Here is a 72,089-nt window from a genome sequence, read left to right on the forward strand (position 1 = left end):
TCCTGTGACTTCCAGGTCTGTGCCCTTTCCACCATGGCACACTGCTGCAACATCTTAAGGAAATACAAAATTTCAGAGCCAATTCCATACAAAGGGGACTCAACCTAAGTGGAACAAGGTCAGAAGCTGTTGCTACAGCTCCCAAAAGCATTTAAACTGCAGGATTAACTCCTTCGCTAATCGGCTACAGTGTAACATCTTTCAGCCACAATCCCCAGCAACCTCAATTACAACTTGCTAGTTGAAAGTGAAATGGGGTTGCAGAATAAGCCCCCAAAAGATCTCAGAACTTTTTCTTTCAAAAATTGTGCCCAGCTGCAAGAAAGGAGTCAGGGAGAAAGCTAACATTCCTCAGTGACACTGGTCCTCAAATGGAAAAGACCCATAAGGCTTCAGGACTAGAGGGGTGGGCAGCAAAGGGCAATGGTATGGAGCAGGGGATCAGTGAGGTCAGGAGCTGGACTGTGCTTGCATCTGCAAGGGGCAGGTGGGTGTTCTGCACTGAACTAAGTGGGAGACCTCAGCAGCAGTCATCCAAACCCAGGGGTTTCTGGAAATGGGGTGGCTGGAGCCCCAATACCCACCCCTCCAGGAAAGGTACCTGACTTATCTCATCCTCCCAGGGGCAAGGGGGAGGCCAGGATCTGTTCAGGATTACAACAATAATGAACGTGGTGGTTGCTCAGCATTTATCATCCATCAGACACTTTCCTAAGTGCTGGGGGAGATACGAGCAAATTGGGTTGGACACCATCCCCGTCCTACCTGGGGGCTCACGGTCTTAATCCCCATTTTGCAGATGAGATAACTGAGGCCCAGAGAAGTGAAGTCATTTCCCCAAGGTCACACAGCCAACATAAGGCCAAGCTGGGATTAAAATAATAATAATTACTGTGGTATTTCTTAAGCACTTACTAGATGACAGGCACTGAACTAAGCGCAGGGATAGATACAAAGTAATTGGGTTTGACACAGTCCAGGTCCCATACAGGGCTCACAGTCTTAATCCCCATTTTCCAGATGAGGTAACTGAGGCACAGAAAAGTGAAGTGACTTGCCCAAAATCACACAGCAGACAAGTGGCAGAACTGGGATTAGAACCCAGGTCCTTCTGACTCCCAGGCCCATGCTCTATTCACTGGCCCCATAGTGCTCCCTCTTTTACCATTCTGGCCCTCTAGACTGCAAGCTCATTGTGGGCAGGGAATGTCTGCTTCTTATTGTATTGTAATAATAAAACTGTGGTATTTATTAAGCACTTACTATATGCCAGGCACTGTACTAAGTGCTAGGGTGGTTACAAGTAAATTGAGTTGGACACAGACCCTGTCCCACGTGGGGCTCAAAGTCTCAATCCCATTTTACAGATGAGGTAACGGGCACAGATAAGTGAAGTGACTTGTCTATGGTCAAACAGTAAACGAGTGGCAGAGCCCTGAAGCGCTTAGTACAGTGCTCTGCACACAGTATGAGCTCAATAATTATGGTTGAATGAATGAATGAATATAATGCATTGACAACACACAGGGTGTGCTGCATGACATCAAGTCATGTGACGGTGGCCAATCAGGCTGTTGCCTTGCAACCATGTTGTCATGGAGTCAGCCCCTGGCTCGAGAAAGATAAGTGGAGGAAGCAAAGGATTTCCCTGTGCTAGTTGCCATGAAACAACAGTTCAAAGCAGTCCTGTTCTGGTCACATGGGCATGGCCAAATGGAAAAGTAAGGGCCGGGGCTCCCACAGGATTCCATGTCCCACTCTGTTCCCGGCTCCCAGTCTGGGGCTAGGACTGAGGCAGGAATCTGGTTCCTGGCTCTCTCATTCCACTTGCCTCTCTCTGCTACCCCTCACTGCTCCCCAGAGTTCCTCCTCCTCCCCCCGCAATAGTCCACTCTGACTCCTTTCTAAACATTAAAAAAAATCCTGGTTATCCTGAGTACACATGCATCTTTGCCAAAAGAGAGTCTTGCCTTCAACTACCATCAAACACAGTCAGGGAAATTAGTCTCTGTCTATTACTATATCAGAGTGCAAAATTAAAGTGCACTACCGAAGCCTGATTCCTGCCTCCACACAGCTTACACTCCATTGAGGCAGAAAGAACAGAAACAGAAACATACAAGTAGATAGAAAGTCCAAAAGCAGAAGAATGAGACATGCCTCTTCTAAAGTATTTTCACAGCCTGAAGAGAATGTACAGATAATAATAATAATAATGATGGCATTTACTAAGTGCTTACCATGTGCAAAGCACTGTTCTAAATGCTGGGGAGGTTACAAAGTGATCAGGTAGTCCTACGGGGGGCTCACAGTTTTAATCCCCATTTTACAGATGTGGTAACTGAGGCACAGAGAAGTTAAGTGACTTTCTCAAAGTCACACAGCTGACAATTGGTGGAGCTGGGATTTGAACCCATGACCTCTGACTCCAAAGCCCGTGCTCTTTCCACTGAGCTACACTGCATGACCCAAGCATCCTACAGTTAACTTTTAGAGTTGAGGGAGGAGAAGATTTGGGGCTTAAACGGGACTTTGGATCCAGCTTTTTTGTTGAAGAGTATAGTGTCAAAAAGAAGAAGGGGCTGGGGAATGATACTTCAGAGGGTGTTGAAACAGCAGGCAGTGTGAATTCCCAGGAGAAAACAGCATTCTCCTCAAGCGAAAACATTTAGGCGGGACCAGGTTAATCACTGTTTCAAAACTGTTCTGGTTTCTGATAAGATCATAATGGCTGAACTCTGCTGCCCTAGTCAGGCTTTTCTAAACTGTAAGCTCCTTTATGGCATGGAACATGTCTACCAACTCTACTTTGTTGAACTTCCCCAAGCATCTAGTAGAGTGCTCTGCCCTCAGTAAGCACTCAGTAGAAACAGTGCCAGCACTTAGAACAGTGCTTGGCATATAGTAAGCACTTAACAAATACCATCATTATTATTATTACCAATGATTGATTGGTCTATTCTGCTTCTTCTGGGACACAAAAGAATAATTACAAAAGGGCAGATTTTTGCCAGTTAGCTTTCGATTGATCCCAGGGATTGCTGGAAATTGTGGTCCCTACCAGAGTGTTCCTCCTCCAGTCCAACACACTGCCTCTGCTTCTCACCCAAAGACTGGAGACATCTCCAGAGCTTAAAGTGAAGGAGAAGCACTTTGGGACTCAATCAATCAATGGTATTTATAAGTGCTTGGAAAAGTACAATAAAGTTGGAAGGCACGATCCCTGCCCAGAGACAGCTTATAGTCTAGTGGAAACCAGGCACTAAAATCAATGACAGGCAGGGGAAGTGGGATTTGTACATAAATGCAGTGGGGGAAGGGGGAAGGTAAGTATCAAAGTGCTTGGGGAGGATGGACCCAAGGACATAGGTGATGGAAAAGGGAGGGAGAATAAGGTGGGAAGATGAGAGGTTAATCTGGGAAGGCTTCCTGGAGGAGATGGGTTTTGATGTATTTGATACGGTTTGACTCCAGAGAGTTGGCACAGCAGAGGGCAGGGCAGAACAGGGCAGGACCTGTCAGAGTGGTCATCAAAATCCTGGCCAACCAATGGCAGCTCTCCAGAATCCCCTTGGAAAAAGTGGGCAGCGCTCCATAGGGCTAGAGGTAAATGCTCAATAAATACCATTGATTGATTGGGACCTGGGCAATTGCATTTATCAGATCTTCAATAGGAGAAGCAGAGATCTGGTTCAGACTGTAAATAACACTTAGTTTCTAATCCTGGCTATGGCACTTGCCTGCTGTGTGACCTAATTCCTCTTCATCCGTTAAAGGATTAAATACCTCTTCTCCCTCTACCTTAGACTGTGGGCCCCATGTGGAACAGGGACTGTGTATGATCTGACTTTACTGTGGGCAGAGAATGTCTCTTTATATTGTTGAATTGTACAGTGCTAAGCACAGTGCTCTGCACATGGTAATTTCATTCATTCATTCAATCGTATTTATTGAGCACTTACTGTGTCCAGAGCACTGTACTAAGTGCTTGGGAAGTACAAGTTGGCAACATGTGGAGACAGTCCCTACCCAACAGCGGGCTCACAGTCGAGAAGGGGGAGACAGACAACAAAACATATTAATAAAATAAAATAGAATAGTAAATATGTACAAGTAAAATAAATAGAGTAATAAATCTGTACAAACATATATACAGGTACTGTGGGGAGGGGAAGGAGGTAGGGCGGGGGATGGGGAGGGGGGAGGGGAGAGAAGATGAAGGGGGAGAGGAAGGAGGGAGCTCAGTCTCGGAAGGCCTCCTTGAGGAGGTTAGGAGAGGAGCGGGGAGAGGAAGGAGGGGGCTCAGTCTGGGAAGGCCTCCTGGAGGAGGTTAGCTCTCAGTAGGGCTTTGAAGCGAGGAAGAGAGCTAGCTTGGCAGATGTGCGGAGAGAGGGCATTCTAGGCCAGGGGGAAGACGTGGGCTGAGGGTTGACGGCGGGACAGGTGAAAATGAGGCACAGTGAGGAGGTTAGCGGCAGAGGAGTGGAGGGTGCGGGCTGGGCTGGAGAAGGAAAGAAGGGAGGTGAGGTAGGAGGGGACGAGGTGATGGAGAGCCTTGAAGCCGAGAGTGAGGAGTTTTTGCCTGATGCGTAGGTTGAATGGTAGCCACTGGAGATTTTTGAGGAGGGGAATAACGCCCAGAGCGTTTCTGCACAGAGATTATCTGGGCAGCAGCGTGAAGTATAGATTGAAGTGGGGAGAAACAGGAGGATGGGAGATCAGAGAGAAGGCTGATGCAGTAATCCAGTCAGGATAGGATGAGAGATTGAACCAGCAGGGTAGCGGTTTGGATGGAGAGGAAAGGGCGGATCTTGGCGATGTTGCGGAGGTGAGACCAGCAGTTTTTGGTGATGGAGTGGATGTGAGGGGTGAACGAGAGGGCAGAGTCGAGGATGACACCAAGGTTGCAGGCTTATGAGACAGGATGGGAAAGTCAGGGAGAGGGCAGGGTTTGGGAGGGAAGATAGGGAGTTCAGTCTTGGACATATTGAGTTTTAGATGGCGGGCAGACATCCAGATGGAGATGTCTTGAAGGAAGGAGGAGACACGAGCCTGAAGGGAGGGAGAGAGAGCAGGGGCAGAGATGTAGATTTGGGTGTCATCAGCGTAGAGATGATAGTTGAAGCCGTGGGAGCGAATGAGTTCACCAAGGGAGTAAGTGTAGATAGAGAACAGGAGGGGACCAAGAACTGACCCTTCAGGGGGAGCCCTCAAAAGAGACTGAGAATGAAGGGCTGGAGAGATAAGATGCTCAATCAATTCAACTGACTGACTGTGGTTACCTCAGCACTTAAAACACTGCTTGACACATAGTAAGTGCTTAACAATGACCACATTTATGATGATGATGTTGATGATTAGCTGGATGGGAGAGTCCATTGAAAATTTGAAAGCCCAGAGACTCCCTCCACCCATGTTAGAGGTGACTAATGGATTACAGTGATTTTGGACCAAGGGAGGGGTGACTGGGGGTTCCGGAGTAATGGAGTGGACCTGAGCAGTTAAGCACACTGACAAAGAGCATCCTTCCATTAAATGAAATACCTGACCAAATACACACAGCAAAATGTAATGACATCCTTTAGAACAGAAAGGGGCAGCACAATTTTCTCCATCTCAGAATGGCCAAATAACTGAAGCAGACACTGGGGCTGTAGCCTTCTGGACCTGCCCCTCTCCCAGAAGAAAAACACTGACAGTCTCTTCATGGAATTTGGAACACCTTGGTTTCATCCCCCAACTCCATTGCTATTTCTTGGGGAATATTTGGAGGGTATACTGTTAGAATTTGCCAATAGCTTTAGAAAAGGAGAAAACGCTATAGAAAAAAATAGAGAAAACAGTACTAAGCACTACAAACATTAAGTACAACATAAAAAGGGACCACTTTAGTGTGAGCCCAGTGGTGTTAGGACTATAAACCCCCTGTTGGACTTTTCAGCTACATGCACACACGTAGGTGAACTTCACCATCAGTGGTGTCTTCTTCAAATATGACAGATATCTGCATGTCGTTGTGGGCAGGGAATGTTACTGTTTATTGTTATATGGTACTTTCCTAGATGTTTAATACAGTGTTCTGCACACAGTAAGCTCTCAATAAATATGATCGAGTGAATGAATGTGTGTATCAATCAATCAATTGTATTTATTGAGCGCTTACTGTGTGCAGAGCACTGTACTAAGTGCTTGGGAAGTACAAGCTAGCAACATATAGAGACAGTCCCTACCCAACAGTGGGCTCACAGTCTAAAAGGGGGAGACAGAGAACAAAACCAAACATACTAACAAAATAAAATAAATAGAATAGATATGTACAAGTAAAATAAATAAATAGAGTAATAAATATGTACAAACATATATACATATATACAGGTGACATGGGGAAGGGAAGGAGGTAAGATGAGGGGGATGGAGGGGGGACGAGGGGGAGAGGATGGAAGGGGCTCAGTCTGGGAAGGCCTCCTGGAGGAGGTGAGCTCGCAGTAGGGTCTTGAAGGGAGGAAGAGAGCTAGCTTGGCAGATGGGCATAAGGAGGGCATTCCAGGCCCGGGGGATGACGTGGGCTGGGGATCGATGGCGGGACAGGCGAGAACGAGGCACGGTGAGGAGACTAGCGGCAGAGGAGTGGAGGGTGCGGGCTGGGCTGTAGAAGGAGAGAAGGGAGGTGAGGTAGGAGGGGGTGAGGTATGTATGTGTGTATATGTACGTGTGTGTGTGTGTGTGTGTGTGAATCTCTCTGCATCCTTGAGAGTTCTCTGAGTAAATTCATGCACTGTACAGTTGTGGGGGAGTTTGAGGAAAGGTTTTGGCTAGTTAAAAATCCTTTTGAGCAGTTATCTTTCCAAATTATTCTCAGATATTGAGATGGGGACAGAAGGAGTGTAGAGAGAAGGTGCAGAGAGATCTAGTTGCTTTAAATAAAAAGAGTGAAAAAAGAATGTGTTCAGAGTGTTGTCTCATCAGGATCCTTTCAGTTCTGAGGAAATTCTCAGCAACATGAAACTTCTGAAAGGGAGTGGGGAGAATAAAATGAGCAACAATCCTGAAAAACTAATAATAATAATAACTGTGGTACTTGATAAGCACTTACTATACAAGCACATATACCCTGAGGCAGATATCAGATAAGTATGACACAGTCCCTGACCTATATGGGGCTCACAGCCTTAGTAGGAAGAAGAGCAGGTGTTTAATCCCCATTTTATGGATAAGGAAACTGAGGCACAGAGAAGGAAAGTGACTTGCCCAAGGGGACACAGCAGGCAAGTGGTGGAGCTGGGTTTAGAACCCAGGCTAACTGACTCCCTGGACCAGGCTTTCACTGAAATGAGGTTCAGAACACGAACTGGAGTAAAACTCTAGTCAAGCTATAAATTCAGGGGCTAAGAGTGATTGAAGGTTAAGGGTATCAGCCTTTCCAAAGTGCATGATTGCTTTAAATGGAAGAGCCATTTTATCCCTTATTCTTCTCATTCCTTTCACAGTTTGGTCCCAGTACCACCCTCCTGGGAAGACTGCAAAGTGTGATATTTCACGGCTCTATCCCATCCTCTCTTTCATCGTCTCTCCCTGAAGAAAGTAGAACCAAGCTATCATTAGAAGCACCACCTCCTGAAACCCCTTAAGTAAAAATTTAGCTTCACAATCATCAATTACCCTGGATTACACCCAGGGCACAATTTTCCAATCAGAACGATTAACCGAAGCACAAAACCTCATTGAATCCACAGACCAATTCCTCCACAAAAGAATTTAACTAGATCCGAACTTTGAACCTATTCATCTCCAACACCTAATCTCCATCCAGCAGTGCTTTAAAATAAGAATCCCAAAGCAGTGAACAGGATAATTGTTCTGAGAACAAAAGTATGAATCTGCTCACATCTCCCCATCCTCCAAACATCCATCTGACCAGTGGCTTTAAGACCCAATCAGATTTCTCCCTCCTCCGTACCCTGGCAACTGTCCCACTGCAACTCAGCTAGCACACTTCACCAACCAACTCACAGTGCCTTGCTCTCCTCTTTTTTGCTGTCAGCCTCTTGTTCACACCCTCCCTCTTACCTGGAACTCCCTCTCTCTTCATAATCAACAGACCATTTTCAAAGCTCTACTAAAAAACTCACATCTTTTCCAGGAAGCCTTATCTGACTAATCTTTCATCTCTCCACCCTGTTTCCCTCCCTAATGAGTCACTATTCACTTGAGCTCTCACCCCCAAAGCATTTAGGTACTCAATTCATCATTTTCCCACATCAGAATTTGTGTATGTCTTGTTAAACACCGTTGCTTCCCCCTACCAGTAATTTATTATAGTGATTGACACCTAGTGTTAGATTGTAAATTCCTTGAGGGCAGGGATTTTGTCTACATACTCTATGGTACTTTCTCAAGTGCTTTGTATCTTGTTCTGCACAGCATTAGGGTTCAATAAATCATCAAAAGCAGACAGCTACCATGTTCTTCTCAGTATTTCTGAGTCAGGAGCTTTACCATTTCTGGTCTTCAATTACTGGTTCACTTAGGGAAAAGAACTAAAGATATAAAATGTTGAAAAACAAATACCTTAGAACCCATCATTAACAAAGGGACTATGAAAAGTTGATTGCTAATGGTGGCCAAAATCATTTATCAACTCCTATTCCTAAATAAAATCTTTAACCCCTAGCTCTAACACCACCAATAATAGTAATAACATTTGTTAGTGTTTACTACGTCAAAGACTGTATCAAGCACTAGAGTAGACACACTACAATCTGGTCAGCCACAGTCTCTGTTCCACATGGAGTTCACAGTCTAACATGGAGGGAAAACAGATATTGAATTCCCATTTTATAGATGAGGAAACTCCTCTCAGAGAAGTTAAGGGCCTCGCCCAAAGTCATGCAGCAGGTAAGTGGCTGACTCAGAAATAGAACTCAGGACATCTGACACTCAAGCTTGTGTTCTTTACCCTATGTGATCATGGTGCCAACTTCTTATCCTAGATCTCATTTTCCTGCTGCCTGATCTTAAGTTACTTAACTTCTCTGTGCCTTGGTTTCTTCATCTGTAAAATGACAGTTAAATACCTGTTCTCCCTCCCCTTTAGACTGTGAGCCCCATTTGGGGCTGGTACTGTGTCTGATCTGCTTGTTGGACTATGTCCAACCTGATTTGCTTGTATCCACTCCAGCGCATAGTACAATGCTTGGCACATGGTGAGCACTTAAATACCATTATTATTATTCTTCCCCAGTGCTTACCAAAGTGCTTGGCCCATAGAAAGTAGTTGGCAAATACTATTATTATTATTACTACTATTGTTGTCTAAATTTGTCCTGCAGTTAATGAATGGATCTTGGAGGAAACTAACTACAATTGGTGCAGAGTCTCTAGGTATAAGAGACCCCTGATCAGATAACCAAAGTGATTGTTGAACTGGGGAAGCAATTTAATTTAGAAATTGATGTTGCAGATATCAATCACACCTCATACAATCAACTGATCATCAATTTACTGAGCCTAGTCTGCACAAGAGTACTTTATTCAGCACAGAGCACAATAGAATTACTTGACATGAACTCTGCCCTGAAGGGGCTTATAATCTATCAGAAGATGCTAGAATAATTTACAGATGGGCGAATCAAGAAGACACAGATATTGTTAACTGTTGTTTACTGTGTGTCAAGCACTGTACTAGGCACTGGGGTAAGTACAAACTGATCAGGTTGGACAGAGTTCCTGCTCCATATGGGACTCACATTTAAGTTACGTGTATATGGTTCTTAAATAATAAGGAATGCATTAGAGAGGCTATTGTTGTTGTGAATAAACATGTGGGTGCCAAAGTTCTGATGTGAAAGTTGGGGAGATATAAACTGGGTGGAAGGCAAATTAACTATGGAAGGCTTCCTGGAGGAAATGTGATTTTACAAAGGGCTTGAAAGATGGGTTGAGCTGTGGTCTGGTGAATTTGATGTGGAGGGTCCAGACAGAGAAGAATGTGAGCATGAAGCTAGATGCAGGATAGTTCAGAGTAAAGCACAGTGAGTAGACTAACTGGAGAGGAATGGCAAGGAAAAGCTGGAGCATTTGGGGGAAAAGAGTGGATATGTAGGAATTCCCTTCTTGATCCTCTACAATCTGGTACCCTCCCCCTTCATTCCACTGAGACAGCTCTTTCCAAAGTCAACAATGACTTCTTTCCTTCTTAATAGAAAGATCATTGCCTGAAAAACCAATGGTGAGGAGAGAAATAGGTGACCATTGAAAGTTTTGGAGGCTAGGGGGAAAATGGGCAGAATGGCACATTTTAAAGATGATATGGGCAGAAGAGTGAGGTAAGGACCGAAGAAGAAAAACTGGAAGCAGGAAGATGAGCCAGTGTTAATCCAGTATTCAACCAAAGATTCAACAAGTGCCTAGACCAGTGTGGTAGCCATTTGGGTAGAGAGGAAGGACCAGATTCTGGAAATTCCATGGAGGAAGAAACCAAAGATTTTGGAAAGAGGCCAAATGAATGTAGGGGTTGAAAGAAAAAGAGAATCGAAATATAATGCCAAGGCTGCGGTGGATTCAAGAGACACTGAGGATCTATGTGTTGTTAATTCTATGGAAGAGGCAGGATTTGGGGATAAATGTGAGGAGTTCAGTATAGAATTTTAGACATTAAGTTTGATGTGCTGTTGGGAGATCTTCCTAGAGATGTCCTGGAGGCAGGAGGGACTATTCATTCATTCAATCATATTTACTAAGCACTTTCTGTGTGAACAGCACCATATTAAGTGTTTGGGAGAGTACAGTATAACAATGAACAGACATTACCTACCCACAAAGAACTTACAGTCTAGAGGGGGAGACAGACATTAATATGAATAAATAGATAAGTAAATTACAGATATGTACATAAGTGCTGTGAGATTGAGTTGGAGGTGAGAGGGCAGGACTAAGGAGGTAGATTCAGGAGTCACCTGCAATAGTGACAGTTGAAGCCATGGGAGAGGATGAGCTCTACAAGAGAGCGAATGTAAAGTGAAGAGACAAGGGAACCCAGAATCTGTACTGGGTCCTCGAGGGACACCCATCGTTAGGGAGTGAGAAGAGGAGGAAGAGTCAGAGAAAGGAAAAGAGAAGTAGTAGCTGGAGATGTAAGAGCACCTCAAGAGATCTAGGCCAGTAAAACCAAAATTAGATAGCATTTACAGGATAAGCAAATGGACCACAATCTCAAAGGCAATCAGGAGGTCAAGGAGGATTAGGATAAACAATCAATGGTATTTATTGAGGGCTTACTATGTGCATCACACTGTACCAAGTATGTACATGTTAGCAGACATTCGTTACCTGCCTACAAGCTTAAATTTACAGGATAAAGTAGAACCATTTGATTTTGGAAGAAGGAATTCATCAGTGGCTTTGGAGACAGCTATCTCAGTGGGATGAAGGAGAGGGTAACCAGAATGTAGAAGATCAAGAAAAGAGTTGAAAGAGACAAAATAGAAGCCACGGGTGCATGCAACCCTTTTGAGGGGTTTAGTTAGGAATGGGAGTAGAAAGATTGGGTAGTAGCTGAGAGGTGCAGTGGGATGTCCAGAGAAGGTGTGGTTTATTTATTTATTTATTTTAGTTTAGGAAAGATATTACATGTTTGAGAGCAGGGGAAAAAGAGTCTCCGGAGAATAATAAAAATGGCAATAATAATGATGATAAGAATAATATTCATTGAGCACTCATTCTGTATCAAGCACGGCATTAATTCTGGAGTAGATACAAGATAATCAGGTCAGACACAGTCCCTGTCCACATGGGGTTCTCTGTCCAAGCAGGAGAAAGAAGAGGCATTCAATCCCCATTTTACAGATGAGGAAACACAGGCACAGAGAAGTTAATTGAGTTGGCCAAGGTCTCACAGCAGGCAAGTGGCAGAACCAGGATCAGAACTCAGAGAGGAGACGTTGAAGACAGTGGTCAGGGAGGGAAGAATCATTGGTGCAAGTCTTTGAAAAGTGAGAAAGGATATGGTAAGTGCAAAAATGTAGGGAATAGTTTTTGAAAGAGGTTAGCCCTGGGAATCAATCAAAAAATAAATCACTGATATTTACTGAGCAGTTACTGTGTGCAGAGAGCACTGTATTAAGCAGCGTGGCTCAGTAGAAAGAGCCTGGGCTTGGATGTCAGAGGTCATGGGTTCTAATCCCAGCTCTACCACTTGTCAGCTGTGTGACTTCAGGCAAGTCACTTAACTTCTCCGTGCCTCAGTTACCTCATCTGTAAAATGGGGATTAAGACTGTCTGCCCCACGTGGGACAATCCGATTACCTTGTATCTACCCCTGTGCTTAGAACAGTTCATGGCCCATAATAAGTTCTTAACAAACACCATCATTATTAAGTGCTTGGGAAAGTACAATACAGTAGAGTTGGTAGATGAAATCCCTGTACGTGAGGAGCTTACTTGGAGTCAGGCATTAAAATAGATTAGGGAAGGATGACAGAGAGAGAATTGAGTGGGAGAGAGAGGCAGGGAGGTGAAACAGATATTTTTGGGGATGCACATATTGATGGTTTGATCTTCTCAACAGTGGTTTAGATTTATTTTAGCTCAGAGAAGTCTTTATCTAGCAAGAGCCTCAAACATTGGCTATTCTTTTGAGCACTGCAAGATGCCAAAACAGATGAAGTCTTGTATCGATTTTCAAGAAAAGTGGATGAATTTATAGAATGGGATTGAAGAAGCTCCATATGGAGAGAGAAGGTCAAAGGTTCACAGTGGTGTTCAAAAGGAATTTACCTGCTAGGAAGAAAAGAAGGCTGCTGCTCAACCTAAGCCAGACAAATTATTACTCAAGTTGAAAAATCACTACCTCAGTCACCAGAACAGGCTTCCACCTCTGCAGCCTCCTGCTGACTCTTATAATCATACTTCAAAACATCAGTGAGGTAATGTGGTGATATCACAGTTTGAGTTATTTTAACCAAGATGAAACAGCAGTTTGGTGATGTTTAAGGATGCAGTATGTAGGATGTGAGGTTTCATTTTCCTGAGGTTCTGAATGGATCCTAATTAGAACATGTAAAAATCATAGGAAAACATGCCCAAAAACACAGGCATTGTCCATGCAACTACAATTTAGAGGAGTATAACCCCACTGAATTGTGGAGAGTTGCCTGTATGGCTCTTGACATCTTGTTGCTGTCTTCAGCCTCTGATGTGGAATTGTGAGCACAAGTCTCACTGGATGAGAAGCCTCTAGATATTGGCCTTGGGCTTGGGGGAACTAAAGAATGACTGCCTGAGGAAGCCTCACGCTGGGCACCGTTCTTCATATCAAGTCCCTGGACTCACCTCCATTAACTAAAGAATGCTCTCTGGATGAAGTTTAATCCAAATTGGGATCAAGCCCCCAGCCTCTGAGTTGGATTGTAATACCATATTTTATTCAGTGCAAGATCAGAGGTCTGTTGAAACCTCATGGAGCCAAAATAAAAGAAGACAAAGAGATTAAGTTAATCCCAGTGGAAATGAAGTCCTCTTACGTTTTTCTGAAAGAGAAAAATAAAAACTATTGGGTATTACATTTGATTCCCAGACAAAAAAAAATTCCTGCTGTTTCTAAGGGGATAAAACATATGGCTTTACAAGATATATCAATTGCCTACATTTCAATCTCTTGCCCACTTGTTTTTATCATCTTTGAGCTTTTATCACAGCTTTTCTGGTGTCATTTTGGGGAACAATAATCCTATTATCTCTGAACGAGAAGGAATAAAAGGAGGAAAAAAGAGTGGAAGGAAAGGGATAGGGTGTGGGTTAAAGAGAAAGGAAGAGAGGAAGGTGACAGAAGAGACAGACACATAGATACCCACACATTTACACACACCAATCAACCAACCAATCAATCAACTGAGAGACAAAAGGAGAAAAGGGATAAAGGAAGACTAAGCATTGTCGGGGGAGAAGTGCAAGGTCGGCCTAGGAGAAAACAGGGATTCTTCGATCTGGTTTACATTTAGTCCAACCCATTTTAAGAAAGAGCAGGCATTGTGCTAAGCCAGTTTGCCCATGAGGATCCCTGGGCCAAGCCAGACAGCCTCTGCTGAAAAACAGTATAGGTGTCCTGACATCAAATCATCTCATCAACTTTTACCTCTTCTTCACTTTGGCCTCCACCCCTTCGGCTCTGTCCTGCTGCCCTATTAACTGCTTCATCGAGTCAAAAGAACAGGTGGACAAAAGGTCCATTAACTCCAGCAGCATTCCCCAGCCTATGGCTGGCACTGAGAGGGCAGTCACACAGAAATTCATTCTAGGTCATTCATTCATTCATTCAATCGTACTTATTGAGCACTTAATGTGTGCAGAGCACTGTATTAAGTGCTTGGAAAATACAATTCAGCAACAGAGACAATCCCTACCCAACAACGGGGTCAAAGTCTAGAAGATTTCGCTGATACATTCTCCCAAAATTCAAATGTGGGAGAATTCATTGATTGAGCATGAAAGGAATGTTAAGAAATGACAAAACCTCTTAATGGGATTTTGGATTCCATACTGAGAGAATGTCCTTGGTTCCAGGCAAGGACCTGGTAACTGGAGAACTGTGGGACAGAGGACAAGAGAGACTTGGGAGCCATTTATACCTTAGACCCTATGGGTACTTCCAAGTGGCACAGGTCCAATATCACACAAATGCACTCAACCATTTCCACAGCATGACAGACTCACCACTTTTTTTAGCCAAAAATACTCATTTCCATTGAGAAACAGAGACTCCCATGCCACTTTCAGTCTGAGAGGAAAACAAAATGGCCAAAGGCTCAGTGCAATCAATCAATGGTATATACTGTGTGCTTATTAAGTACAGTCTATTCTTGCTCACAAATGGCTTGCAATTTACAAAGGCCAAGGCAAATTAATTTGCTGCAAAGGCAAATTAAGCCTTTGACAGGAACATCTCTCTTTCCCCTGCCCTCAGTGAACAACTAAAGTACTATGTTTAGTGTCTTGCTGCTGCTGAGGCAGCAGTGCTTTCCAGAAGATGCTCAGGTTCTGAGAGGTCCCATTTTCAAGAGCACTGCTCATTATGGTTCACCAAGGGGCTAGGATATCTTTATACTCTTCATTCCACAGCTGAAGGAACAGGTCTTTCAACAACTCTTACAAGCAAGAATGTGATCTCATGGTCAGAAGCATTATCTTCGAATCCAATGGACTGCTCTCTGTGTGCCTGCTGCCACTGGCTGAAAGCACTCCCCAGTTATGGGGGCTGGGAACTTAGAAGTCAGGGCACTCCAGCAGATCTTCGTCATGCAGCCCCAGTGAATGGATCAGGGTGGAAGCAGGCCCACTGCACTAGACCTGGGAGGGAGGGAGAGACACATGCAGCTTCAGTCAGCCATGGTTTTCTGGTCAGCTGGAAGCAGGCCTAAGGCTGTCGAAGGCTCAGGGAACCTGTCTACCAGCTCTGTTGTATTGAACTCTCCCAACACTTAGTACAGTGTTCTGCACACAGGAAGTGGTCAATAAACACCACTGATTGATTGAGGAAAAATGACCTCACCTAAGAGCAAGGCCAGCACCACTGCCTCCCAACTGTCACCGAGGAACGCCAGAGCTACAATTCACCATTCCCAGAAAGCTTCAGTAAATATTAATCTAAATATGCTAAATGGTTGTAACCATAGTATTTACTGAGTGCCTACTGTGTGCAGAGCATATACCAAGAACTTGAGAGTGTACAATATAATAGAGTTCATAGGCTTGATCCCTGCCAATATAGGAGCTCAGAGTTTAGATGGGGAGATGGACACATAAAAAAACAAATGAATACATTGAGAAGCAGCTTGGCCTACTTACTGGATAGATCAAAGGCCTGGGAGTCCAAAGGACCTGAGTTCTAATCCCTGTTCCACCTCTTGTCTGCTGTTTGATCTTGGACAAGTCACTTCACTTCTCTGTTTCCCAGTTACCTCATCTGAAAATTGGGAATTAAGAATGTGAGCCCTATGTGAGACAGGGACTGTGTCCAACCTGATTACGTTGCTGCTAACCCAGTGCTTAGAACAGTGCCTGGCAAATAGCTGGTACTTAACAGATACCATAAAAAAAGAATTACAGGAAAGGGAAGCAATCAACTATAAGGATATGAACATAAGTTTTGTTTTGCAGGGAAGGTAGGTGCTTAGGAGAAGAACAGTTTATATCCACCTACGAGTGAGGGTACAAATGAAAATAAGATGAAGTATTTGGGAGCAGGAGTAAGTTCATAGAATTATGTACATGATGTGAAATTTCCCAAAATGCACCAAGTGAGGAGCTAAGGAAATAGTCAGCTAATAATGTTTGGCAGACATCTAGTACTGTTCTGCCAGAGAGCTTAATAGCTTTTTGACATTTGCCACTCTGCCAGGAGCAAGGCAGATAATAATATTAATTGGAGTATTTGTTGAATGCTTATTATGTGCCAGGCAGTGTATTAAGTGCTGACGTAGATATAAACATTATATAAGCAGATCAGAGCTAGTCCCTGTCCCTTACGAGACTCACAGTCTAAAATGAAGGGAGAACAGGTATCTTCACCACATTTTTACAGGACAATCCTTCAACCACTCGGTGGTATTTATTGAACACTTACTGTGTGCAGAGCACTGTACAAAGCACTTGGGAGAGTACAAGAGTTGGTAGACACAAGGAGCTTATAGTCTAGAGGGAGAGACAGACATGAATATGAAGAAATAAATTACAGATATGTACATATGTGCTGTGGGATTGAGGGTGGAGTGAATATCAAATGCTTTGAAGGTACAGATTCATGTTCCCAGGACACACAGAAAGGAGAGGGAGTTGGTGAAAATAGGGCTTAATTGGGGAAGGTCTCTTGAAGAAGATCATCAGCCTCCTCTCTGATCTCCCTTCCTCCTGTCTCTCCCCACTTCAATCTATACTTCACGCTGCTGCCCGGATCATCTCTGTGCAGAAACGCTCTTGGCATGTTATTCCCCTCCTGTAAAATCTCCAGTGGCTACCAATCAACCTACACATCAGGCAAAAACTCCTCACTCTCGGCTTCAAGGCTCTCCATCCCCTCGCCCCCACCTACCTCACCTCCCTTCTTTCCTTCTACAGCCCAGCCCGCACCCTCCGCTCCTCTGCTGCTAACCTCCTCACTGTGCCTCGTTCTCGCCTGTCCCACTGTCAACCCCCGGCCCACATCCTCCTCCTGGCCTGGAATGCCCTCCCTCCGCACATCCACCAAGCTAGCTCTCTTCCTCCCTTCAAAGCCCTACCGAGAGCTAACCTCCTCCAGGAGGCCCTCCCAGACTGAGCCCGCTCCTTCCTCTTCCCCTCCCCATCCCCCCTCCCTACCTCCTTCCCCTCCCCACAGCGCCTATATATATGTTTGTACAGATCTATTACTCTATTTTACTTTACATATTTACTATTCTATTTATTTTATTTTGTTAATATGCTTTGTTATCTGTTGCCCTCTTCTAGACTGTAAGCCCACTGTTGGGTAGGGACCGTCTCTATATTTTGCCAACTTGTACTTCCCAAGTGCTTAGTACAGTGCTCTGCACACAGTAAGAGCTCAATAAATATGATTGAATGAATGAATGAAGAAGATGTGATTTTAATAAGGCTTTGAAGGTGGGGAGAGTGGTGGTCTGGTGTAAATGGAAGGAGAATGAGTTCTAGCTCAGATAAAAAAATATAAACTGTGGCACAGAAAAGGTAAGTGACTTGCCCGAGTTCAAACAGCAAGCAAGCAATGGAGCCAGGATTAAAATCTAGGTCTCCTGACTCCCAGGCCTATGCTCTCCCTAAAGCCATGTTTCTCACAGTATAGCCATCCACTCTCTGGGAAAAAGCAATTCAAAGTTGAACTCGTAGAACAAGGACTATAATACAGCCAGAACCATAACCACTATGCCACAGTGCTCCTCTGCCAATAAAGTAACTCTAAAAATAGCAGTAGCACAGTTAGGGGGTGGAGGAAGGAGTCTCCCTGATTTAAATGGGCAGAAACCAGTGAACAAGTCATTAAAGTGGATAGAGAAGGTAGATGTAAACTCATTCTCTAGACTCTAAGTTCATCGTGGCCAAAGAAAGTGTCTACCAACTCTGTTATACTGTACTCTCCCAAGTGTTTAGTACAGTGCTTTTCATGCAGTGAGTTTCAATAAATATGATCGATTGTTCTAGTAATAATAATTATCATTATTATGGTTTAAGTACGTACTATGTGCCAGACACTGTACTAGGCGCTGACGGAAATACAAGCAAATTGGGTTGGAAATAGTCCCTGTCACACATAGGGCTCACGGTCTTAATCCCCACTTCACAGATGAGTTAACTGAGGCACAGAGAAGTAAAGTGACTTCCCAAGGCCACACAGCCGACAAGTGACAGAGCCAGGATTAGAACCCATGACCTTTCCTGACTCCCAGGCATGTTCTATTGAGAAGAGTATCCACAAATATCCCAGAAAGGGAGTGTGGACAAAGCTTATGTTCTGCTGACCTGAGAGGCTTGAATTCCCAACTAAATGCACAGGAAAATCAAAGCTATGGTTAAAGCCAGACTCCCCACATCAAATACTGATTGGATTTCTCTTCTGTCCCAATCTGGATGAACTGCCTGATGTCACACAGTTATCCTTGGAGTTGTCAGAACTTGGCCTGGTGTGTTTAATCAGATTAGAAATGTCTTTTTAATGAATTAGGTTTTTGTGCCTTCCGACCTGTGTTGAAATGTAGCAGCTCAAACAGAGACACATTGTGAGCTAGGCTTGGCACTGACTGGAGTTGCTAATTGTACTGCAACTGACTGTGCATTTCCCTGGCAGGGTGGCATGTGAGAAACGGGTCAATCTACCTTCTCTTCTCAAATTGGAGAGCCTATGGAGGGGAATTGAGTTGGGACTTGTTTCTTTTCTCATTTCTTTTGGAGGAACCAGATGATCAGCGATTACCCCGACAAAGTTCTAGTCATTTATATGCGAGTTGTCTGTTCGGCTACTGTCCTGTCTGAAGGTAATTATATGGATATTCTTTATCTAGAGTTGTCAGAAGGAGCAATGGGAAGTGAATGAGAAGGAATTGGCTCGTCCCCATGCCTGCCTGTCTCCCCAAGTCTTCCCAGAATGTGTTGCCAAGCCCCTTCTCACCCATACCAAGATATGCTCTTCCCACTCTAAGCAGCATGACTTATTGGACAGAGCGGGGGCCTAGTAGTCTGAGGATCAGGGTGTCAAACCTGGCTCTTCTAATTGCTTGCCGTGTGAGCATGGACAAGTCACTTACCTTCTCCATGCCTCAGTTTTCACAACTGTAAAATGGGGATTAAATGCCTATTCTCTCGCCTACTTACACTGCGAGCACCATGTGGGTCCAATTGGATTAACTTGTTTCTATTCCAGTGTTTAGATGGTGCTTGACACATAATAATCATAATAAAAATAATAATAATGGTATTTGTTAAGCATTTACTATGTGCCAGGCACTGTACTAAGTGCTGGGATGGACACAAACAAATTGGTTTGGACACAGTCCCTGTCCCACATGGGGCTCACAGTCTCAATCCCCATGTTACAGATGAGGTAACTGAGGCACAGAGAAGTAAAATGACTTGCCCAAGATGACACAGCAGACAAGTGGTGGAGCCAGGTTTGCTAACTACTTAATATAATAATAATAATAAAAACTCCAATCTCAGGTCCCAGAGAGGCGATCCTGGGAGATAGGAATCAGCATGGTGTAGACAATAAACCACAGACTTAGGAGTCAGGAGGTCACAGGTTCTAATCCCACCTCTGCCACTTGCCTGCTGTGTGACCTTGGGGAAGTCACTTCACTTCTCTGTGCCCTAGTTACCTCATCTGTAAAATGGGGATTGAGACTGTGAGCCCCACTAAGGGACAGGGACAGTGTCTTTCTCGATTTGCTTGAATTCACTCCAGATCTTAGTACAGTGCTTGATACATAGTAAGTACTTAACAAATGCCAAATAATATTATTATTATTAAATTACCTGACTTGGACCCTGAGGGCAACCCAAGGGAGGTCATGACACCAAAGTGAGTGGTGGGGCAGTTCTCACCTTGGCCAGTGGGAGAAACCGGATCATATAGAACAAAACTAAATAGGGGAGAGTGCAGGAATAATTCACATAGGGAGGAGAAACAAACAAAACAGGCAAGAAGGGGCAAGAATAGTTTTGGCTTAGTACAGCAGAAATTAAAGCATAAGACCCTGAGCAAAGCCATTACCAGCTCAGCCTGAAGAGCAGCATGGCCTCGTGATACAAGCATGGGCCTAGGAGTCTGAGGACCCAGGTTCCAATCCTGTCTCCGACAACTACCTGCTGTGTGATCTGGGGCAAGTCACTGAACTTCTCTGTACCTCAGTTTCCTCATCTATAAAATGGGGATTCAATGCCCTTCTCTCTCCCCCCTAGGCAGTGAGCCCAGTCGGGCTGTGTCCTACCTGATTATCCTATATCTATCACAGCATTTGGTACAGTGTTTGGCATGAGTATACATTACAAATACCACAATTATTATTGTTAGCTCAGACCAGTGGTCCATCTGCACTGGAACCACGTCTCTGAGAGTAGCATTAAGATTCCTCGAGAACCTAAGTGATGTTCACCCACCTTGGTGTCCCTAATGATTAAGACTATGCCTTCCAACATCACAAGATTATTTTTCTAAGTCCCTACCCTTTCCTCTAGTAGCCCATTAAGGAACTCTCATCTGTAACCAGAGCAAACTGTGGACGAAAGATGCTTTGACAATTAGGTGCTGAAATAAAAAATAAATTTAAAAAAAAGTGAGCCTGATGCACAGTGGATAAAACAGGGCATTGTATGATGTAGCCATGACGTTATCTCCCTTTTTACTTAACACCAGCCAGGTCTTGAGTAAAGAGAACTATTCTCAATCTATGTGCTGAAGCAAAGAATGGCAGGTGTAGATGGTAGAGGTATAACACAACCCAGTGTGAGGGATTCTTAACCCTGCGATGAAGCTGAGGGAATCCAGTAGAGCAAGGAGTCACATTTATGTGCTCAGTGCCTCATAAGGAGTCAAGGCTGCTCTGGTGAGACTCAGGTAACCAACCTAATGAGCAGTTAATACAAGTATCCTCTGTTTTCCTTTTGGATCTCATTTCTGTTTTGCTATTTACAGACTTGGATAGATATTTCCATTCCCTTAATCTAGTGAATAATCCATCAATCAGTGGTATTTAGTGATCACTTACTGTGTGCAGAGCACTGTACTAAGTTTGGGAGAGCATGATACAACAGGGTTGGTAGACATGATCCTTGTCCAGGAGCTTTCCAGGAGCAGCCTATCTATCAGAATATACACTACTGATAGATTCAGCACCAGAAAGAGGTGGGGAAGACATAAGGGGGAAAGCATTTGAAATGGGTGGCACCAAAATGGGTGGGAGCAGAAAATAATTTAATTTTTTTCTGGCTGAGTGATTTTTGAAAACAACTTACAAAGCTGGGATAAAGAACAAAGGTTTCCACCAGAATGTAAGCTCCTGAAGGACAAGGATACTGTCTACATTATTCTATCATACTATCTTACATCATACTCTCCCAAGAGCTTAGTAAGATCCTCTGCACACAGTAAGCACTCAAAAATACAAATGAAGGAATACCCACTCTACTACATTGCACTCTCCCAAGTGCTGAGTACAGTGCTCTGCACACTGTAAGCACTCAATAAATACCAATGATGGATTGTTTGACTCAGAGTTGGTAGAGATGAGACTGAGGAAAGACAATCACAGGCTCCAAGGATACCAGGCTTCCCTATGAGCTCTAGGGGCAGCTGCTCTCTCTGTCCCCTGGGGATAGAAGCAGCATGGCTCAGAGGAAAGAGCACATGCTTGGGAGTCAGAGGTCATGGGTTCTAATCCCAGCTCCACCACTTGTCAGCTGTGTGACTTTGGACAAGTCACTTAATCTCTCTGTGCCTCAGTTTCCTCATTTGGAAAATGGGGACTAAGACTGTGAGCCCCATGTGGGACAACCTGATTACCTTCTATCCCCCCAGCACTTAAAACAGTGCTTGTCATATAGTAAGTGCTTAAATGCCATTATTATTATTATTATTATTATTATTATTATTATTATTATTATAGAGAAAGGGAAAGGGAGGACTACAGCAGGGAGGATTTAGGTCAGACTTTAGGGAGGACTTCCAACTGCAAAGGTTGTGAGCAGTGATGGTAGAAGGGAGAACTGTCCTAAGCTTCAAACCAAGTGGAGTCTAGCCCTGATTTAGAGCAGTAGCACTGGGTCTTTTCAAGCCTCAGTTCTGTGAACTGTGGAGGCAGGCTCACAGAGCTAGGAGTCAGATTCCTCTTGCTTCAGAGTGCTCACACAATATTAGAGAGGACTCCTGTTCTCTCTCCCTCCCTCCAGGCTCGCATCTCCTCTCTATTTGGATGTCCTCCTGCCACCTAAAACTCAGTATGTCCAAGACTGAGCTCCTTATCTTCGTTTCCAAACCCTGTCATCTCCCTGACTTTCCCATCACTGTGGACGGCACTACCATCCTTCCCGTCTCACAAGCCCACAACCTTGGTGTCATCCTTGATTCCGCTCTCTCATTCACCCCACATATCCGATCTGTCGTCAAAGCCTGCCAGTCTCACCTTCACAACATTGCCAAGATCTACCCTTTCTTCTCCATCCAAACCACTACCACGTTAATACAATCACTCATCCTATCCCGACTGAACTTCTGCCACAGCCTCTTTTCTGACCTCCCAACCTCCTGTCTCTCAACTTCAGTCCATTCTTCACTCTGCTGCCCAGATGATCTTGCTACAGAGACGTTCTGGGAATGTCACTCCCCTCTTCAAAAATCTCCAGTGGTTTCAGCCTTTGTATCAAACAAAAACTCCTCACTATTGGCTTCAAAGCTCCCCATCACCTTGCCCCTTCTTACCTCACCTCCCTTCTCTTCTTCTACAGCCCAGCCCGCACACCTCGCTCCTCTTGTGCTAACCTCTCACTATGCCTCCATCTCACCTGTCTCACCACCGGTCCCTGGCCCATGTCCTACCTCTGGCCTGGAACGCTCTCCCTCTTCAAATCTGCCAAATCACACTTCAACCCTTCAAAGCCCTACTGAAGGCTCACCTCTTCCAAGAGGCCTTCCCAGACTAAACCCCCTTTTCCTCAGCTCCCCCTCCCCTCTGTGTCACCTTGACTCTCTCCCTTTGCTCTAACCCTTGTCCTCCCCCTAGAGCACTTGTGTATATATGTACATATTTATTTACATTAATGCCTGTTTACTTATTTTAAGTGTATATATCTATAATTCTATTTATATTGATGCCTGTTTCATTGTTTTGATGTCTATCTCCCAACCTCTAGAATGTAAGCCCCTTCTGGGCAGGGTTGTCTCTATTGCTGAATTGTACTTTCCAAGTGCTTAGTACAGTTCTCCGCACATAGTAAGTGCTCAATAAATATGATTGAATGAACGAATAAATATTATGGCTCCACCACCATTTTTATGACAAGCTTCTAGTGTTTCCACCTCATCCTGAAGCAGCATGGCCTAGTGGACAGAGCATGGGCCTGGGAGTCAGTAGGCTTGAGTTCTAATCCTGGCTCCACCACTTGCCTGCTGTGTGACCTTGGGCAAGTCACTTAACTTCTTTGTGACTCAGTTTCCTCAACTGTAAAATGTGGATTTAATCATTATGGTTTTTGTTAAGTGATAACTTATGCCAACCACTACACTAAGCACTGGGGTAGATACAAAATAATCAAGTATCACACTTGTCTTACAGTCTAAGAAGGAGAGAGAACAGGCACTAAGTTTCCATCTTGCAGATAAAGGAACTGAGGCCCAGAAAAGTTAAGTGACTTACCCAAGGTCACACAGCAGGAAAGTAGCATAGCTGGGGTTAAAACAAAGGTCTTCTGACTCCCAGGTCCATGCTCTTTCCACTAGGCCATGCTGCTTCCCAGATTTAGACTGTAAATCTAGACTGTAAGCACATCCTCTAGACTGTAAACTCACTGTGGGCAGGGAATATGTCTACCCTTTCTGTTATTTTGTTATATTGTACTCTCCCAAACACTTAGTTCAGTGCTCTGCACACAGTAAGCTCTCAATAGGATTGATTGATTTAATATCTATTCTCCTTCTGTCTTAGCCTAGGAGCCCCATATGGGGCATAGATTGTGTCTGATCAGACTACATTGTGTCAAATTCAACACTGGGCACAGTAATTGGCACAAAGTAAGTAATTAGCAAATACCAAAGTTATTATTCCTGTTTTCCAGGTTTTACATTTGTAGAAACAGTAAGGGATGAGGACTCTGTCTTAGAAACCATAATAATAATGATGGTATTTGTTAAGCATTTGCAGTGTGTCACAAGCACTCTTCTAGGAGCTGCATTCGATACAAGTTAGTCAGGTTGGACACAGTCCCAGTCCCACAAGGGGGCTCATTGTCTTAATCCCCATTTTAACAATGAGGTATCTGAGATACAGAGAAGTTAAGCCACTTGTCCAAGGTCACACAGCAGACAAGTAGCAGAGCTGGAATTAGAGCCCAAGTCCATCTGACTCCCAGCTCCATGCTCTATCCATTAGGCCATGCTGCTAGACCATGCTAAACTAGTGGGGTAGCACAACAGCAGATCAGATTTGGTTTAGAAGAGCTTATTTTCCCTCTTTCTCCTTGAGAAGGCTGCCTTGTTGGGCCACACCAGGCAAACTTTCACAGGATAAAAGTACCAGATTGGCACATGACATCATACAGTAGCACCTCCTTTACCAAAGGCAGCCAATGATGCTTTATGGCAGTGAGTCAGACCCTGGCAAGGAGTTGCATACCAGGGATGAATACTCAGACTGCCATCTCTCCACAACAAACACCCACACAGACTTGTGCAACACAACCAGTTTCACCACATGCACAAGTTGGTAGAATCATCTACTTCCCCCTTTATGGGCCCTTAGGAACCTTAATTTCTACCTAGAAAAGACCACAGGGACCTGTCTTCGCATCTTCTGCTGCTTTACCCTGGGTTGCTATCTCAATTAATCAGTGGTATTTACTGAGTGCTATGTGCAGAGCACTATATTTAGTGCTTGGGAAAAGTACAATACAACAGAAGACTGAGCCCCACATGGGACATGAACAGTGTCCATTCTGATTAACTTGTATCTAACCCTGTACTTAGTACAGTGCCTGGCACATAGAAAACACTTAATGAATACCGTAAAAAAAAAAAAAAGACATTTCAACACGAATCAGATCCTCCTTGCAGAAAGACCTCTGAACCAGCCAGTCCACAAAAGCACTAAGTCAATACATTTTGACCAGGTCTTCCTCATCTCCCAGGTTAAAGATCTGGAGGTAGCTAAATTATCATCAATCAGAAGATGGGTATTTAGTCGGCATTTACTGTGTTTCAGAGCACTGTATTAAGCAGTTGGAGAGTGCATACAATAAGTAGATATGATCTTCCCTTACAACCTAATGATCACTGTCCTCAGGGAATTTACAGTGTAGAAAATCCAGTCCTGTGGGTCATAATTTAATTTTCACTCAAATTTTTACCTTTCTTTGCTCTGCCTGAGGACTGCTGCCAACCTGTACATCCACAAAAGTAGGGGAAGGAGTGTGGCCTAGTCAAAAGAGCATAGTTCTGAGAGTCAGAGAGCCTGTATTCAAATCCCAGCTCTGCCATTTGTCTGCTTTGTGACCTTGGGCAAGTAACCTAACTTCTCAGTGTCTCAGTTACCTCATCTACAAAATGGGGATTCAAAACCTGTTCTCTCTCCTACTTAGATTGTGAGCCTGATGAGGGACAGGGGCTGTGTCTGACCTGATTAACTTGTGCTACCCCAGAACTTACTCTGTTTATTTTACTTGTACATATTTACTATTATATTTATTTTGTTAATGATGTGCATCTAGCTTTACTTCTATTTATTCTGATGACTTGACACCTGTCCACATGTTTTGTTTTGTTGTCTGTCTCCCCCTTCTAGACTGTGAGCCCATTGTTGGGTAGGGACCATCTCTATATGTTGTGAACTTATACTTCCCAAGCACTTAGTACAGTGCTCTGCACACAGTAAGCACTCTATAAATACAATTGAATGAATGAACTTAGAGCAGTGCTTGACACTTAATGGCTTAAGAAATATCATTAAAAGGCCTGTATTAAAAGTTTAAAAGAGTACAGTAAAATGGAGTTCATAGATGTGATACCTGCCATCAAGGATCTTACAGTGTCAGATTGTAACAGCTTGCAATTTCTTGCAAAACCTCTAAAATGTATTTAAGCCCATTGATTCACACTACATATAGATAACTAGCATCAAAAAAAATCCAGGACTTTGCTGATCCAGTTAATTCAGAATGAATGAAGTACTTATATGTCTCTAGTCACCAGTGTGGCTCTGCTAGGTCTATGCAGCTCAATGGCAACACTAGATTATAAGCTCCTCACTAAACTGTAAGCTTCTTGAGTATAGGAGTTTTTGCATTGCACTCTTTTGCATTGCAATCTTCCAAGCGCTTAATACAGTGCTCTGCATGCAGCAAGTTCTCAATAAATACCACTGTTTGGTTGACTGATCGACTGATTGATTGAAATAACATCCAAATACTTCTATTGGGTTGGGTTTGTCTACACTGCTAATGTGTATCATTCATTGCCATTAATAAAAAACACAAATACTCCACAAAGGAGATTAAACCAATCCGGGTTATTGGGGGTGACATGGAACAGCACTGTAATTCTAATTTAGACATTGTCTGTATTTTGAATTGTCTTGTTACTTCAAGTCATTACTGTAATGCCTTCTGAATGCAAAGAATAATAATTAATAATTGCGGTATTTGTTAAGTTCTTACTATGTACCAAGCACTGTATTAAAATCGGGATGGGTACAAAACAATCAGGAAGGACACAATCCCTGTCCTACATGATACTCACATGATGAGAAGGAGGGAGTACAGTTTTTGAAACCCCATTTTACAGATGAGGAAACAGAGGCACCGAGAAGTTAAGTGACTTGTCTACGGTCACACAGTAGACACATAGTGGAGCTGAGATTAGAACCCAGGTCTTCTGAATCCCAGAACCATATTCTTCCCACTAAGCCACATTGCTTCTCAACTATATATTTAGATGAGAACAATTATACATATTTGAGAAACAACAAGGCCTATATATAGAATAACTCTATATACAACATAAGGTACAATAATACATTGCCCACAGGTCATGGTCTGGAAACCTGGTGATGAGTGATTTCTACATACCCGTCAGATGAAGAAATCCACAGTCTTTGTAATATAAAGGCAAACATATAGAAGCTTCCAATCCACATATAGACATGATAATTTGGTTAAAATAAATGAGGCCAGCTGAGGAGAAATAATAGGTTACACACACACACACACACACACACACACACACACACAAATAGGTATTTCATTAAAAACATTAAATCGAGCCCCCATCTCCAGGTCCCAAAGATAATTAAATACACACAAATGTACTGCCTGAAATTTACTGCCAGTAATTTGCACTGTAGAAAAAATTATTCTGACAACTGGATAAGGTGCCATTTGCTCTTTACCACATGAAAATAGGCAAATTTCTTCTGACACTGCTTCATCACCTTTTAAGAGCTCAATTAATTTGCACCTTGAAGAAATCTCAAATTAACTGAGATTTTTACCTGTTAATACAATGAACGGGATTCAGGTAATCTTTCCTTAGGGGACTCTGGGTGCCTCCTTTACATATTTGAAGTAACTTCTTACCACACTTTAGTAGCTCTTTTCCTTTTTTTAAGAAACAGTTGCCTTATGTAAGTCTTTTTTTTTCCAGAAAGCGTTATCTCAAACAATGATAAACATTTATTAAGCACCAAAATTGGACTTGGCCTATCTCCTACTTAACTCTCCTCCTCCTACCTCAGCTCCTCTCCCACCTACAACCCAGCCCAGACACTTCATGCATCCAATACCAACCCACTCACTCTATCTCCAACCAGCCATCAACTCCATGTTTGCATCCTCCCTCCTTCCTGGAATTTCCTTCCGATTTATCAATCAATCAATCAATCGTATTTATTGAGCGCTTACTGTGTGCAGAGCACTGCACTAAGCGCTTGGGAAGTACAAGTTGGCAACATATAGAGACAGTTCCTACCCAACAGTGGGCTCACAGTCTAAAAGGGGGAGACAGAGAACAAAACCAAACATACTAACAAAATAAAATGAATAGAATAGATATGTACAAGTAAAATAAATAAATAGAATAATAAATATGTACAAACATATATACATATATACAGATGCTGTGGGGAAGGGAAGGAGGTAAGATGGGGGAAGGAGAGGGGGACGAGGGGGAGAGGAAGGAAGAGGCTCAGTCTGGGAAGGCCTCCTGGAGGAGGTGAGCTCTCAGTAGGTCCTTGAAGGGAGGAAGAGAGCTAGCTTGGTGGATGGGCAGAGGGAGGGCATTCCAGGCCGGGGGGTGACGTGGGCCAGGGGTCAATGGCGGGACAGGCGAGAACGAGGCACGGTGAGAGATTAGCGGAAGAGGCGCGGAGGGTGCGGGGTGGGCTGTAGAAGGAGAGAAGGGAGGTGAGGTAGGAGGGGGCGAGGTGATGGAGAGCCTTGAAGCCCAGGGTGAGGAGTTTCTGCCTGATGCACAGATTGATTGGTAGCCACTGGAGATTTTTGAGGAGGGGAGTAACATGACCAGAGCATTTCTGGACAAAGACAATCTGGGCAGCAGCATGAAGTATGGATTGAAGTGGGGACACGAGGATGGGAGATCAGAGAGAAGTCAGATGCAGTAGTCCAGACAGGATAGGATGAGAGCTTGAACGAGCTTGAACGAGCTTGAACGAGCAGGGTAGCGGTATGGATGGAGAGGAAAGGGCAGATCTTGGCAATGTTGCGGAGCTGAGACTGGCAGGTTTTGGTGATGGCTTGGACGTGGGGGGTGAATGAGAGAGCGGAGTCGAGAATGACACCAAGGTTGTGGGCTTGTGAGACGGGAAGGATGGTAGTGCCATCAACAGAGATGGGAAAGTCAGGGAGAGGGCAGGGTTTGGGAGGGAAGACAAGGAGTTCAGTCTTGGACATGTTGAGTTTTAGGTGGCGGGCAGACATCCAAATGGAGATGTCCTGAAGGCAGGAGGAGATGCGAGCCTGGAGAGAGGGGGAGAGAGCAAGGGCAGAGATGTAGATCTGGGTGTAGATCTGGGTGTCATCAGCGTAGAGATGATAGTTGAAGCCGTGGGAGCGAATGAGGTCACCAAGGGAGTGTGTGTAGATCGAGAACAGAAGGGGACCAAGCACTGAACCTTGGGGAACCCCTACAGTGATGGGATAGGAGGGGGAGGAGGAGACTGCAAAAGAGACTGAGAATGAATGACCGGAGAGATAAGAGGAGAACCAGGAGAGGACAGGGTCTGTGAAGCCAAGGTCGGATAGCATGTTGAGGAGAAGGGGGTGGTCCACAGTGTCGAAGGCAGCTGAGAGGTCAAGGAGGATTAGGATAGAGTATGAGCCGTTGGATTTGGCAAGAAGGAGGTCATTGGTGACCTTTGAGAGGGCAGTTTCCGTGGAATGTAGGGGACGTTAGCCATTTATATTTGATTTATATTATATTATAACATTATAATACAATATATAATATAATATATATTATATAATTATATAACTATATATAATTATATAATATAATCTATAGTAGAATAATATTATAATGTAATATATTCTATTTGATTTATATTTGACAGAGAACCATACTTCCCATCTTCAAAGTCCTATAAAAATCATATCTCCTCCTAGAAGCCTTCCCTGCCTAACCTCTCATCTCCCCACCCTATTTGCCCTTCTTTCTGTGTCACCTATGCACTTAGGTCTGTGCCACCTAAGTACTTTGATATTCACCCTGTCCCAACACCCATCAGGCCTATGTACATGCTTAACACTCTGCTGCTTCCCCTACCTGTAATTTATTTTAACAACTGTCTCATCCACTGAGTTGTAAGCTCTTTGAGGGAAGGGCTGGTGTCTGCCAACTCTGCTGTATTATACTCTTCTAATCACTTAGTACAATACTTTCCATGCAGTAAGAACTCACATACAATTGACTAAAAAAATAATGGTATTTGTTAAGCACTTGGTATGTGCTAGACATGGTACTATGTTGTGGGGTAGATACAAGATAATCAGATCAGACCCAGTCCATGACTCACATAGGGCTCACACTCTTAATCTCCATTTTACAGATGGGGCAACTGAGGCACAGAGAAATTAAGTGACTTGCCCAAGGTCACATAGTAGCCAAGTGGTTGGGCTGGGATTAGAACTTAGGGCCTCTGACTCCCAGGCCTGTGCTTTTTCCACTAAGCCATGATACCTCTTGATTGATTGATTGGTTACCCAAAATAAAGGTAACAATGGAACTATCAACTGCAAGAAAGGCTGTCAATACTCTCCACTGTCTTCTCTCCTTTACATTTTCTACAACCCTGGAAAAACTGGTTCGCATCCCATAAATACTGCAGATAAATGATATCCTTGACCTGGCCCTCATTCTAGCCTCAAACCATCTTCCCTTAGCCCATAAGACCTGAAGTTGTTTCAAGGGTTCTAAATGATATCTACTAGAAATAGTGACTCAGAAAACTGAGATTGTAGGAAATTTATTTGACTCTGTTTCCATCACTGCTGTTTTCCTCAGGTCCTTCTGTTGGACTCTGTACTGCTGCCAATCAAATTACAGGGACTTTAAAGTTAAGGCAGAAATATCAACATCAGTGGAGTTGGCAAGGATCTCTGACAGCCCATTCCTCCTCCCCTCCCCTTGGCGCTCACTGGCACAACAGACACTACCAACTGAATGAGTTCCTGATTTCAGAGATTTCCCCTTGGGGAGAGGGGGAGAGGGAAGAGGCACCAATAAATTCAGGGAAATTATCAATTCTAGAATCTACCATAATGTTGCACTTTGGGTAGCATAACCCAAACTCTACAACATTGATCCAGGCACTTAACAAGTCCCGCCTTCACTAATGCATCAGCCTCATCGTTGACCTCCCTGCATCCTTTCTCTCCCAACTCGTGTCTACCAACCCAATTGGATTGTACCCTCCCAGGGCTTAGAACAGTGTTCTGCATACTGTAAGCACTCAATAAATACCATTGATAAACTGATAGACTGATTCTCAAGGCAACCCTGGGGAAGCTCTTTTTATAGCCTAAAGGGGCAGAAACAGTAAATTTAGAATCTTCATGACCTCTGAACTTGGATTACAAGTTTCATGGCCCAGTAGACACTGTGCTGTTGCCATTTCCTCACAGCAATGGGGCCCATCTAGTCTTTCTCCAGTGTGACAGGGGAGCATAAGTGGCCACGGGCCTTCTGAATTTTGAGAGAATTACATTTGGGGTGGCTGTTGCCCTCTTAACCACCTCACCTGAACAGAGGGCAGTGTGAAACCTCCCCTTTTGCTTCAGAGTTACGATGCTTTTATCATACATATAGGTATTCTTGTTTATGTTGGTTTAGTCTTTTTGTTTCATCTGTCCTTTCATGTCCATTTTCATCCCTCCCTCTTCCTATTCTTAGATTGTGAGCCCCTTCAGAGCAAGTGATTGGGTCTAATTCTCATCCATATACCCTTTTCCCAGTACGGTACTTTGCTCACAGTTGGGACTTAATCAATTAATGGTATTTATTGAGTGCTTACTGTGGGTAAAGCTCTGTACTAAGCCCTTAGGTGAGCACAGTACCAAGAAGATGTTGTTCTTGACTTAATAATAATAATAATGATAATAATAATGATGGCATTTATTAAGCACTTACTATGTGCAAAGCACTGTTCTAAGCGCTAGGGATGTTGAAAGGCGATCAGGTTGTCCCACGGAGGGCTCACGGTCTTAATCTCCATTTTACAGATGAGGTAACAGGCGCAGAGAAGTTAGGTGACTTGTCCAAAGTCACACAGCTGACAATTGGCAGAGCCAGGATTTGACCCCCTGACCTCTGACTCCAAAGCCCGTGCTCTTTTCACTGAGCCATGACTCGACTTATGCTGTTGAGTCATGTCCGACCCATGGCAACATCATGGACATTCATTCAATCGTATTTATTGAGCGCTTACTGTGTGCAGAGCACTGTACTAAGTGCTTGGGAAGTACAATCTCTCCCAGAATGCCCCACCTCCATCTGCAATCATTCTGGTAGTGTGTCCATAGAATTTTCTTGGTAAAAATACAGAAGTGGTTTACCATAGCCCCTTCCGTGCAGTAAACCTGAGTCTCCGCCCTCGACTCTCTCTCATGCTGCTGTTGCCCAGCACAGGTGAGTGTTGACTTATAGCAGATTGCCTTCCATTTGCTAGCCATTGCCCAATCTAGGAATGGAAAGGATATGCCTCTTCTTGACTCTCCCTCCCATGGTCGAGACTTGTAGAGTACTGGAAACTCTCCAGGTGTGACCCTGAGAGGTGTACAAAAAAGTAGGGACTATTCTTTCCCAAAGGGAACTAATGGACTAGATGGGGAGACAGACTTTGTAATAAATTACTGACAATATGTACTTAAGTGCTGTGGGGCTGATAGAGGGGTGTACTTCAAAATGTTTAAGGGGAAGAGAACCAAGGGCATAGATGACACAAACATGAGGACTAAAACAAGTAAGTGAGGGCCTAGTCAGGGAAGGTCTTGGGCTTTGAAGATGGGGAGAGAGGTGATCTATCAGATATTAAGAGGAAGAGAGTTCCAAGCCAGAGAGAGGGCTTGGATAGGGGTTGGTGGTAAGAAAGTCAAGGTCAAGGTACAGTGAGAAGGCTGGAGTACTGAGGTTTGAGCATGGGGTTGTAGTAGGGAACCAGTGAGGTAAAGTAGAAGGGGAAGAGGTGATTAAGTGTCTTCTAATCAATAGTGAGAGGTTTTTCAAGTTGGACACAGTCCATGTCCCACATGGGGCTCACGGTCTTAATCGCCACTTTCCAGATGAGTTAACTGAGGCACAGTGAAGTGACTTGCCTGAGGTCACACAGCAGACCCGTAGCAGAGCCTGGAACTAGAACCCAGGTCCTCCTGACTCCCAGGGCTGTGCTCTATCCACTAAACCATACTGTCCTCTCACAGACCAAGACACTTTCATGATTGTGATGAGAGGGCAGTAGTTCATGTCTCAGATTTTTGAGTTGCCTCTGACTGGGTAGATTGAATAATCTGGAAAACCCTACCTCCTTGAAGATGGAGGCTGGAACAACTGGGCTCCATTCCACTTGCAAACCCTCATGCCAGTCATGACCTAAATCCATTGAAAGGCTTACAAAGAGAACGTACAAAGGAGATGGTTGCTAGCAGCCAAAATCGACTGAATGAGGTACCCCCGGAAACAAAAGTCACAAAGCGAGTTCGTGGGATTTTCAGCTTCTTTTCTGAGTCCCTCAACCTCTTCTTTACCCACTGCATTTCCTGGAAACCCGTTGATCTTTGAGCTAGTAAGGAAAGCCCAATGGAATCTGCTCTTTTCTCTAAAACCCAAGAGTTTCCAACAGAGTTGGCAGCTCTACCAACCTAATCCAGCCCCCGCTTTCAGGAGTGAATGAGAACTGGGACCAGGAAGCTATAGAAGCCAAGCAGTGATCCCTGTTGATCATTTTCTGGGTAGGCACCAATTCTCCCATGTCAATGACCCGGAGTCAAAAGATTCATTAAGGCTCAGTGAGTTGATTAATCTGTGAGAAAAACAAACAACTTGTCCCAAGGTTTTGGTCAAGAAAAAAGGAAAGCAGAGGCTTGTGGTTAAATAGGTCTGGTTATATACTAGTAACCACTCCAAGGAGATTCAGGAACTTTAAGAATCAGCAATAAATATGAAGTTTAAAGTCAGATTGCAATTTCTCAGGAAGAACAGATGAGTCAGTCAACATGAGAAGTAGTGTGACTTAGTAGTAGAAGCATGGGCCTGAGAATCAGAGGACCTGAGTTCTAATCCTGACTCCACCACTTACCAACTATGGGATCTTGAGCAAGTCACTTAACTTCTCTGTACCTCAGTTTCCTCAACTGTAAAATGAGGAGTTAATGTGTGTTCTCCCTCCTACTTAGACTGATCCACAGGTGGGGCAAGGACAGTGCCTGACCTGATTAACTTGTATCTACCCCAGTGCTTAGAAGAGTGCTTGACACAAGTGCTTAACAAATGCCATAAAAAAGAGAAACCATGATTCTCTATGTGGTTCCATGGATTTGTGAGAGGCTTGGGCTTGTTTTTCAATTTTCAAATACAAATCCTCCCATCCACAGCCCACTAAGTCCCACTCCTGGATTCATCCTTTTTAGCTGATCAAGGTCAGTGGTTCAGTCAGGACCCTTTCCTTCCAGAACTGATACCTCAGGCTTCTTAGCCTCAAAAGACACCAATTTCAGTGGAATATTCCACTGTAAGATGATCCTGGGAGAGAAAGGAACTGTACCTACAGAAAGCCCAACTGTTAGTGACCCAGAGAAAAAAAATCCAGCTAGCTTGGAGATCAGCTACTACAGTGAGTCTGAGGAAGCCTGGGACCCCAAAATTCAAACTCCTCAATAGGAGAGCTGAGCAGTGTCTGCTTACGCAGGTGTGAGAGAGAGAGTACACGTAATAATGAAGACCACACCAGAACTAAAGCAAACGCTCAAGCTCTGTTTACTCAGCTTTCATTCTACTTCTACTTGGGTAAAGGTCAGAGAAAGTATAGATTATAACAGGGCCTCTGCAAAATAGCATCACATAAAAGGCAGAGACTAATCTGTGATGTTGTCTGTCCTCGGGCATCCAACTGCCATTGCCCTTTCCCAGATGAATCTGACTAGTCCTCAGTGGCCAAAAAGTCCCTAGTGACCAGTGCTAGAGTGATATCACTATCACTGGATGCCCCAGTCCAGTACAAGTCCATTTCATCCATGTGGTAGTTTAGCTGTCAACACCAAGTGGCAAACTCGTTCTTCTGAGTCCTGTTGGGAGTGTGTTTAATATGAAGGGAGAATATGACTCGGCTGGGACCCAGGCCTTACGGCAGCTGGAAAAGCATCCTGACATTCCAAAAACAAGATCCAAATGTCCTGGGCTCTAAGTCAGCCAACTGCTGGGTAAATAATTCTTGTCCCTTTGGCCTATGTGGTCCAGGCAAATTTGAGTAAGCGAAGCATAAAGGGTGAAGACACATAGGAATTAGGGCTGCCTAGTCCAGCATGGCTAGGCCATAGGGTTACATTGGAGACAGATTCATAGTCTTCTGCACTGTCGGGAATACTTTCCAAACCTCTTGATGGCTATCCAAGTCAATTATCTGGCTAGAGAAGCAGCAAGGCCTAGTTGATAGAGCATGGGCCTAAGAGTCAGAAGGACCTGGGTTCTAATCTCCATTCTGCCACTCATCTATGTGGCCTTGGGCAGGTCATTTAGCTTCTCTGTGCCTCAGTTCCCCCTACTGGAAAATTGGGATTAAGACTGTGAGCCCCATGTGGGACTGTGTCTACCGGTGCTTAAAACAGTGCCTGGAACATAGTAAGTACTTAACAAATATCCAAAAAAAAAAAAAAATCAGTGGGTCCCAAAACACACTTAGATCTCAACTACACAGAAATTCCATGCAAATATAATTGTCTTGTTTGAAATGCTGATGTAATGGAGGTGTTCAGAGGCTTACATTATCCTCAGAGAACCAGCTTCAGAATGGTTCATACCCCCAGTTTGTAAGAAGCAGCTTAAAGGAAAAAGCTGGAGTCATGAGACTCTCTTGACCCCACCTCACCTTCTAGTTATCATCCCATATCCCTCCTACCATTCCTTTCCAAACTCCTTGAACGAGTTGTCTACACTTGCTGCCTAGAATTCCTCAATAACAACTCTCTCCTCGACCCCCTCCAGTCTGGCTTCCGTCCCCTACGTTCCACGGAAACTGCCCTCTCAAAGGTCACCAATGACCTCCTGCTTGCCAAATCCAACGGCTCCTACTCTGTCCTAATCCTCCTCGACCTCTCAGCTGCCTTTGACACTGTGGACCACCCCCTTCTTCTCAACACGCTATCTGACCTTGGCTTCACATACTCCGTCCTCTCCTGGTTCTCCTCTTACCTCTCCGGTCGTTCTTTCTCAGTCTCTTTTGCAGGCTCCTCCTCCCCCTCTCATTCTCTCACTGTGGGGGTTCCCCAAGGTTCGGTGCTTGGTCCCCTTCTGTTCTCAATCTACACGCACTCCCTTGGTGACCTCATTCGCTCCCACGGCTTCAACTATCATCTCTACGCTGATGACACCCAGATCTACATCTCTGCCCCTGCTCTCTCCCCCTCTCTCCAGGCTCACATCTCCTCCTGCCTTCAGGACATCTCCATTTGGATGTCTGCCCACCACCTAAAGCTCAACATGTCGAAGACTGAACTCCTTATCTTCCCTCCCAAACCTTGCCCTCTCCCTGACTTTCCCATCTCTGTTGACGGCACTACCATCCTTCCCGTCTCACAAGGCCGCAACCTTGGTGTCATCCTCGACTCCGCTCTCTCATTCACCCCTCACATCCAAGCCGTGACCAAAACCTGCCGGTCTCAGCTCCACAACATTGCCAAGATCCGCCCTTTCCTCTCCATCCCAACCGCTACCCTGCTCATTGAAGCTCTCATCCTATCCCGTCTGGACTACTGCATCAGCCTTCTCTCTGATCTCCCATCCTCGTGCCTCTCTCCACTTCAATCCATACTTCATGCTGCTGCCCGGATTATCTTTGTCCAGAAACACTCTGGGCATATCATTCCCCTCCTCAAAACTCTCCAGTGGCTACCAATCAATCTGCGCATCAGGCAGAAACTCCTCACCCTGGGCTTCAAGGCTCTCCATCACCTCGCCCCCTCCTACCTCACCTCCCTTCTCTCCTTCTACAGCCCAGTCCGCACCCTCCGCTCCTCCACCGCTGATCTCCTCACCGTACCTCGCTCTCGCCTGTCCCGCCATCGACCCCCGGCCCACGTCATCCCCCAGGCCTGGAATGCCCTCCCTCTGCCCATCCGCCAAGCTAGCTCTCTTCCTCCCTTCAAGGCCCTACTGAGAGCTCACCTCCTCCAGGAGGCCTTCCCAGACTGAGCCCCTTCCTTCCTCTCCCCCTCGTCCCCCTCTCCAACCCCCCATCTTACCTCTCTCCCTTCCCCACAGCACCTGTATATATGTATATATGTTTGTACATATTTTTTTACTTTATTTAATTTATTTGTACATATCTATTCTATTTATTTTATTTTGTTAGTATGTTTGGTTTTGTTCTCTGTCTCCCCCTTTTAGACTGTGAGCCCACTGTTGGGTAGGGACTGTCTCTATATGTTGCCAATTTGTACTTCCCAAGCGCTTAGTACAGTGCTCTGCACATAGTAAGCGCTCAATAAATACGATTGATGATGATGATGATGATGATGATGATGAGATCTGAGTTCTATTTCTGGCTCCATCATTAACTAAAAGGGTGATATAAGCATGTCACTTCCATCTGCCAGGGCCTTACCACCTGTAAAATGGGTAGAACACACTATAGATCCCTTCTGTTTCAAACTTTTGTGGATGAGATTTTGGTGGTGTTTCTTTGGGAAAAGGGGAATCTTTCGGTAAGGAAATTTCTAATGAAAGCTATGTTTGTAGACCCAAATTTGTGAGGGGCACACCTAGCTGTAAGCCCCCAGGCTAATGTTTGCAGAGATACTGGGAAGGCAGCTCTAGTATTTCTGGAGCCAGATACCTATAATTCTGCTATGGAGCCCAACTGATCTACAATAGCATATCAGGCTTTCCAGCCCTCAGCTCCCCTTTGGCCCTGGTGGATCTCATATAGTGTCCAGAGTCCAAACAGGGCAGGCTGTTGGGCAGGTTCTCAACATGGGGTTAGGAGTCAGAAGACGTGGGTTCTAATCCCAGCTCCAGCACTTGTCTGCTGTGTGACCTTGGGCAAACCACTTAACTTCTCTGTGCCTCAGTTACCTCACCTGTAAAATAGGGATTAAGACTGTGAGCCCCATACCCCTCCCCATCCCCCTGCCCTACCTCCTTCCTCTCCCCACCACACCTGTATATGTTTGTACAGATTTATTACTCTATTTATTTTACTTGTACATATTTACTATTCTATTCATTTTATTTTGTTAAAATGTTTTGTTTTGTTGTCTGTCTCCCCCTTCTAGACTGTGAGCCCATTGTTGGGTAGGGACCATCTCTATATGTTGCCAACTTGTACTTCCCAAGCACTTAGTACAGCGCTCTGCACACAGTAAGTGCTCAATAAATACAATTGAATGAATGAATGTGGGACAACCTGATTGCCTTGTATCTACCCCAGTGCTAGAACAGTGCTTGGCACATAGGAAGCACTTAAATACCATTATTATTATTATTATTATTATTATTATTATTATTATTATTATTAAAAAGCCACAGTCTTAAGGGGAAAAAATATCAGTCTCCAAAACACTACGCAGGTGCTAGAGAATCCCAAATCTCCCTGTGATAATATTCATTAAGGGCTTACTATGTGCCAAGCACTGTATTGCCAAGCACTCCCCATTCTAGGCTGAGCCTGTTATTGGGTAAGGACCACCTCTATATGTTGCCAACTTGTACTTCCCAAGCACTTGGTACAGTGCTCTGCACACAGTATGTGCTCAATAAATACGATTGAATGAATGAATGAATGTATTCCATGCTGAGGAAGATGCAAAATAATCAGGTCAAACACTCCATGTCCTACATTAAGCGGGAGGGTGAACAGGAATGTAATCCCCATTTTACAGATGAGGCCCAGAGAATATAAAGAGGCTGCAAACTTCCTGAGGGCAGAAATTAGTTCTACCAACGATATTGCATTGTACTTTCCCAAGTGAGCTCTTGTAGTTTCCTAGGTGAGTTCAGTGTTCTGCCCAAGACAGGCAAATATTAAATATCATTTATTGATTTAATAATTGGTCAAATGATTTTCCAAAGATCACAATGCAGGCAGGTGGCAGAGCCAGGATTAGAACACAGGTACTCTGACTTCTAGGCCCATGCTCTTTCCACTAGGCCAAGCTGCTTCTCTGGCTAGAAAACTGGGTTCTTAAGACCACTGAGTAATAGGAGTTCTGCAAAAAGAGACCCAAATTGGTAATAGCTTGCCCCTGACAAACTCATTCACTACCTGTGAGGTGCTTTGAGCTCAGTGGAGAAAAGTGAAATTATTTAAAAACAGTTACAGTATTGGATAACCCAGCAACTGTTGTATACTGAACTGAAAGGAGGCACACACAAGCAGTGAGGCCAAAACAGATCAACACATCAATGATTTTTATTGGGCACTTATTTCAGCAGAACACTGTACTAAGTACTTAGGAGAGTGAAATAGAGTTAATAGACACGATCCCAGCCCACAAGGATCTTACTATATAGCTGGGGAGACAGATGCTAAAAGGAACTACAGGTAGGAAAGCAATAGAGTTTAAAGAGAAGCAGTGTAGCTTAGTAATAATAATAATAACAATAATAATAATGTTGGTACTTATGTGCTTACTATGTGCCAAACACTGTTCTAAGCACTGGGGTAGATAGAAGGCAATTAGGTTGTCCCACATGGGGCTCACAGTCTTAATCCCCATTTTACAGATAAGGGAACTGAGGCACAGAGAAGTTAAGTGACTTGCCCAAAGTCACACTGCTGACAAGTGGCGGAGCCAGGATTAGAACCCACAACCTCTGACTCCCAAGCCCCTGCTCTTTCCACTAAGCCACGCACAGCACTTGGAGAGTATAATTCAGCAGAAATAGCAGACACGTTCCCTTCCCATAACATTCTTCCAAGAATGCTGTATCGTATAACATCTCAAAGTAGTATTTGGCTCCACCAGGACAATCAATCAATCAATCATATTTATTGAGTGCTTACTGTGTGCAGAGCACTGTACTAAGCGCTTGGGAAGTACAAGTTGGCAACATATAGAGACAGTCCCTACCCAACAGTGGGCTCACAGTCTAAAAGGGGGAGACAGAGAACAAAACCAAACATACTAACAAAATAAATAGAATAGATATGTACAAGTAAAATAAATAAATAAATAAATAAATAGAATAATAAATATGTACAAACATATATGCATATATACAGGTGCTGTGGGGAAGGGAAGGAGGTAAGATGGGGGGATGGAGAGGGGGACGAGGGGGAGAGGAAGGAAGGGGCTCAGTCTGGGAAGGCCTAGACTAGATTCTGACTGAATTTATCTGAGACCATACCTACTTACCTACCTACCATACATAGCTTAGTGGATGAAGAACTAATAGGATAGGCCTGGGAATCTTTCTGACCTGGGTTCTCATCCCAGCTCTGCCACTTGTCTGCTATGAGACTTTGAGCAAGTAATAAATTCTCTGTGTCTCAATTACCTCATCTTTAAAATGAGGATTAAGACTGTGAGACTCATGTGGAACAGGGATACCCCAGCTCTTCATACAGTACCTGGCACATGGCAAGTGATTGCCCAATAGCAAAATTATTTTTATTATTAAGATATGTACACAAGTGCTATGTGTGTGATAGGGATGGGAAGGGAATGAGTGCTTAGATACAGACATTCTGAATTGTAGATAGAGGAAGGAAACCAGATGGGGAGGTGGGAGATTAATCAGAGAATGCCTCCAGGAGGATATACTTTCAGAAGGCCCTCTATGCTGAATAAAAAGTTTTGGGAAAATGATCTGAGCAGCAGGGTTAAGTATGGACAGGAGAGGGGGAGAGACTGGAGTCAGGAAGGCCAGCGAGGAGGCCAATTCAGAAGTTAGGTTGAGATTTTCCAATGCTTGGCCCAATATGATGGCAGTTCAGAGAGGAAGGGATGGATTCTGGAAAGATAGTGATGGGGAAATTGACAGGATTTGATTGACTGAAATGGCAGTTGAGAGAGAGAGATAATGCCAAGGTTGTGGGCTTGAGAGACAGAGAGGATGGTGGTGGTGTGAGCAGTGGTGGGAAAATTAGAAAGAGGAAACGATTTGGGAGGGAAGTTGTGGAGTTCGGTTTCAGACACATCAAGTTTGAGGTGTGACTGGGACATTCAAGTAGAGACATTCAAATAGAGATGCCCTGAAGGCAGGAGATGTGAGGAAAAGGAGATAGCAGCAGGGCCTGGTGGAATGAACACAGGCTTGGGAGTCAGAGGACATGGATTCTAGTCCCAACTCCACCATGTGTCTGCTATATGACCCTGGGCAAGTCATTTCACTTCTCTGTGGTTCAGTTACTTCATCTCTAAGGGCAGTGACAATGGACAGGTTTCTGATGCAGATTTCAGTTCTGGAGAAGGCATCATCCTGTATCTCTAAAGAACTCATTCCCAGGACATTTATAGCTCCCCACAAAACCACCCGCTTGTTGCCTAATATGACCAGTTTCCGTGACTCCGTGGTTGCTCTTGCTATTTCCTCTCCAGCTGCCTTTTATTTCCTAAAGGCTCCTTTGGCCAGCAAAGCAGCAACAAATTTTTTTTTCTCTCCTATTCATATCCTCTTTGCCGACCCACCATCCAGACTTACCTTTGAAAGTATAAGGTAGATACTAATGATGCTCTCCAAAGTAATTCACTTTCAGACATCCTGCATCCTAAATCAATCTTGGATTTATTCAAAACTCAATAATAATGGTTTTATTTAAGCACCTACTTTGAGTCAAGCTCTACACTTTGTAGTGGGTAGAAACAAGATAACCAGTCTGGTCCAGTCCCTGTCCCCCATGGGACACACGGTTTTAGCAGGAAGGGAGAACAGACATTTAATCCCACCTTTACAGATGAGGAAACCAAGGCTCAGAGAAGTTAAGGGACTTGCCCAAGGTCACAGGGCAGGCAAGTGGTGGAACAAAGATTAGTCCTCTGACTCCCAGACCCTTTTTGTTCCGGCTAGGACAGGCTGCTTTATTCAAAACAAATGGAGAGGGCTAACTTGGCTAATCTTTCCATTCTGTTGGCTTCCATGATCATTCCACATGCAATGAGGATAAAGCTGGGAGACATTCATATGGACTCCACACTGTTCGGCTTAAGTAGCCTATAATAGCCAGTAGCAGCTGTATCAATTTGGAATGCCTCACCTACTGCAAAACACATTGACCCCAGCTGGAGAATGAGTGTTAGCTTGGGCCCCAACCAAAAGACTCTTTCTTTTCCCTTTCCCACCCTCCCCATGTTTAAGATTAATTTTTGGTCTCCATCATTCAGGAGCCTGACTTGAAAGATTTTCCCAAACTGCTTCAGTCAGCACATCTGTGTGTTCCCCCCACCACCACTATGTAATATAAAATATAATATATTTTGGAAGCCTTATCCTGTGTCCTGAATTCAGCCTGGTTGCCTTTCTCTTCCTCCAGAGTAAAAAAGCCTAAATGAAAGCCTCAGATGAAGGACATGGGTGGGAGGAGTTTTACAGTGAAGAAAGATTTATTTATCTATCAATGGTATTAATAGAGTGAAATCCCTGCTCTACCATTTGAGTTTTGTGGGACCTAGGTGGGTCAATTAACTTCTCTGTGCCTCAGTTTCTTCATTTATAAAATGAGGATTTGATGCTTATTGTCCCTCCCCCTTAAATGGTGAGCCCCATGTGGGACAGACCTGATTATCTTGTGTCTACCCCAGCATTTAGTTCAGTGCTTGGTGCATAGTAAGTGCTTAAATGCCATTACTGGAACCCACGAAATTATGATTTTGCTCTTTAGAGATCAGCAATAATTACCTCCCAAAACGTCCCAGCCACCTCAGAACAGCAGAGAAGCAGTTCTGACTGATGCAGCACAGCTGAAAAGATGGGCCTGATCTAAAATGAAATGTGAAGAGTCAGGAAAACACCACCTCACAATTAGAGTCCAAATCTTAGGTAACTGATGCAGGCTCTTACAATGCACTCAGCTGCTCCCATCCCCAGATTGAAAAGAAAATGGCCCTCAGAAAACATCTATTTCTAAGGCAGCTGTTGATCCGGGGAGGCATAGGGAGGAGAAGGGCCTGAGATTTTCTTTCCCACTCATTCACCCAGCCAGGTGAAAGGCTGCTCATTCCTCTGCAGCCCACTCCACCCCCACACCAACATCTGCTTGAGAAAGTGGGGTGGGAACAAAAAAAAAAAACCAAAAAGAGGAAGAGAACAGCTTGGGCCTTCAGGTTAGAAGGGCAGGCATTTCCCACCAGGGAGTCCCCCTTTCAGCTGCAGACAACTGCTGCATTTCACATTTCAATGGGAACGAGGGGAGGGAGAGCAGGAAGTAGAGGCCTCAAAGAGCCCACATAAAGGGACCTGAATTGGTAGAGGAAGACAAAAAGAATCTGCATAATTCTGCTGCTGGTTCTTTCCTTTTCTTTTTTCTCCCAAAAAGAACTCCCTCTCTCCCACATGGGACAGACCATAGCTCTCCCCTCTTTCAAATCCCTCCTCCTCCTCCAATAAGCTTTCCCTGATTGATTTCCCAGCCTCATGAGCTGGATCATCCTTTCAGCCAACTCTAGCACTTAGGAATTTATTTACATCCACCTTAGCACTCATGTATATATTTCTGCTCAATTTATTTTGACCTCTCTAGTTATAAATATTTTTATTTGTCTCCCCTGTTGGATTTTTGTGGACAAGGGTTGTGTCCCTTCTTTATTTAGTATTTTCCAAGAACCTACTAATCAGTGATGTATTTTGAACACTTACCATGTGCAGAACCCTGTATTTAGTGCTTGGGAGAGTAAAATGGAGTTGGTAGAAACTATTCCTGCCCTCAAGGAGCTTACAGTCCAGTGCAATGTGTGGCAGTTAATGGGTGCTCAATACATACTACTACAACTACAAAGATGGAGCATTCAGGAGAACAGAAGGCATTGTCAAGTGTATAAAGGTCACTTGGATAGCCTGGAGGAATAGCAGAAGAGGTGATGTTTATAACTGGAAAAATCTGTGAGATATTGATTCTTAAGGCATTCACAAAGGATTTATAAGCAGCAGCATGTCTTAGTGGATAGAGCACGGGCCTGGGTGTCAGAAGGATCTGGGTTCTAATTCTGGCTCTGCCACTTGTCTACTGTGTGACCTTGGGCACTTAACTTCTGTGCCTCAGTTAACTCATCTGTAAAATGGGGATTAAGACTGTGAACTCTATGTAGGATATGGACTGTGTCCAATCTGATTATCTTGTAAATGCCCCAGCGTTTAGTGCAGTCAGTTACTCATATTTATTGAGTGCTTCCTGTGTGCAGAGCCCTGTACTAGTATTCTGCCTAGCACATAGGAAGTGCTTACCAAATACCATTTTAAAAAAATATTTCTTGAGACATAGGGATTCAATTTCTACACCTAAAAATAAAGACCATTACTACAGTTACCCTCTCCATCCCTCCCATCTTACCTCCTTCCCTTCCCCACACCACCTGTATATATGCATATATGTTTGTACATATTTTTTTTACTCTATTTATTTATTTTATTTGTACATATCTATTCTATTTATTTTATTTTGTTAGTATGTTTGGTTTTGTTCTTTGTCTCCCCCTTTTAGACTGTGAGCCCACTGTTGGGTAGGGACTGTCTCTATATGTTGCCAATTTGTACTTCCCAAGCACTTAGTACAGTGCTCTGCACATAGTAAGCGCTCAATAAATACGATTGATGATGATGATGATACAGTTCTAAACCAATTCTTCAAGTGTGGAACAGTGCTTTGCACATAGTAAGCACTTAATAAATGTCATCATTATTATTATTAACTTCATTTATTCAATCGTATTTATTGAGCACTTACTGTGTGCAGAGCACTGTACTAAGCACTTGGAAAGTACAATTCGGCAACAGATACAGTCCCTACCCAACAATGGGCTCACAGTCTAGAAAATAATGGTATTTGCTAAGCACTTACTATGTGCCAAGCACTATTCTAAGCACTGGGGGAGATGTAAGGTCATCAGGTTGTCCCAAGTGGGGCTCACAGTCTTAATCCCCATTTTATGGATGAGGTAACCAAAGCACAGAGAAGTTAAGTGACTTGCCCAAAGTCACACAGCTGACAAGTGGTGGAGCCGGGATTAAAACTCACAACCTTCTACTCCCAAGCCCATGCTCTTTCCACTAAGCCACACCGCTTAGATGATAGATAGAATAGATAGATAGATGATATGCCAGGCTCAGTGGAAAGAGCCTGGGCTTTGGAGTCAGAGGTCATGCGTTCAAATCCCAGCTCTGTCAGTTGTCAGCTGTGTGACTTTGGGCAAGTCACTTCACTTCTCTGTGCCTCAGTTACCTCATCTGTAAAATGGGGATTGACTGTGAGCCCCACACGGGACAACCTGATCACCTTGTATCCCCCCAGCGCTTAGAACAGTGCTTTGCACATAGTAAGCGCTTAATAAATGCCATTGTTATTATTATTATATGCTATCTGGTAAATTCAAACACCTGCAAATGCGGCAAAGAAACAGAGTAAGAATAATGTTACCATGTAGATTAAATCAAGAGTACAGTCCTGTGCCTTTTTCTTTCTTTTCATTGTTTCCCCAAGTGTCTTTCACAGCATTCTGAATTGAGGAGGAGGAGGAGGAGGATGGAAGAAGAGGAGAGAGGAGGATGGAAGAAAGGGAGAGAGGAGGAGGGTGGGGGAGGAAGAGATTGGTGGAAGAGTGGAGAAGGAGGAGGAGGGTGAAGAAGAAAGAGGAGTAGGAGAAACAGATTCAGAGAGATTGAACATCTTACTTGAAATCACACAGAATCTCAATCAATCGTATTTATTGCGTGCTTACTGTGTGCAGAGCACTGTACTAAGCGCTTGGGAAGTACAAATTGGCAACATATAGAGACAGCCCCTACCCAACAGTGGGCTCACAGTCTAAAAGGGGGAGACAGAGAACAAAACCAAACATACTAACAAAATAAAATAGAATAGATATGTACAAGTAAAATAAATATGTACAAACATATATACATATATACAGGTGCTGTGGGGAAAGGAAGGAAATAAGATGGGGGGATAGAGAGGGGGACAAGGGGGAGAGGAAGGAAGAGGCTCAGTCTGGGAAGGCCTCCTGGAGGAGGTGAGCTCTCAGTAGGGCCTTGAAGGGAGGAAGAGGGCTAGCTTGGTGGATGGGCAGAGGGAGGGCATTCCAGGCCCGGGGAATGATGTGGGCCGGGGGTCGATGGCAGGACAGGCGAGAACGAGGCACGGTGAGGAGATTAGCAGCAGAGGAGCGGAGGGTGTGGAGTGGGCTGTAGAAGGAGAGAAGGGAGGTGAGGTAGGAGGGGGCGAGGTGATGGAGAGCCTTGAAGCCCAGCGTGAGGAGTTTCTGCCTGATGTGCAGATTGATTGGTAGCCACTGGAGATTTTTGAGGAGGGGAGTAACATGCCCAGACCGTTTCTGGGCAAAGACAATCCAGGCAGCAGCATGAAGTATGGATTGAAGTGGGGAGAGACACGAGGAAGGGAGATCAGAGAGAAGGCTGATGCTGTAGTCCAGATGGGATAGGATGAGAGCTTGAACGAGTAGGGTAGCGGTTTGGATGGAGAGGAAAGGGCGGATTTTGGCAATGTTGTGGAACTGAGACCGGCAGGTTTTGGTGATGGCTTGGATGTGGGGGGTGAATGAGAGAGCGGAGTCGAGGATGACACCAAGGTTGTGGGCTTGTGAGACGGGAAGAATGGTAGTGCCGTCAACAGAGATGGGAAAGTCAGATAGAGGGCAGGGTTTGGGAGGGAAGACAAGGAGTTCAGTCTTGGACATGTTGAGTTTTAGGTGGTGGGCAGACATTCAGATGGAGATGGCCTGGAGAGAGGGGGAGAGAGCAGGGGCAGAGATGTAGATCTGGGTGTCATCAGCGTAGAGATGATAGTTGAAGCCGTGGGAGTGAATGAGGTCACCAAGGGAGTGAGTGTAGATCGAGAACAGAAGGGGACCAAGCACTGAACCTTGGGGAACCCCCACAGTAAAGGGATGGGAGGGGGAGGAGGAGCCTGCAAAAGAGACTGAGAATGAACAACTGGAGAGATAAGAGGAGAACCAGGAGAGGACAGAGTCTGTGAAGCCAAGGTCGGATAGCGTGTTGAGGAGAAGGGGGTGGTCCACAGTGTTGAAGGCAGCTGAGAGGTCGAGGAGGATTAGGATAGAGTAGGAGCCGTTGGATTTGGCAAGCAGGAGGTCATTGGTGAGCTTTGAGAGGGCAGTTCCCGGGGAATGTAGGGGATGGAAGCCAGACTGGAGGGGGTCGAGGAGAGAGTTGGTGTTGAGGAATTCGAGGCAGTGCATGTAGACAACTCGTTCAAGGAGTTTGGAAAGGAATAGTAGGAGGGATATGGGGTGATAACTAGAAGGTGAGGTGGGGTCAAGAGAGGGTTTTTTTAGGATGGGAGAGACATGGGCATGTTTGAAGGCAGAGGGGAAGGAATCAATCAATGAATCAATCAATCGTATTTATTGAGCGCTTACTGTGTGCAGAGCACTGTACTAAGCGCTTGGGAAGTACAAATCGGCAACACACAGAGACAGTCCCTACCCAACAGTGGGCTCACAGTCTAGAAGGGGGAGACAGAGAACAAAACCAAACATACTAACAAAATGAAATAAATAGAATAGATATGTACAAGATAGAGTAATAAATATGTACAAACATATATACATATATACAGGTGCTGTGGGGAAGGGAAGGAGGTAAGATGGTGGGGATGGAGAGGGGGACAAGAGGGAGAGTAAGGAAGGGGCTCAGTCTGGGAAGGCCTCCTGGAGGAGGTGAGCTCTTAGTAGGGCCTTGAAGGGAGGAAGAGAGCTAACTTGGCAGATGTGCGGAGGGAGGGCATTCCAGGCCCGGGGGATGATGTGGGCTGGGGGTCGATGGCGGGACAGGCGTGAATGAGGCACACTGAGGAGATTAGCAGCAGAGGAGCGGAGGGTGCAGGCTGGGCTGTAGAAAGAGAGAAGGGAGGTGAGGTAGGAGGGGGCGAGGTGATGGAGAGCCTTGAAGCCCAGGGTGAGGAGTTTCTGCCTGATGTGCAGATTGATTGGTGGCCACTGGAGATTCTTGAGGAGGGGAGTAACATGCCCAGATCGTTTCTGGGCAAAGACAATCTGGGCAGCAGTATGAAGTATGGATTGAAGTGGGGAGAGACACGAGGAAGGGGAATCAGAGAGAAGGCTGATGCAGTAGTCCAGACGGGATAGGATGAGAGCTTGAACGAGCAGGGTAGCGGTTTGGATGGAGAGGAAAGGGTGGATTTTGGCAATGTTGCAGAGCTGAGACCGGCAGGTTTTGGTGATGGCTTGGATGTGAGGGGTGAATGAGAGAGCGGAGTCGAGGATGACACCAAGGTTGCGGCTTGTGAGATGGGAAGGATGGTAGTGCCGTCAACAGAGATGGGAAAGTCAGGTAGAGGGCAGGGTTTGGGAGGGAAGACAAGGAGTTCAGTCTTTGACATGTTGAGTTTTAGGTGGTGGGCAGACATCCAGATGGAGATGGCCTGGAGAGAGGGGGAGAGAGCAGGGGCAGAGATGTAGATCTGGGTGTCATCAGCGTAGAGATGACAGTTGAAGCCGTGGGAGTGAATGAGGTCACCAAGGGAGTGAGTGTAGATCGAGAACAGAAGGGGACCAAACACTGAACCTTGGGGAACCCCCACAGTAAGGGGATGGGAGGGGGTGGAGGAGCCTGCAAAAGAGATTGAGAATGAATGACCGGAGAGATAAGAGGAGAACCAGGAGAGGACGGAGTCTGTGAAGCCAAGGTCGGATAGCGTGTTGAGGAGAAGGAAGGGGGTGGTCCACAGTGTCGAAGGCAGCTGAGAGGTTGAGGAGGATTGGGATAGAGTAGGAGCCGTTGGATTTGGCAAGCAGGAGGTCATTTGTGACCTTTGAGAGGGAGTTTCTGTGGAATGTAGGGGATGGATGCCAGACTGAAGGGGGTCCAGGAGAGAGTTGGTGTTGAGGAATTCGAGGCAGCGCGTGTAGACAACTCGTTCAAGGAGTTTGGAAAGGAATGATAGGAGGGATATGGGGCGATAACTAGAAGGTGAGGTGGGGTTCGTTCAAGGAGTTTGGAAAGGAATGATAGGAGGGATATGGGGCGATAACTAGAAGGTGAGGTGGGGTCAAGAGAGGGTTTTTTTTAGGATGGGAGAGACATGGGCATGTTTGAAGGCAGAGGGGAAAGAACCAGTGGAGAGTGAGCGGTTGAAGATGGAAGTTAAGGAGGGGAGAAGGGATGGAGCGAGAGATTTCATGAGATGAGAGGGAATGGGGTCAGAAGCACAGGTGGCTGGAGTACCACTTGAGAGGAGGGAGGAGAGCTCCTCTGAGGATACTGCTGGGAAGGATGGGAGAGTAGCAGAGAGTGTTGAGAGCCAGGGGGTTGGAGAAAGGGGGGGAGTGACTTTGGGGAGGTCGGACCTGATGGATTTAATTTTGTTAATGAAGTAGGAGGCCAGATCGTTGGGGGTGAGGGAAGGAGGAGGGGGAGGAACCGGGGGCCTGAGAAGAGAGTTGAATGTATGGAAGAGCTGGCGGGGATGATGGGCATGGGTGTCAATATGGGAGGAGAAATAGTTTTGTCTGGCAGAGGAGAGGGCTGAGTTAAGGCAGGAAAGGATAAACTTGAAGTGAACGAGGTTTGCATGGTGTTTAGACTCACGCCAGTGTTCGGCAGCTCAAGCATAAGAGCGAAGGAGGAAGCCAGTGGCAGTGATCCAGGGCTGTGGGTTAGTGGTGTGAGAGCGGCAAAGGGGAAAGGGGAGCGAGTGAGTCTAGCTGAGTAGAAAGGGCAGAAGCAAAGCTGAAAATTCAGCTCACTGCTCTGAATCTCTTTCCCTCCTCTCACCATTTATATTATGTGTCTGTGCTTGTTCCAGTTCATGTTGAGTGCAACCACAACACAAATCCAAATCAGCATACCAATCTTCCTAAAGTGAACAAAACTGCCTGCCAGAATGCATAGTACAAATAAATTTGAATAGACTCAAAAACTCCTTTCTCTGAATTTCAGATTACAATACTCTATTTAAGCTCTCCCTCTAGACTGTAAGCTCCTTATGGGTTGGGAATATGTCCACTAAATCTGGTGCATTGTGCACTCCCAGACTGTTTAGTGCTCTACCCATAGTAAGTGTTCAGTAATTATCACTGATTGATTGATTCTATGTAGAATGACTTCTGGGGTTATGCCATTAGTGGGAAAGGGTTTGGATTCAAAACCACCTTTGGTATCTTGCAAGGCTCAGCAGGGTTATTAAAAATAAGCTGCCTAATTTGGGAAGTGAAGACAGAAGTGGCTAGCAAGACAGATATCCTAGCTCCCACCTGCTGGTCCATGAGTAGTGGTGTGGCCTAATAGAAAGAGCAAAGGCCTGGGAGTAAGAGGACCTGGGTTCTAATCCCAGTTCTGCCATGTGCCTGCTTGGTGACTTTGGGCAAGTCACTTAACTTCTCTGTGCCTTGGTTCCTCTATCTGAAAAATGGGGATTCAGTGCCTGTTCTCCCGCCTCCTTTTTTTTTATGGCATTTGTTAAGCACCTACTATGTGCCAGGCACTGTACTAAGCACTGGGGTAGATACAAGTGTGAGACATGTCCACAGTCACCCGACTAGAGTGAGCCAAACTGGGTAGGGACAGTCTCTATATGTTGCCAACTTGTACTTCCCAAGCACTTGGTATGAATGAATGGCCCACCATCTCTTCTATTAACCAGCAATTGTTACATGCTCTTAGTTGTTTACGTATGGGTACCTAAGGACTTGTAGTTAGAGGCCACAGCTTGCTGACATGGCCCAAGGTTGCACTTAACAGGGACTAAACATCTCACCCGAATTCCCCGAAACCTTCCCCACCTGCCATTTCCACGAAATGTTTATATGTAGATTAGGGTCCATGCAGAAGAAGCTCGATGTTATGTGTTACAGGCAAATAATCTTTTCCAAAACATGGCATTGTTACGGTATGCTCAACCAGTTGGTCAGTGGAATACAGATGCGCAACTTCCACACCCACACCCTCTCCATAAAAGCCACGTGCACCTGAGTATACATCTGCTCCTTGCAACCCAAAGGGGAGGCTAGGACAGCCTGAAATGTACTTGACTCACCCAGGGGTGCTGGGTCCAAGCCTCCATAAAGGACCCACTGTGTACTAAAAACAAAAAGAGCTTTGAGGACCTATCCATCTGGGCTAGAGGTCAGTGCATGCATAGAACCACTCCATGGTGGGGCTTGACATTGGGAATCTAGAGGATGTAATAACTTTGCTTGTGGGACCCTAGGGGATGTAATACCGTGTGTTCAAGGTTTGGGTATGTTTAGTGCATTGGGTCCATAGATTTTCCATAGGTTCATTTATTTGTGTATATATATATATAGATAGATAGATAGATAGATCTATATATATAGATACATATATCTAGGCTGTGAGCCCACTAGGTAGGGATTGTCTCTGTTGCCAAATTGTACTTTTCAAGTGTTTAGTACAGTGCTCTGCACACAGTAAATGAACATTATATAGATATGCATATATATGTATATTAAAGCCATAGCTTTTGTAGATTAATGCATTAAAGCCACAACTCTTTTTTGTAGATTTTACACATTAAAGCCATAGTGTTGTATGCAAAACTCAGTGAGTCCATTTGTGTCATTCTTCCATGCCTCAATCTAACTGCCCACGAATGAACGCCCTCCTTTGGGGTGTTTCAACAAGTTAATTGGGTTGGATACAGGGACTTGCAGAGTTAATTCCTATTTTACAGGTGAGGTAACTGAGGCCCAGAGAAGTGAAGTGACTTACCCAAGGTCGCACAGCAGACAAGCGGAAGAGTCGGGATTAGAACCCAGGTCCTTTTGACTTCCAGACCCTTGATTTATCCACTAATCCAGATTGCTTCTCTTCTGTTTAGAGAAGCACTTCTGTTTAGACTGAGCCACATATAGTATCTGATGATCTTGTATCTACCCCAGCACTCAGTACATTGATTGGCTCAGTCAGCACTTAACAAATCTCAGAATGATTATTATTACTATGGAGCTGCCACCCAGCGTTGGCATTATGATATGGTCACTTTGGCCATAAATGAGTTGGTTTGTAAAATCCTCGTGTGCAATTCATAATGGGCTGCCCCTCTATCCAATTACTTTATTATTGCCCTCACATCCACCACTGGATGAGAGAGTAGGAGTGGCTTCGGACAAGACTTGAATTCACGTGTTTCAACACTTTAAGCACTCAATATTCACCCTCAACCTCAGTCCCGCAGCATGTATGTGCAGCCGTAATTTATTTTAATATCTGTTTCCCTTTCAAGACTGTAAGCTCCCTGTGGGCAACGAATATGTCTATCAACTCTGTTGAAGTGTACTCTCCCAAGTGCTTAGTACAGTGCTCTGCACACAGTAAACACTCAACACCTACCATTGATTGATTGACTGCACTGCACCATCCACTGGGGCTAAATTTCCTTCACATAGGTTCTTAAGGGAGGCAGCTTGACTTAACAAAAAGAGCAGGGGCTTGGGAGTGAGAGGACTTGAGTTCTAAACCTACATCCTCCTCATGTCACTTACCTTCTCTGTGCCTCACTTTCCTCATCTGGAAAATGGGGATTAAATCCTACTCCTTCATGCTTAGACTATGGACAGGAACTGTGTTCCAACGTGATTATCTTGTATCTACCTTAATGCTTAGGACAGTGCTTGGCACACATCATTTATTATTCAAGACTGGACTGATGCTGATCCAAACAGATCACTCCAGTTGACTGGAATCCAAATTGATAATCATTTTTAAAAGAAAGAGCAAAGATTATCTGAAAGTCTTGAGTATTTGCCCTCTGTTTGGCATTGCCTAGGATATATATTCCCTTAATATATATTCCCTAGGATATATATTCCTCGATTCCGCTCTCTCATTCACCCCTCACATCCAAGCCGTCACCAAAACCTGCCCGTCTCAGCTCTGCAACATTGCCAAGATCTGCCCTTTCCTCTCCATCCAATCAATCAATCAATCGTATTTATTGAGCACTTACTGAGCACTGTACTAAGCGCTTGGGAAGTACAAGTCAGCAACACATAGAGACAGTCCCTACCCAACAGCGGTCTCACAGTCTAGAAGGGGGAGACAGAGAACAAAATCAAACATACTAACAAAATAAAATAAATAGAATAGATATGTACAAGATAAATAGAGTAATAAATATGTACAAACATATATACATATATACAGGTGCTGTGGGGAAGGGAAGGAGGTCCAAACCGCTACCCTGCTCGTTCAAGCTCTCATCCTATCCCATCTGGACTACTGCATCAGCCTCCTCTCTGATCTCCCATCCTCGTGTCTCTGCCCACTTCAATCCATACTTCACGCAGCTGCCCGAATTGTCTTTGTGCAGAAACGCTCTGGGCATGTTACTCCCCTCCTCAAAAATCTCCAGTGGCTACCAGTCAATCTGCACATCAGGCAGAAACTCCTCACCCTTGGCTTCAAGGCTCTCCATCACCTCGCCCCCTCTTACCTCACCTCCCTTCTCTCCTTCTACAGCCCAGCCCGCACCCTCTGCTCCTCTGCCGCTTATCTCCTCACCATACCTCGTTCTCGCCTGTCCCACTGTCAACCCCCGGCCCACGTCATCCCTCTGGCCTGGAATGCCCTCCCTCCCCACATCCGCCAAGCTAGCTCTCTTCCTCCCTTCAAGGCCTTACTGAGAGCTCACCTCCTCCAGGAGGCCTTCCCAGACTGAGCCCCCTCCTTCCTCTCCCCCTTGTCCCCCTCTCCATTCCCCCCATTTCACCTCCTTCCCTTCCCCACAGCACCTGTATATATGTATATATGTTTGTACATATTTATTACTTTATTATTTATTTATTTATTTTACTTGTACATATCTATTCTATTTATTGTATTTTGTTAATATGTTTTGTTTTGTTCCCAGTCTCCCCCTTCTAGACTGTGAGCCCACTGTTGGGTAGGGACTGTCTCTATATGTTGCCAACTTGTACTTTCTAAGCGCTTAGTACAGTGCTCTGCACACAGTAAGCACTCAATAAATATGATTGATTGATTAAGCAGTTTGATATTCCTTGACTTTAAGGCAACCCCATAGCATTTTTGTACATATTTATCTGTAATTTTATTTTATTTTCTGCCTTCCCTTCTGGACTGAAAATGCCTTGTCAGTGGGAATCATGTGTACCTAATTCCATTGTATGGTATATTCCTAAGTACTTATTACAGTGCTGGGCAAATTGTAAGTGTTCAAAAAATACCACTGATTGGTTGATTGACTATTTTCCCCTTGAAATCCTTGTGTCTCCTTACACTGATGAGTGCTTTCCCTTCAAATATATCTATATCATTTCCTACCTTTTGACATCAATAAGTGGTATTTATTGAGTGCATACTGGATACAGAGCACTTTATGAAGCATTTGGGAGGATACAATATAGAATTGCTAGGCATGATTCCTGTCCTCAAGGAGCAGCGTGACCTAGTGGATAGAGCATGGACCTGAAAGTCAGAAGGACCTGAGTTCTAATCCTAGTTCTGTCATTTGTCTGCTGTGTGACCTTGGGCAAGTCACTTCACTACTCTGTGCTTCAGTTACCTCACCTGTAACATGGGGATAAAGACTGTAAGCCCCATGTGGGACAGGGACTCTCTTCAACCTCATTAGCTTGTATCTATCCCACCACTTAGAGAAGCAGCGTGGCTCAGTGGAAAGAGCATGGGCTTTGGAGTCGGAGTTCATAGGTTCAAACCCCGACTTGGCTCCATCAATTGTCAGCTGTGTGACTTTGGGCAAGTCACAACTTTTCTGTGCCTCAGTACCTCATCTGTAAAATGGGGATTAAGACTGTGAGCCCCCCATGGGACAAACTGATCACCTTGTAACCTCCTCAGCGTTTAGAACAGTGCTTTGCACATAGTAAGCACTTAATAAATGCCATCATTATTACTACAGTGCCTGGTACCTAATAAGCACTCAAGAAATACTATAAATAAGAAGCTTATGGTCTCATGGTACAGACAAGGATTAAAATGAATTTTAATGCCCACCACGCTGGTTGGCCTAGAAAAACTGACTTTACATTTTCTGCTGGGATGCCATATTATCTGAGGCTTTGTTTTATTGTATGCATACACCACTTCCTCCATCCTTCTTGCTCTCAGTTTCCCAATTTCAGTTACTCATAGAACAGCTGTTTGGGTATCCCAACATTGAAGTAGCATGACCTAGTGGAAAGAACAGGTGCTTCTGCTACTTGTTTGCTGTGTGATCTTGGGCAGGTCATTTAACTTCTCTGTGCCTCAGTTTCCTCATCTGCCAAATAAGGACTCAATACCTGTGCTCCCTCCTACTTAGACTGTGACATCCATGTGAGGCCTGATTATCTCCTATCTAGTGCAGTGCTTAGTACAGTTCTAATCCTGATTTGCCATTTAATAATAATAATGGCATTTATTAAGCACTTACTATGTGCAAAGCACTGTTCTAAGCACTGGGGAGGTTACAAGGTGATCAGGTTGTCCCACGGGGGGCTCACAGTCTTAATCTCCATTTTACAGATGAGGTCACTGAGGCACAGAGAAGTTAAGTGACTTGCCCAAAGTTACACAGCTGACAATTGGTGGAGCTGGGATTTGAACCCATGACCTCTGACTCCAAAGCCTGGGCTCTTTCCATTGAGCCACGTTTCTGCTCTAATGTATGACCTTGAGCAAGTAACTTCACTTCTCTGTGCTTCCATTTCCTCATCTATAAAATGGGGATTCAATACCTGTTCTCCTTCGACTGTGAGTCCCACGTGAGACAGGGTTTGTGTCCAACCTGATTATTTTCTATCTACTCCAGTCTTAGTACAGTGCTTAGTACACCGTAAGTGATCAAATATTATCATCATTATTATTAGACTGTAAGCTCCTTTGAGGACGGGGATCTTGTCTACCAACTCTATTGAATTGTACTCTTCTAAAAGCTTAGTATAGTGCTCTGCACACAGTAAGTGCTCATGAAATACCACTTATTGATTAATCGATTGAGGAAGTGATATTTCTAGGATAGCCCTTTACTCAAAGGAATCCTTCTTAAATGACCTGAAAAAAGGCAGAAACCATGCATAACTACTGCTATGAGAGACAGATTTGACTTCAGCATCTTCCCTTCCACAAATGAAGCAAATGAAATGGAGACTGCTCTAATCCACTCAGTATTTACCCATGAGCTTAGTCCCATTGGCTCCCGCAGTCAACATTCATCCTGTGAGAGGCTGAAGTGTCAAAACGCTCTGGCTGGCTGCAGGGTCACGAGAAACAACAGCAAGAGAGAGACTGGAAGTTTGCAGCTCTGGGAGAGGGAGGTGCTGAAAGCCAGTGAGGAGGGAAAACAGATGGGCAGAGAGACCTCAAATGTGTATGCCTTTACAGCACTGGAATTCCAAGAGCTCTTTTCCATACCCTGAGAAGGGCCATGAAATCAAAGGTGCACTGAAAACGTCCAGATGGGTCATCAGCTAAGCTCCAGATTTCTCAAACTCTGCCCATATTTATGCTATAGGGGTTAGGTTTGGCATCCCAGGTATCTCTCAAGTGGAGATCTCCATTCTGCCATCAAAACATATCCCCTCTTCCTGTGCCTCTGCCTATCTTGACCACCACCTTCAATAAACAATCATATTTATTATTATTTAAATATTTATCATATTCATTATTATTACAGCAGAGAACTGTACTAAGTGTTTGGGAGAGTACAATACAACAGAGTAGCAGCAGGGAAGCAGTGTAGCCTAGTAGAAAGAGCATGGACCTCGAAGTCAGAGGATCTGGGTTCTAATCTTGGCTCTGGCACTTGTCTAATCTGTGACTTGGGGCAAGTCACTTAACTTCTCTGTGCTTCAGTTACCTCATCGGTAAAATAGGAGTTAAATCTTCTTCCCTCTGATTTAGACTGTAAGCATCATGTGGACAGGGACTGAGTCCAACCTGATTATTTTTTTATCTACCCCCCCTACAGTGCCTGATACATAGTAAGCACTTAATACCATTAAATTAAAAATAGTGCTCAACTCTCTCCTCCTTATTTATCAACTCATCTCCCCTTACACGCCAGCTCATACACTTAAGTCCTTCCAAACTAACTTTGACACTGTATCCCTTTCTCAACATTCCCACTTCTGACATCTTGCTCATGTGTCCCTTCTTCTTGCTTGGAACTACCTCCCTCTTTAAATCTGTCAGATAACAGCTCTCCCCATCTTCAAAGGGCTCCCGAAATCTCACCTTCTCCAGGAGGCACACTCAGATTAATTTTCTTTTCCCCAGGTCATATCCTCCAAATTACTACTTTTGCAATTGCTAACAACCACCATTAACATTTTTGTAGTCCTCTACTTAAGCCCTTATATATTTACCTATCAAACTCTCCAGTCTCCCTCTCCTTCTATCTGTAAATTATTTTATGTCTCTCTGCTTTGATAATAATAATAATAATATGATACTTGTTAAGCACTTACTATGTGCCAAGCACGGTTCTAAGCGTTAGGGTAGATAGAAGTTAAACAGGTTGGACACAGTCCCAGTCCCACATGGGGTTCATAGTCTCAATCTCCATTTTACAGATGAGGTAACGGAGGCCCAGAGAAGTGAAGGTCATACAACATACACATGGCAGAGCTAGGATTAGAATCCAAGTCCTTCTGAGTCCCAGGCCCGTGCTCTATCCGCCAGCCACACAGCTTCTTGGGAATCCACAGGAGGGCTTGGAGTGGGTTGGTGAGCCAAGCAGAGATAATATGGACAGAAATATGTACATAGCGGCTTACCCAAGATTGGCACTGACCAAACTTGTTGCTCTATAACTCATTCCATGGTCCTGAAAGCTCAGCAGTTTGGAAGAGAGGCCGAAAAGGAGCAGGGTCGAGGGTCAATTCCACAGTAACTGCGGAATTGCTGCACACTACATCCCACATCACCAGGGCTAAGAGTTGCCCCATGAAAACAGAAAGAAATACAGGAAACACTTTCGGCACAAGGAATTCACTACCCCAGGAAACTGTGCAGACTGATTGGTTGGATCAATTGGTTCAAGAAGTGTGGGATAGAAACTGGCAAACGGCTCCCAAAGGAATATTCAAGGGGGTGTCTGAGGCTACGTGGATCTGTCGTCACCAGGAGGCTGGATGTCAAGGAGCACAATCCTGACGCTGCTCCTCCCAGCATCCTTTGTTGTCCCCGTCAGACAGAACACCGGCCCAAGTCAATCACCAGCCTAATACAGTGCTTTTTTTATGCCCTTAAATTCCACTTAACAATCCTGAGGCTAAACACACAAAGTAGTGTTCGCTGAACACCCCATCAATCCTGGCCCCCCCAAACAGGTCTGGCTTTCAAATAAAAATGAGATTTGGATGCTGTGCTCTTCCAGAGCCATCACCTATGCAATAGAAACTAGATCCTTTCAGTCACTCACTGTTTGGTGGCCCTGTTGCCTGGTAAGGTGGGTAGGAAGACGAAACAGTAGGATGAGAAAAAACGGGAGGCCCATCTCCAAACACCAAGATCATCACCTGGATCAAACCCAGTAAGTTGGATTGAGGCTGAAAAGAAAGCAAAATTAAATCAGGGGCATTTGTCATACCCACTAGTGCAGGTATTGTGTCTATTACATTGATTCTATTCTTGGAAATGCTTAACAGCATTTTTTTTTTACAGAGGTACCCGGTCATTACTATCAGATGAGCTATTGTACACACAAGGCAATATACAATGGAATTTTCAGCAAAAAACTGAAATGGCTTAAAACCTGATGCTCTGGAACTGACTGTCCCTCAGGATATGCTCATCTCTTCTGTCATGCACCCTGGACTTTTGCCAGATTTGCCCAGACTTCAGGAAAAAAAAAAAATCAAAATCCATTAGTGGGTTCAAGTGGTGTTTCAGATCTGTGGTTGGGCAAGGCTGATTTATCTATTTTTTTATGGCATTTGTTGAGTGCTTATGTGCCAGACCCTATACCAAGTGCTGGAGTATATAGAAGATATACCATCCATGTCCCACTTGGGACTCAAAGCTTTAATCCCCATTTTACAGATAAGGTAACAGGCACAGAGAAGTCAAATGACTTGCCAAAATTACAGAGCAGACAAGTGGTGCAGCTGGTATTAAAACCCAGATCCTCTGACTCCCAGGTCTGTGTTCTTTTCACTAGGCCATCAGTGGTCTGAAATAAAAAATGTTTATCTCCTTTTTGCATCCTGTGACCATGAATGCTACCACTTCTCCTCCAGTACATCCCAGAATGCTCTACTCTTGCTGTTGCAGCAATATCCATGGAAAATATAGAAATGGCCAGAGGGGACAGAGAGTTTCTGGCTCCCACCAAGCATCATGGTGTAGTGGATGGAGCAAAGCACTGGGAATCAGGTTTTGGGTTCTAATCCCAACTCTGCCACTTGTCTGCTGTGTGACCTTGGGCAAGTCATTTCACTTCTGTGCCTCAGTTTCCTCATCTGTAAAACAGGATTGAGACTGTGAACCCCGTATGGGACAGGGACTCTGTCCAACCCAATTTGCTTGTATGCACCCCAGTGCTTAGTTCAGTGCCTGGCACATAGTAAGTGCTTACTAAATACCAGAATTATTATTATTAATATTAACTGTGGTATTTGTTGAGCACTTTCCCTGCAACAAGCCTTGTACTAAACATTTGGATAGTTATGTGGAAATCAGATCAGTCACAATCCCTGTTCTACATGGACCTCAGAGTCTCACTAGGCAAATAGAAGAATAGTTATTGAACATCCATTTTACAGATGAAAAACATGTGATAATGAAAAGTTAAATCCCACTACAAGTACATGGTAGAGCCAGTCAGATCCTCTGACTTCCAACCCTGTTCTCTTTTAAATCAATCAACTGTATCTATTGAGCACAGAACATTAGGCCATGCATCATCTCTGGTTCAAATGACCATGCAAAGACACCTCAAAGGAAGATCAGAGACCAGAAACCTGACCTCTCTGCTGGAAATAGTTAGCTGAGACTACCAGATTGAGATCCTCTTCTCTGCCACCCTTAAATCTCTGTGGAAATTAGCTAAACTTGTTTTGGTACAAAGCACACAGCTGCAAAGAAAGCAAGTATGCCCAGGAAGGATTTTTCATCTTAGCTTGACACCCTGTGTGGAAAAGATCCCACTGCAGGCAAAACCAGCAAGAATTAAAAAAAAAAAATCCACATTTTTGTGGGTTGGAAGAAACACTTGAGATTTTTCAATCCTCCTTCAAATTTTCCATGAAAACCAAAGGCAATTTTCACCTGTAGGGGAATCAATTTCACCTCCAGATGTCTTTCTGTGGGTAGTACACTAACCCTTCTCTGCAAATCAAAGTAAGCAAGCCAGGGCTGCTGGTTAGCTTCCAGTGGAGTGCAAGGTAATGAGAATTCACCAAGCTGTCCCAGGGAAGTATCGGGATTTGGCTGCCTTAATCTTATCCGCCACATTCACCCTACAAACGAACAGAGATTCCTGGATTCTGCTCCAGTTTCTGGGTATTTCCCAAAAGCTTGCCCCCATTGTCTCTACTTCCTCTGAAGATATCATCACTTTGGGGAGAGGGAAGGATATATATTCATCTGTTTTTTCTACCAACTTTTTTTTTCTGCTACAAGCTTCTGATTAAGCTCCCATTTCCCCTGTTCTCTCTCCTACTTAGACTCAGCCCTGTGAGTCCCCCTGGGACAGGGACTGTGTCCAACCTAGTTAAATGGTCTCTACCTAACCATTTAGAACAATGCTTGACAAATAGTAAATGCTCAACAAATATAATTATTATTATTAACCTCCCTTCCTGGTCACCTATGCACTTGGATCTGTACCCCTATAGGCACTTGAAATTCATGCCATTTCCAATCTCTTAGCCCTTAAAGGCATTTCCTTATGCTCTGCCAGTTCTCCTAACTAATTTATTTTAATATCAGTCTCCCCCTCTAGGCTGCAAGCTCCTTGTGGGCAGGGATCATGTCTACCAACTCTATTATATTGTACTTTCCTCAAACCTTTAGTACAGTGCTGCCGAGTAAGCACTCAATAAATACCACTGAATGACTGATTCTGATGAAGAACTCAGTCATTAAACTTTGGGATGGAATTATTGCATGGACTGTCTTGCTCTTTGAAAAGTTAGTGTAAAGTTGTCCCTAGGACACTTCTCAGTGGTGACACTGAGACCCAAACAATTCTGAGGTAATGAGTCCCAGGATTTAAGAGTTTTGTTGCAGAATCCTCCAATCCTATATACCTGAAGATATTACCCTAAAGGAGGGTCAGTCTTTGTCAGGGAAGGAAATGTTCATAGATACCCGAGGTTTTGCAAATAGAGAAATGGTGTGGCTTAATGGAAAGAGCATGGGCTTAAAAGTCAGAGGACCTGTATTCTAATTCTTGGTCTGCCACTAGCCTGTGTGACCTTGGGGTTCTCTATGCCTCAGTTTCCTTACCTGTAAAGCTGTAATTCAATACCTGTTTTCTCTCCCACTTAGACTATGAGTCCCTTGTGGAAAAAGCAATGTATTCAACCTGATAAACTTTTATCTACCCCAGAGCTTAGAACAGGGCTTGGCACAATATAAGTGTTTAACAAAGGTTATCATTAGAGAGAGGAATTGGTAAAGATATACCATTCCTTCTTTATTCCTCCTGCTTCTAGCTATGGCTTAATAGGGCTATTTACAGATCCAATAAGAGCCTGATGGAAATTCTGGGAGGAAGTTGACAGAAAGTAGGAAAGAGGGAAGAGAGAAAGGCAGTGAGGAAGCAATGAGGGAATGGAAGAAAGTTAGGACTTCAGTGAGGACATACTTTGGGGTCTTGAAGAGAGGCAGAAAAGACACAGCCCTGAAAGTAGAAGTCAAGCCAGGTTGGGATGTGTGTGGGTGGGTTGCCTTTCCTCTGGGGCTGGTTTAGCAACCTTCTTTGACATATTTTCTCAGAAGACAAGGACCAGGAACCAAGAAATTGAGGTGACTGATTAAATGTTATGATGTTATTATAATATAATATAAAATATAATATAATATAATATAATAATAGGGGTTCCTCAAGGTTCAGTTCTTGGTCCCCTTCTGTTCTCAATCTACACTCACTCCCTTGGTGACCTCATTCACTCCCACGGCTTCAACTATCAACTCTATGCTGATGACACCCAAATCTACATCTCTGCCCCTGCTCTCTCTCCCTCCCTCCAGGCTCGCATCTCCTTCTGCCTTCAGGATATCTCCATCTGGATGTCTGCCCACCACCTAAAACTCAACATGTCCAAGACTGAACTCCTTGTCTTCCCTCCCAACCCCTGCCCTCTCCCTGACTTTCCCATCACTGTTGATGGCACTACCATCCTTCCCGTCTCACAAGCCCGCAAACTTGGTGTCATCCTCGACTCCGCTCTCTCGTTCACCCCTCACATCCAAGCCGTCACCAAAACCTGCCGGTCTCAGCTCCGCAACATTGCCAAGATCTGCCCTTTCCTCTCCATCCAAACCACTACCCTGCTCGTTCAAGCTCTCATCCTATCCCATCTGAATTACTGTACCAGCCTCCTCTCCGATCTCCCATCCTCCTGTCTCTCCCCACTTCAATCCATACTTCATGCCACTGCCCGGATTGTCTTTGTCCAGAAACACTCTGGGCATGTTACTCCCCTCCTCAAAAATCTCCAGTGGCTACCAATCAACCTATGCATCAGGCAGAAACTCCTCACCCTTGGCTTCAAGGCTCTCCATCATCTCACCCCCTCCTACCTCACCTCCCTTCTCTCCTTCTACTGTCCAGCCCAACCCTCCACTACTCTACTGCTAATCTAATCACCGTGCCTTGTTCTCGCCTGTCCCGCTGTCGACCCCCAGCCCATGTCATCCCCCTGGCCTGGAATGCCCTCCCTCCCCACATCCTCCAAGCTAGCTCCCTTCAAGACCCTACTGAGAGCTCACCACCTCCAGGAGGCCTTCCCAGACTGAGCCCCCTCCTTTCTCTCTCCCTCCTGCCCCTCTCCGTCCCCCCCCACCTTACCTCCTTCCATTCCCCACAGCACCTGTATATATGTATATATGTTTGTATGTATTTATTACTCTATATATCTTGTACATATCTATTCTATTTATTTTATTCTGTTAATGTGTTTTGTTTTGTTCTTTGTCTCCCCCTTCTAGACTGTTAGCCCACTGTTGGGTAGGGACCGTCTCTATATGTTGCCAAATTGTACTTCCCAAGTGCTTAGTACAGTGCTTTGCACACAGTAAGCACTCAATAAATACGATTGAATGAATAATAATTTATGGTATTTAAGTGCTTACTATGTGTCAGGCATCATACTAAGCGCTGGGGTAGATACTAGCTAATCAGGTTGGACACAGTCTACACCTGATATGGGGCTCACCATTTTAATCTCCATTTCACAGGTGAGGGAATGGAAGCACAGGGAAGTTAAGTGATTTGCCCAAGGTCACAGAGCAGACAAGTGGCAGACCCAGAATCAGAACCTACATCCTTCTAACTCGCAGGCCCATGTTCTATCCACTAGGCAACACTACTTCTCTAATAATAATAATAATAGCAATAATAATAGCAAGAGGGATGGACAGGGATTTCAGAATCAGGGCTGTTGATCTCATCAGGATAAACACCACTCTGCCCCAGAGAAGATGCAAACAGGATAGGACCAGGTAGATATTTGAGAATTTGCACTTTATGCCTCAAGATAATGGTTGATCTCCAATCAATCAATCAATCATGATCTTTATTAAGTTCTTACTGTATGCAGAGCACTGTACTAAGCACTTGGGAGAGTACAGTACAAGAGGTTGGGTAGACATGATCCCTGCCCAAAAGGAGCGTACAATTTTCAGAGGGTCTAAGCCCCCAGACAGGCTGATAATTCATCCTGGCAAAAAAAAGCCCACAGTGACCCACTCCAAGGCATGATAGCCATTTGTCTGGTTTAATGCCAGACAGCCTGCCTTTCTGTTGGCCTGTCTCCGATATACTATCGAAACGATTGCAGGTGGAGGTGGGGAGTTCTGGGAGAGATGTGTCCATGGCGTCACTGTGGATTGGAAATGACAACACCATAAGACAAGTCTCCTTCTAGTAGGGCACAAATGCAGCATGGCCTAGTAGTGAGAGCGCTGGCCTGGGAACCAGAGGACCTGGACTCTAATCATAGCTATTCCTCTTATCTTCTATGTGACCTTGGGCAAGTCACTTGATTTGTCTGGATCTTGGTTTCCTCATCTGTGAAATGAGGATTCAGTAGCTGCTCTCCCTTAGATTGTGAGCCCCATGACAGTTGATCAATTGTATTTATTGAGCACCTACTGTGTGCAGAGTGGGAGAGTATGATATAACAATAAACATACACAGTCCCTGCCCATGACAAACTTACAAGACAATTATGTTGGACACAGTCTCTGTATCTACCCCAGCACTGCATTCAGGCACAAAGTAAGCACCTAAGAAGTACCATAATAAAATGCCTTTATTTGGCATTTCTATCTTAAACATCCAGTTTCCCTCCACCTCATCTCCTGGCAACCCATTCTTTGACTAAGAAGTGGTGCCCCTGTTTACAGGGACCTGAGAAGGCAATGCCAGCCCAGCGAGGATTGGAAACATCCCTCCCATAGGAGAAACATTTTAGTTTGGTTGGCCTCAGGTGCACCGCCACACAACGATACATAGGATATCATTACTCTACCACCTTTATGCATAGCCTCATGCAAGTGACATCATGCACTTTCCTCCTGGCCAGAACCCGCAAGGGCTCTCGGTGTCCACCATAATCCAAGGCCTAGAGATTCTAGCCAACAGGAAGTTCTTTTGCTAGCGAGGGGTTTTATAGAACCTATTCTAAATTTATCCCCACTTCAATGGCCTGGAATTCTCCCAGGGCAGGCTCCATCCCTCTCCACATCTGCACAAATTTTCCAGTTCCACATATATCTGAACCACTGAGAGAGCTTCACCTCTCATGGGAGCATTGTTTCCGGTGACCAGCTGGAACTAAAAATGTAAGGGCTGTTTTGAAAAAAAAAAAAAAAAGGCAAACTTTATCCTAATTTTCAGCATCAGGAGGCCCAGACTCATTTATAGGTTGAAGCTGTCTCAGAGCCAACTGCACTCTCCCCGTTCCTAATTATAAAATTAATTAGCATTTCTCTAGCCCAGCAAAGTGCTCTCCACACATTTTTCTTTTTAAAACCTCAAATTCCCCACAGTAGGCTGATGGTGGGACAAAGCTTGAAGCCACCCAGCCTGTAAGAGATAAAATAAGAACTGTGCTCCAAGGATCTAGCCCGCTCTGAACATCCTGAAACACACTGCCCTCACTCTTTCCCAGAGGAGAGTTAAAAGAAGAAGGGTTGGGGGAGCAAGGAAAAAATGAGAAGAGTAGGAAGACGGAAGCCAGGAGAGAGGGCCTAGTGGAAGAAAGTCTACTGAGAAAGATTTTGGAGGAAAGTCACTATTATGTAGCTTAGTAGAAAGAGCCCAGGCCTGGGAGTCAGAGGACCTGGGTTCTAATCCAACTCCTCCATATTCCTCCTGTGACCTCTGGCAAATCATTAACTTCTCTGTGTCTCAGTTCCCTCTTCAGCAAAATGGAGGTTCAATATCTGTTCCCCCTCCTACTTGGACCGTGAGCCCCATGTTGGACCTGTCTAGTATCTACCCCGGGGTTTAGAACAATGATTGGCACATAGTAATTGCTTAACAAATACTATAGTTGTTATTTTCATTGAGAAGGCTTCCTACTATGAGATCTTTTAAGCAAAAGACAGATTGTGAACCTCATGTGAGACAGGCACTGTGTCCATCCTGCTTCTCTGATCGCTTCCCTAGCAGATAGTACAGTGGTTGGCCTGTAGTAGGCACTTAACAAGTACCACTATTATTATGATTATTCAAACCCTCATAGAGGAGTCAAGTAATTTGAAATGACATGTTAATTAGGCACTCACTGCACTCTGAGGAAACTCCAGTAAAAGAAAAACAACTGCCCTAAGAGGTGGATTGAGGGGTAAAAGCAAGCCCAAGAGCATCAACGTAAAATCTGAAGGGTTTCTTTGTATAACCTAATTGTTGTACCACTTTAAATACTTAAGTTTAGTTTTTATCCTCTCCAAGTACCCAGGCTCACCCCTACCCTTGAATTTCAAAAGGTGATGAGGACATGGACTTGAAAGCAGATTTGAGCCAAGTACTCATTTTTTCAGTAATGTCTGATGTTAAAATATCTTTGAAAATTAACTTATGTTGAAAACTTGTACTTCCCAAGCGCTTAGTACAGTGCTCTGCACACAGTAAGTGCTCAATAAATACGATTGAATGAATGAATGAATGGACTAAGATACCTATACAACTGTCATCCCTATTCTCCCAGCTTTGATTTTCTAGTTCCCTCTTGGTACTCAGCATTAAGTTTTCATATTGTGGATCTAGGCAGTCTTCTGTATATATCCTTTCTTAGTCCTTCTCAGCTAGCATCAAATGTCTGAATATCAATCAATCATTTACTGGTATTTATTGAGAGCCTATTGTGTGCAGTATTTCAGAGAGTGCAATAGAATGGAATTAGTAGACATGATCCATATCTTCAAGGGACAATTAGTTGGACTATTAGAAAAACAGCATAGAGCAGTAACCTGGGAGACAGAAGGACATGGGTTTAAACCTGGCATCCCCAGTTGTCCCCTGTGTGGCCCTGGGCTAGTCACTTAACTTCTCCGTGCCTCGGTTACCTCATCTGTAGAATGGGGACTGAAACTGTGAGCCCCATGTGGAACATGGACTGTGTCCAATATGATTACCTTGTATTTACACCAGTGCTAAAACAGTGCCTAGCATATAGTAAGCACTTAATGAATATCATTAAAAAAAGGTACCTCTTTATAATTCATTTCATACCTTGACAGAGCTGGTCTGAGCTGCACCTACAGTTGTGGGTAGGAGGCAGAGGAAGAGATGGTGGAAGAGACTGAGATAAATCAAACAGAGGAGTAAGAGAACCAGGGAAAAGCTGTGTCAGAAAATACAATATTACTTCATATTTCCAGGAGAAGTGTTAGTCCCAGTGTTGAAGGCAGGGGAGAATCAATCATCCAATCGATTGTACTTGAGTGCTTACTGTGTTCAGAGCATTGTACTAAGTACTTGGGAGAGAACAATATAACAGAGTTGATAGACATGTTCCCTGCCTACAACAAGCTTATGGTCTAGAAGAAAAGGAGGATGAGAGAGTAGAGTCCCATAGATTTGGTGAGGGAAAAGAGGAGAAGCTCTATGTTCACCTTGGACAGAGGGGTCTCTATGGAGTGAAGGTGGTAAAAGACCCTTTTGTAGAGGGTCAAGAAGAAGGGGGATTAAATACCTGTTCTTCCTCCCTTGAGCCTCATATTGGACAGGGATCATTCTGCATAGACTGTATTTATCCCAGCACTTTGTACAGTGCTTAGTTCATAGAAAGCACTTAACAAATATCACAAATGCTAAGGAAGCCCCCCTTTCCTCTGATGAAGTAATGGACTATAGCCTCAGGCTCATATGGGCAGTAATCTACTGTCATTTTGTACTCTCCCAAGTGCTTAGTACAGTGCTCTGCCAGCAGTAAGTGCCCATCATCATCATCATCAATCATATTTATTGAGCGCTGTGTGCAGAGCACTGTACTAAGCGCTGGGAAGTACAAGTTGGCAACATACAGAGACAGTCCCTACCCAACAGTGGGCTCACAGTCCAAAAGGGGGGAGACAGAGAACAAAACCAAACATACTAACAAAATAAAATAAATAGAATAGATATGAACAAGTAAAATAGAGTAACAAATATGTACAAACATATATACATATATACAGGTGCAGTGGGGAAGGGAAGGAGGTAAGATGGGGGGATGGAGGGGGGGACGAGGGGGAGAGGAAGGAAGGGGCTCAGTCTGGGAAGGCCTCCTGGAGGAGGTGAGCTCTCAGTAGGGCCTTGAAGGGAGGAAGAGAGCTAGCTTGGCGGATGGGCAGAGGGAGGGCATTCCAGGCCCGGGGGATGACGTGGACCGGGGGTCGATGGCGGGACAGGCGAGAACGAGGTATGGTGAGGAGATTAGTGGCAGAGGAGCGGAGGATGTGGGGTGGGCTGTAGAAGGAGAGAAGGGAGGGGAAGTAGGAGGGGGCGAGGTGATGGAGAGCCTTGAAGCCCAGGGTGAGGAGTTTCTGCCTGATGCGCAGATTGATTGGTAGCCACTGGAGATTTTTGAGGAGGGGAGTAACATGCCCAGAGTGTTTCTGGACAAAGACAACCCGGGCAGCAGCATGAAGTATGGATTGAAGTGGGGAGAGACACGAGGATGGGAGATCAGAGAGAAGGCTGATGCAGTAGTCCAGACAGGATAGGATGAGAGCTTGAACTAGAATAAATAAGATAGATTGACTGTAGTACTTACCTTTCTAATTGGGCCTAATGATAATGCTAAGTGCTCCATTTAATCATCCTGTCCATCAGTCAATTAATCATAGTATTTGAGGGCTTACTGTGTGCAGAGCACTGTACTAAATGATTGGCATAACTGCAGAGTTGGTAGACACATTCCATGGCCACTGTGATCTACAATCTAGTCTCTATGGTGAGCAAAGCACTACATTAATAACTCTGGTGAGCACACTATTTTTTTATTCATTTTTTTTAATTTGAACATAGTGCTTCATTAGCCTGGGGTTCAGAATATTTTAGCCAGTGGTGCAATTTTTAAAGTCTAAATGATCCAAAAAAAAAATCAGTAGTGTCCAGGTGCCTGAAGCCACTACAGGTACTGCCCTACAAATGAAAGTGAACCCACTTGCATTGACAGACACTCAATTCCAGGGTAAAAATGATGGCTGTTAAGCCCAAGGCTTTAATACATCCTAATTTGATTGATAATTAGCCCTGACAGTTTGCCTAGTAAAATCCCTTTGGAAAGGCAGCCAAACTGCTGTCTTCTTCTGCCTTACACAGTAAAATGAACCATATTTTCAGGTACAGTCCAGACTTCCCGGAGATCAAATCTCTTAGCAGCAGAGTAAGTCGTAATGATACGCCAGAGTCCTAGACCTGGCTTGGCTTCTCTGGACTCCAGTTTTCTCCTCTATAAAATTAGTGGTAGATCCAGCCTATTCCAGATAATTGGTAACATTAAGGGGAACAGCTAGGGCAGCTCAGTAATGATTTTAAGTCACAGTGCACATATAAAATACTATACATAATTGTAATTATGGAGCTTAGGAGAAAAGCATCCTGGTTGGGACATGTGTGGAGAGGTGGAAGCTGCCAGATTTTGTAAGCATAGTTGTTAAAGCCAATTATGTTTCCAGTGGCAGTAAATCCCATTGCCAAGACTGCATAACTACAAAAATGTGCCTCTACCCTTTTATTCATTCAATCATATCTGAGCACTTACTGTGTGCAGAGCACTGTACTAAGCCCCTGGGAAGTACAAATCAGCAACATATAGAGATGGTCCCTACCCAACAACGGGCTCACAGTCTTGAAGCAAGAGTAGGATTAGATGGGGATTGCGAGGGGAAAGGTGGGAAAGATGTAGAAATCTTTCTTTAATTTGTGTTACAAAAATCAGCCATTTAAACCTAACACACAATAAAATATTTATGTTGAAAAAACTTGAAATTCCAACACAACTTCCTCCTCATTCTCTCTCTCAATCTACTCACTTTGCCTGCTTCTTGTCTCTTCTACTCTCAACCCTTTGTTCATGTCCTCATCCCTGCCTGAAACTCCCTCCCTCTACATAGCCAACAGATCAACACTTGTCCCATTTCCAAAGCCTACCTCCTCCAGAAAGCCTTCCGTAAGTGCTCATTACCCCCATCTTATTTTCCCTCCCTACTGCCTCAGGCCCTCCCCAGAACCATTTAGGTTTCCCCCTCCTCCATGCCCCCAACAACACTTATGTACATATCCTTATACTTTCATCTGCAATTTATATTAATGCTGCCTCCATGGCTAATTTGTAAAGTCATCGAAAGTGGGGATTATGCCTGCTTATTCTGTTGACTGCCACCCTCCAAGTGCTTAGTACAGTGTACTGCACCAAGCACTCAATAAATCCTATTGATTGATTTCCTTCCAAGATATCATTGCTTTTTCTATGACCTCATACCCATTTTTGTGCTTTTCTCTGAAAACTCCTCATTTTGACCTAGAGGGAGAGGTACACAGGTGAAGTGCCATGCTCAGGAGAGCTTGGTCCAGGGGAAAGAGCTCAGATCTGGGAGTCAGAGGGCCTGGGTTCATCTCAGCTCTACCACTTGCCTGCTGTGCAACCTTGGGCAAGTCACTTTTTCTGTGCCTCTGTTTCTAATCTGCACAATGGGATGAAATTGCTATTCTTCATATTTAGACTGTGAGCTCCATGTGTGACATGAATATGCCTGAACTCATTATCTTGTACCTACATCCATGTTTACTGCAGTGTCTGACCCATAGTAAGTGCAAAATAAATATCGCAGTCATTGTTATTAGCTCATTTTCTATGATGATCACTTAGCAAAATTTGGGATATGCTGGAAACTAAGACAACTAAGAAAAGAGGAATTCCACTGGATAATCTGCTGCTGATTTAGGTTTTGTTAGGAATGGAGCTCAAACTGAGCCCCCATATGTATGTGTGTATGTGTGTGGGTGGGCACGCACATGAGTGCATGTGTGTCTATGTGAAAATATGGCAAAATAGCTTAACTCTGCTCCTAGACAAGAATGTTATTAATCGGCCCACACAGTCTTCCTGGATCATCTCTCTTCCTAACCCTGTCTTTAGCATCTTTTGAAAGTGCCAGTGCCAGAGTACCATGCAGAATTGACAGCCTGTGGAGTGAAATCTTCTCTGTTTGATCCAAGGAATTGGAAGATAGTCAATGGGGGAGAGATAAGAAATACTAATCCTTGTCCTGAAGCTTGGATTTTTTTTATAGCCTCCCTAATGATGGAGAAAGGGAGTAAACAGCAGCTTAATAAAATCTGCAGGCAGTACTGAATTGGGAGGCATTGCAAATGCCAATGAGAGCCAAGAAACCATACAAAGAGGCATAGTATAAGTCAAAAATGTAGACAACCAGAATCAGAGAAATATTCAGCATGGAACAATGAAAGGAATTCAGCCTAGGAAAGAGAACTGAAAATCTGGGTTCCAGTTAAGCCTGCAGGTCCTGAACCCACAGATCAGGCCGGGGTAGGGCAAAACTTCAGCAGGGGCAAACCAGCCCAGAAGACTCAGAGTGCACTTGGTTAGGCCAGTTCATTCCCAATGCTGTGGGGAAGTGTGCTGCAGTGCAGCAGTCCTGGTAACATGTCCACTAGATTGTAAGCTCCTTGAGGATAGGGATTGTTTCTACAGTCTCTATTGTATTGTAGTACAATCATTCATCCTATCCCAACTGGATTACTGCATCAGCCTCCTTTCTGATTTCCCAAGTTCCTGCCTCTCCCCACTTCAGTCCATACTTCACTCTGCTGCCCAGATCATCTTGCTATAAATGATCTGGGCATGTCACCCCCATCCTCAAAACTCTTCAGTGGTTTCAGCCTCTGTATCATACAAAAACTCCTCACTATTGGCTTAAAACTTTCCATCACCTTGCCCCTTCTTACCTCAACTCCCTTCTCTCCTCTACAGCCCAGCCTGCGCACTCCACTCCTTTGGTGCTAACCTTCTCACTGTGCCTCCACCTTGCCTGTCTCACCGCCAACCCCTGGCCCACGTCCTACTTCTGGCCTGGAACACCCTCCCTCCTCACATCTGCCAAACAATCACTCTTCCCCCACTTCAGAGCCCTACTGAAGATGCACCTCCTCCAAGAGGCCTTCCCAGACTAAGCCCCCTTTTCCTCAGCTCCCTCCATTCCACATTATCTCAACTTGCTCCCTTTGCTCTTTCCCCCATCCCACCCCACAGCATTTATGTATATATGTATATGTCTATAATTATATTTATTTATTTTGATGCCTGTTTCA

Source organism: Tachyglossus aculeatus, chromosome 5 (assembly GCF_015852505.1).
Source record: "Tachyglossus aculeatus isolate mTacAcu1 chromosome 5, mTacAcu1.pri, whole genome shotgun sequence".
NCBI classification, from domain to species: Eukaryota; Metazoa; Chordata; class Mammalia; order Monotremata; family Tachyglossidae; genus Tachyglossus; species Tachyglossus aculeatus.